We start from the raw sequence: 72,089 nt of genomic DNA, 5'->3' as shown, positions 1-72,089 counted from the left end.
AAACTCCCTCACTTTGTCATTGGAAGTATCTAAAGATGCATAGAAACTCCCTCGCTTTGTCATTGGAAGTAGCTACAGATGGTTTCGAAATCAAAGCTATAAAGTGTAATTGGGCCTGGCCAACCCCAATCACGAGGTAAAATGTTTTTTAAAAAAATTCTCATTTTCAGGGTTAGCTAAACGAGAAAACCCCCTTGTTTTTATGGGACGTAAAACGAAGGAAAATCCGGCACATCGTTCTTTTTTGGAAAAACGGAAAACCAATCCTTTAATTTTTGGAAAAAGAGAAAACCGAAAAAAGTTATCGCTACGGCAACTAAGGACCTGCGCGGTTAGTGGCGCAGACCCCGCCGGCAAAAGATGGCGAGCCTGTCCGCTGAGGGTGGACACCCCGTCCGATAGAAGTGGACGAATCTGTTTTGAAATTTGAAAATAAGGACCTACGCGGTTTGTGACGTAGACCCCGCCGGCTGAAGATGGCGAGCCTGTCCGCTAGGGGTGGACACCCCGTCCGATAGAAGTGGACGAATCTATTTTGAAATTTGTTTGTGTTGTTTTAAAAATAAGGACCTACGCGGTTTGTGACGTAGACCCCGCCGACTAAAGATGGCGAGCCTGTCCGCTGAGGGTGGACGTCCCTGAATTCGTTTTTTCAATTTGGAACTCGCGTGGTTCGTGACGCGATCTTGCCCGCTGAAGATGGGCAAGTTCCTATTTCTTTTGTTCATCGTGATTTCTTTCGAGAATTTCTTTTCTTAATCATTCTCGCAGGAGCGAATTCTTTCGAGGGATGCTCGGATTTAGTTGCAACATGAATGTGGGTTGACAACGGGTTTAGACGGACCCTTGTCTTGTGGTCATCTTCTTTTGTGGTTTTGAGCTAGTCTTTACAGCTCGATTTTGCCACCACTTGGTGTTTGATCAGAGGACCATGTGCGGTGACCTTTATTCTGAGGTCGAAATCCGTTTTTTCTTTTGTGGGAAAGAAATATCAAGACAACGGACATCTTACACAAAGAGGGGAGTCACGCGTGCCCCGGCAACGAATATTCGCTGTCTGGGAAGTATTTTCAGCGCCCAGCTCTGGGCGCGAGAATTTCTAACGCCCAGGGCTGGGCGTTGAAAATGCAAAGGGAGGTTCGGTCTTTAAATGACGCGGACCGTCTCCTTCCTTTCCCATTTCCACCATTTTCGCTCAAACTTCCTCTCATCTTACTGGTTTTTTCCACTCATTTTCTTCATTTTTCTTCACGAATTCTTCTCCAAATCACTTCCTAATCCTCCCAATGTGAGTAATTTTAAGCTTTTTTGTCAATTTATAGCATTCTTGTCAAGTGTTCTTGAGCTTGAAATTGATTTGGGGGTTTTTGATTTTGTGCCCCTTTCTTTCAATTAGATAGTTGAAAATGTTCTACATGACATGTTAATTAGTTTGTGCATGTTAATTTTCGCAAGTATGTTGGTTTTTGTTGAATTTGGGCATATTTATACTAGCCCCCAAGTGTACCTACGATTCTTAGTATTTTCTTGCAATGTAGGTATTCTTGGTATATTGCTTGTGTTCCTCATAATTTATGAGTGACAACTTATGGAAGAATTTCAATTTTTGTCGGAGTTAATTTTTGTTTAGGGAAATTTTGCTCAATATGAACTTAGTATCATGCTTTAGGGAACAAAAATTGTATGACTCCATATCATGAGCGGAATGCACTCTTTAGGGATTGCTGTGAGTGCCAATTTTGTTAAAGGTATAATGCCTTATTGTTGTATCCCGTTGACCAGCATGTCTGACGAGTCGTCACCGTCCTCTGGTGGCCACGCGGAGCGTGGCATGACGCGTCAGTCCACTAGCGCGGGACCCCTATGGGTGGGTCCTGAGTACTACGACGGTCGGGACCTGCACTACGACCTGGAGTATCACGTGACCACCCGCCTTCACGCGAGGAGGGATACTACAGTTCGTGGCTATGGTGCAGCGATGAGCGAGACTGTCTTTGATTACCTGAGTTCGGATGCCCAGGCTTTGGTGAAGGAGAGTTCGCTGTTCCCGGTGGTTGAGACTTTCTGGGAGATACTGCGACTCAACATCTCCCTATCTTTTCTTCGGTCGTTCATGAGGTGGTGGTGGGATACCACCAACACTTTCCACTTTCCTTGGGGTGAAATGACGATTACTCCCGAGGACTACACTGCTTTGACGGGATTGACCTTTACAGGGATCCCTGTTCGTCTGAGGTCAAATGGCCTGCTGCCGACCGTAGCTGAGGGTTCTATGCTCATGGGCTCGTGGCTGGGTCAGAGATTGCCCTCGTACCAGGCCCGTGGGATACCCTATGCTGACTTGATGTGGGGCCTGGAGCGTGGGGTGGAGGAGTCGCCTTTGAGACAGGGCCGGCTGTTCTACCTCCATTTTATCACTTCCACTTTCCTGTCGGGTCCTACTGATACCTTTGACCCGAAGTGGATAGGCTTGGTGGAGCACGTGTCTTCGCTAGGCGACTACTGCTGGGGCGATTTGGGCTATGCGACACTCGTAGGCCAGATGAGTTTGGCGGTGCGAGACTCGGAACTGCGTAGACATCACTTTGTCATTGCATTGGCGGGAGTGCCGCGTTTGATTGAGGTATGTGCCTAGCTCTCCTTTTTGCTTTCTTGCCTTATTGGGCCTTTTGATGTATTTTTTGTTTTTTTTATAGCTGTGGGCCTTCGAGCATCTACCTTGGCTAGCTCCCCGAAAGGGGCAAAGGCCTTTGGAGTACCCTGCCGGTCGTCGTTGGGGTTGGAAGAAGAAGCTGACGGCGCGTCCGTCGCCCGATACCGTGTGGGATCTTATCCGGGACGGGAACCCCGAGCATGTGAAGCACCTTTCCTTTATCTCGTATCTCATCATTTTTTTTTATTGTTTCTGTGTGCGAGATCTGATTGTGTCTGTATTCACAAAATAGGCGGTCTGGACCCCATGGCTCTCTTTTAGGGGTGCATACGCTTCGGTCAGGGATAGTTATGCCCTGAGCCAGATGCGGGTTTTATTTATTGGTCGTCGTGACCCTGTCTGGTACCTAGGAGAGCGGGTACGTATGCAGACCGTCGGAGTCTTTTCGGTGCCTCAGCCTCCACCCGCGACCATGCTGTCTACCCGTTCGATAGGCGAGGCCTGGAGGGTTCATGCGAGGACGGGCATGCCGGCGACGGAGTTGGTAATAGCGGGGGCTAGCTATCATCAGTTCATCCTGGATTCTCTTCGTCTCCCGGAGCCCGGCGCTGTAAGTTGCTCTTTTTGTTTTTTGCAGTGTTTTTCATGTTTGTGCCCATGTGTTTATATTTATCGTGTTTTGTGCAGGAGCATCTTGACCCTTTGTTAGGGGGATGGGTTCCTCCCGATGCTCGGATCTCATATATTGGGGAGAGTGGATCCGAGGTTGTGGAGACTCTCCCGGAAGGCCTGGTTTTCCATGCTCCACTCCCCGAGGGAGTACAGGCGGTATGCACCTTTCATTTATGCATCTTTCTTATTCTTTCTGTTTTCTTTTGTTACTGACGTTCCCATTTCAGGTTCCGGCCCGTACGGCCAATGCGATGGTGGGGGTGATCAACCGGTTGAAGTCCGCGTTGGTTTGGGCCCGATCTGCACTTTCTTGCAGGAGCCCCCGCTCTACTCAGGTAATGTGCCGGTTTTTTTTGATCTGTACCTTTTATTTGTCTTTCTGTCACTCATTTTCCTTTTGGTTTCTGCAGACGGGGACCGGACGAGCCGGGGACGACGTTGGGATTCGGGGGACGCGGCCCTGAGGAGAGAGAGCGAGCACGACACTAGCCCCTACGGCATCGCCGTTCTGACATGGGGGTGAGTTCTTCTGGGGAGGGATCCGAGCCGGAGCGTAGGCGACGTTCCGTGTCGGCGGCTCGAGAGCCCAGCCCCGAGTTGCAGCCACAGCCTCAGTTTTGGGGCGATTCTGGCTGGGGGCCCTCACACCACGGGGGGTGGAGCGGATGGACTGGCGAGGCTTGGAAGCATGAAGCCGCTGACGAGTCTTAGGCTTGCCTCCTCTTTTGTATTTATTCATTCTTGTATTTCGCATGTATATATGTTTTATTTATTTTCGCGAATCTTTGGTGCAAGAATGTTTTGAGCCTTCCATGGGCTTGCTAGGTCGCCTTTATCAAATGAGGCCTCAACACATAGCATTATGACGGTACTAGCGTTCTAAACCAACGACGAATTTTGAAAAAGAAAGAATTCCATATATTGTTTTAATAAAAAAAATGAGTTCATACAAGAGTGCACACATATTTAGACTAGCCGACTACTTGGGGGGTATTACATATGTATGTTTTCTTATGTCTACATTTGGGTTTTCGTTTTTTGGCGATTCGTGCCATACTCCTTTGTTGGGCTTGCTCCTAAAATATTTTTTGTGGCTTCGCTTTTCGTTCTATTTAGCCTTGCTCGTGCATGGGTTAGGGTATAGTGCCCTTTTTAATATCTTTTCCTCTCGATGTGTTCCATGACCTTATTATTATTATTTTTTATTGGATCGAATCCTTGGTAAGGATTGCCTACATATCTTGTCAGAACAGGTCACGCGTAGTTCTAGCTATATGTTTTCTTCTTTTTTTTGCGAAAGGGGTGTTCATTACACGTCTGCTACCCCCCCCCCCCCCCCAAGTGTTCGTGGTTCTTTTGATGATCCGAAAAAAGGAGTACGAACACTTGCAGAAGCGGAAGCATTGGTGGCAAGAGAGAATGACGCCCAAGCATGGGCGTTGGAAAGATCGGCGCCCTGGCCTGGGCGTGAAAAATAACAGCGCCCAGCCCTGGGCGTTGAAACTGTGTTCTTTGCGAGTTTTTTGCCCTTTCTACTTTAGCGAGTCTTTATGCCGTTCGGTTAGAGTAATGCGCAGAATTCTTGCTTATGAGTTTAATCTGTATTATTAGATGCCTTAACTCCGGACTCAACTTTATTAAAGATAGTACTTTTTCAATTGGTCTAAATTCGTGAGGTTAGCGAATTCCGCTCCATCTATGTCAGCCAGTTGGACCGCTCCGCCAGGTAGGATAGTCTTTACAAAGTATGGTCCGGTCCAATTAGGCCGGAATTTTCCTCCGGGGTCCGTGGTAGGTGCACGGACGTCTTTTAACACGAAATCACCTTCTTTGATATTTCGGGGCTTGACTCTTTTTGTTGAATTGCCTTGCGATACGCTTTTGATACACTTGCACGTGATGTAAAGCTCTCAACCTCCGTTCGTCTAAAAGAACGAGCTCGTCGTATCTAGCTTGAACCCAATCGACCTCGGGCAGCTTGCTTTCTAGGACGATCCGGAGGGAGGGAATTTCCAACTCGATCGGTTGAACTGCTTCCGTTCCGTATACCAAGGAGTAGGGTGTTACTCCAATGGAGGTGCGGATTGAGGTTCGATAACCCCATAATGCAAAGTGTAATTTGTTGGGCCAATCCTTATAATTTTCGGCCATTTTTTCGATTATGACTTTAATGTTTTTGTTGGCCGCCTCTACCGCGCCGTTCATTTGCGGCCTGTAGGGAGAGGATTTATGGTGTTTGACATGATATTTTTCGAGCAGGTCTTGGACTTCGGCCCTAAAGTGGGAACCTTGGTCGCTTATGATTTCATGTGGAACCCCGTATCGACAGAATATGTTCTTTTCTAGGAATCGAGCTACATGCTTGGCCGTTAATTTTGCGTAGGAGACTGCCTCTACCCATTTAGTGAAGTAGTCAATTGCGACTAAAACGTACTCGTGTCCCCCTACGCCTGTGGGTGTTACTTTGCCGATTATATTTATACCCTAGGTAGAAAAGGGCCACGGGGAAGTGAATGTGTATAGTTCTGAGGGAGGCAAGTGGTTAAGGTTACTGAAGATTTGGCATTTTGGGCAAGTTTTCACAAAGTGATGGCAATCGGTTTCCATGGTGGTCCAATAATACCCTGAGCGGGATATTTTTCGGGATAGAATTTTGCCGTTCATATGAGGTCCACACACGCCGTTATGGTATTCTTCCATTAGTCTTTGGGCTTGGTTTTGGTGAACACAAAGTAACTTGATTTTATTTGGCGCGTATTTGTACAACTCTCCCAGGGTTATGCTATATTACGACGCGAGGAGGCGTAGGCCTTTTGTGCTCGCGGGGAGGTGTTTGGGGGGAATTCCCCGCTTGTTTTGTAACGAAGGATGTCCGTATACCATGGTTCTTCTTCGGTGTTTTCAGGTTTGGAGTCTATGGCACAGCAATAAGCCGGCTCTTTTCTTCGTTCGACCCAAAGGGTCATTCCGTCCCATTCATTCGGGATGTTGAGCATTGAAGCTAACTTTGCTAGTGCATCCGCGAATTGGTTGTCGCCTCTTGGTAAGTACGTATACTCGATTTTTTCGAATTGCTCAACTATTTGGTCTAAGTGAGCTTGATATTTTGAGAGACTAGTGCTTCGGACCTTCCATCTTTTGGATATATGGTTGATTATTAGGGAGGAATCCCCGAAGACTTGTAGATGTTTGACTCCGAGGCTAACTGCAGCCTCTAGCCCAACTATGCAGGCTTCATATTCGGCGGCGTTGTTTGTGGCCTCGAAGTAAAGTTTGACGGAAGATTGTATATGGGCCCCTTCGGGACTGACTAGGAGAACTCTGACACCGCATCCCTTCTGATTGGACGCGCCATCGAAGTATAGTGTCCAATAGTCGTCTCGTATCATCAGAAGTTCCTCGTCAGGGAGGAGGTAAGCTTCTGTGGTTTCCTCGTTCGTAGCATGCTCAGCCAGGAATTCGACTACCGCTCTTCCTTTGATTGTTTTTTTTTCTGGCATGAATTTTAGGTCGAATTCTGAGAGCATGACTAGCCATCTTGATAGGCGACCGTTTAGAGCGGGTTTTTCGAACATGTATTTCAAGGGGTCTAGTTGTGACACTATATGAACGGTGTGGGCTAATAGGTAATGTCTGAGTTTTTTGGACGCCCAGACGAGGGCGAGGCAGGTTTTCTCAAGTTCTGTATATCTCGTTTCGTACTGTATGAACTTCTTGCTCAAGTAGTAGATGGCTCGCTCGGATCCATGTACACACTGTGAGAGCATAGCTCCCGCTGCAGTATCCGTGACGGTTAGGTATAGGCGTAAAGGGATTCCAGGCAAAGGAGGTGACAGGACGGGTGGTTTGCTTAGATATTCTTTGATTTTATCGAAGGCAATTTGGCATTGTTCATCCCATTCGGCTTTTCCCTCTTTTCTTAATTTTTTGAATATTGGCTCACAAGTCATAGTAAGCTTGGAAATGAACCTACTAATGTATTGCAGCTTTCCTAGGAAGCCCCTTATCTGTTTTTCAGTTTTTGTGAGAGCATTTCGGTAATGGCTTTAATCTTGGATGGGTCAATCTCGATTCCCCGCGTACTAACTACATATCCTAGTAATTTTCCAGAGGTTACCCCGAACACACATTTTTGTGGATTTAGTCTCATGTTATATTTCAAGATTCGGGTGAAGAACTTTCTAAGTGCCGGGAGGTGACCGTGCCGGTCTTTAGATTTGATGATCATGTCGTCTACATAGACCTCGATTTCTTTGTGTATCATGTCATGGAGTAACGTGGTGGCTGTTCTTTGATAGGTGGCCCCGCGTTTTTCAAACCAAAAGGCATCACAGTGTAGCAATATGTACCCCAAGGGGTGATGAAGGTTGTTTTTTCCATGTCTTCTTCTGCCATAAGTATTTGGTTATATCCTGCGTACCCATCCATAAAGGAGAGAAGCGCATGTTCCGCTGTGTTGTCTACCAATATGTCAATGTGAGGTAGAGGGAAGTCGTCTTTGGGACTGGCTTTGTTGAGATCTCGAAAATCTACGCACATTCGCACTCGTCCATCTTTTTTAGCCACGGGGACAATATTGGCCACCCATTCTGGGTAGTTGGAGACTTTTATGAAGCCGGCGTCTAATTGTTTAGTGACTTCTTCTTTTATTTTCAAGGCTATCTCTGGTTTGAGCCGCCGTAGCTTTTGTTTTACTGGCGTCATTTTGGGATCTAGCGGAATCTTATGCTCAGCGATTTCTCGATCTATTCCGGGCATATCTTTGTAGGACCAAGCAAAGACACCCTCGAATTCCCGTAACGTGGAGATTAGATCGGTTTTTTCAGTGGGAGTTAAGGTGAGGCCGATTTTAATGAATTTAGGATTTTCCTCTGTTCCGATATTTACCGATTATGTGTCCTCAATTATAGGAGTTTGAGTTCTTGTTCATTTACAGCTTTTATTAATTCGGTGTATTCCTCTTCTGGCTCTTTTTCGTTCTCATTAGTGGCGAGGCATTCTGCATTACTACTCGGATTTTTAAGCGGCATATACTTGAAAGTTTTGTTTATCTTATTAAAGTCATGAAGCATTACATCAAAAAGATCTCCCGGAGTGGATATTTCCGGGTCTAAACTAGTTTTGGGAGAGGTTACAATTTTGTTAGGTTCGGACTCGGAGTCGGACTCGAATTCAGACTCTAATTCTTCGTACATCGGGTCGTCTCCCGCAGATATCTTGAACTTCATTCCACGAGCATTAGTCCATTTGAAGGTCTTGCGCCACCCTCGTTGGATTTGGTCGACCTTTAAGGGTGATGGAGCGATCAGTTTAGTGGGATCGAATAATTCATCTTGAAGGGCCAATGCCATAATTTCTGTTTCGTTCCTTGCTCTTTTCTTTTCTAACCCAAACAATAGCCCGAAAGCATGTGAGTTGGGGAGCGCTGTTGGCATAGCGTGGTTCTTTGAGGCGAGTGGCCTTTGAGAACGTTGAGGGTCGTGTTCCAGAGCATGCATCTCTTGGGTTTGTGCGACCTCTAGGAATAGATGTTCGGGACATGCTACTTCCATTGCGATCCTTGATGGGTATCACGGGTAGGTATTCAGGGGCCCTGCATTATCGTTGTGGAGTAGGAGACACATTAGTTTATTTCATGAGTCAGCTTTTAGACATTTTATGACTACCCTTAAGTCAGACTAGTATATTTGGACTATTATGTGTGCACTTTGAACTCTTTATATTTTCGAAAATCTTTGCCCGTGTGACATTCATAATTATTAGCATGCTCGGTTTTGGTGCCGAACATTGTCGTCATAGGAGGCCTAACAACGACACAAGGAGTTATTTATTTTTTATAAGTCGCTTTTTAGAATCGAGTGCCTATTCATACGCCCTAGCAGCAATTTCCACGAAAAGTTTTTTTTTTGCTACGTATTTTTTTTATGCGCGGGCACCGAGGCTGCTGTGCTTGACCAAAAGGCCAGGCAGCAACTTCAGCGCCCAGCGAAGGGCGTTAGAATTATTGGCGCCCAACCAGGGGCGTTGAAAATGCGTCCCTGGCTGGTGCTCGTTTTCTGTTTACGTATATTTTTTGTTTATGCGACTTTGATTTTGCGTGCTTGCCTAATAACGTCCTTTACGCGTTGTGCAGCGTTTGTGGGATTCGTTACGGGCCATCCCGAGCGTCGCTTATTTTTGTGGCGATCGCTCGGGTTTGCGGAACACGTATTTTGGTATAACTCTTTGGCCAATTGGTTTACGAATGTTAGGATAATTTTTAAGGTCGTTGGTTTTCTAGCATTATTTGTCACACACAATCACATAATTCGCTACACATAACTAACATTACATCATGAGGCAAAATAATAATATGTCATGTAGTTTATGATAGGCTTCTATGGGTAGTATTTGCGCCGGCTTGGTACCGCTTCTATCGCAGATCCAACACATGCCCCGGTCGAGGTAGTGCCTTCAACAGACGAATTTCGCCCAAGAGGCCAATCACGATGTAAGCCAAGGGGGCATGCACCAATAAGAGGGACCTAGTGGGCGAGCGATTGGGTTTCGGACGGGTGTACTACTAGCGAAAGTGCCGAGTGGACAACATTCGAAGCGTATGCACCCCCCGGTTGGCGATGGGTATCCTTAGTCCCAACTCCCGAGATGAAACATCCAAGGGAGCCAAGATTCGTTATGCGGTTTTGTCTGTTCACATTAATATGCTGATTTCCAGGTCGTCCCAACTTGATGGGGAAATAAACGCGGGGTAGGATCGTTTCACCCTTCGGCTATTTTGATTACCTGCAAGCACGAGTATTTCCTTCACTGTCCCCAGTGGAGTTGCCACTGTGAGGGGTTCGAAAAAGCACGAGGCTAATGCGTGACCTCGTACCTCGTTGGCGTGACGTTTCTTTTTGTCAAATCAAGTGTAATTGGATTTCCTGTGAGTTTACACCTAATTGACTAGTAATATAGGAGTCGCCATTCAGTTTTTAAGGACAATGAGAAAAATTGACAAAACCCGGTTATCGTGACATAAAGGGAGTGCAATTATGTTTGACCACGACGGCCATAGGTTCCCCTGTGATCCCTGGTGTGGGGATCTCTCAACGTACACCCGCAAGATAAAGATTGAGAGTTCGGGGGACTGTAACTACCGAGAGGAGTACTCGCTCTTCGATAACTCCTGAGGTAGGATATCCTTACTAGCTCAGCATAAATAATTGAAGGGACATGCGTTAACTATTAAACTAATATGAATTGATTTTAACAATATGCAACACATAATACTAGATCGATCGTGATTATCTTGTTTAGGTTGATTTAAGGGACCTAGCATGATAGTTCAATTTCCCAAGATATTACCTTTGTTAGGCGTGATAGAACAATCAGATTAATAGTTTAACAGTTTTATAAAAAGGGCGAGGAAAGCGATTAAATCATGCAAAGGGACACGTTACGACGCACCCTTGAGAGGTGCGTCATGGTTCTCAAAAAACTAACCACTTTGGCTTTGCTATTTCTCCTTTTATTTAACGAATCTCAAGTTTCCGGGCTTAATTCTTCAGCTACAAGGGACAGGATACGTTCTGTTTGATTTTTGGATCGATTGCGACAGAACGCGGGAACAATTTCGCAGCGTGAGGCTTAGGCTTAGGGGTTGGAGTCAATACTCAGAATATGAATTGTGTGTTGTGTGTCCTTTTCACGTCGAATTTGGGGCTGTATTTATAGGGAAGAGTTCGTGGAAAGATAGAATTTTAGAGCTCTAATCCAAGAAGAATTAGGAGAAAATACGTACCCAGGTAATTTCAGCGCCCAGGGCTGGGCGCCGAAGATTTCGGCGCCCAGAGCCAGGCGTTGAAAATAGGGTATGGGCCGTATTTCCTTGTCAGATTTGGACTCGTGGAATACGGAGTCTTTGAGACTTATCCGAGTCCTTTAGTGCGTATTAACTTTATGACGGAATGCGTCTGGGCCCGTTACGAACTCTAGGTTCGTTAGGATTTTAATTAATACGTAACTCTTATTTTCGAGCTATACTAGGAAAAGGATTCCTCTTGCAAATTATATCTCTTTTAGGATTTATGTTGGAGTGCAACACCTAATTCTGACAGGTTTCTATCTTTTATGTCTTGCCACTTTTAGCAACTACCCGTTACGGCAGTTACTATTTTTAGCAGGTTTCTATAAATAGCAGGTTCGGGTGAAATGAAAAAGGGGATTGAGATTCGTTATTTTATAGGAGATGCGTTGCCAAGTGGAGATTTATGTTCTCATCATTGAACCTTCCCTTTCGGGAATGGGGAAAAAAGTAGGTGTCTACAATTTTTTAGATTTAGGTTGTAGCTTGTCCGAAATTAATCGCTTGACATATGCTTCGCAACCCCAAATCTTCAGAAAAGACAACTTTGGAAGTTTCCCAATCTATAATTCGTATGGAGTCTTTTCAACAGCTTTTGACGGAGCACGATTCAGTGTGAGTGCTGCAGTTTGCAACGCATGTCCCCAGAACTGTAAAGGAAGTTCGGCCTGACCCATCATTGACCTGACCATATCGAGTAAGGTCCTGTTTCTCCGTTCCGACACTCCATTCCATTGAGGTGTCCCCGGAGCAGTCAATTCAGAAAGAATACCACATTCTTTTAGATGGTCATCAAACTCGTGGCTAAGATATTCACCTCCTCGATCCGATCTTAGAGCTTTGATTTTCTTGCCATGTTGATTCTCTACTTCATTTTGAAATTCTCTGAATTTCTCAAACGATTCAGACTTGTGCTTCATTAAGTAAATATAGCTATATCTACTGAAGTCGTCCGTAAACGTTATGAAATAGCTGAACTCACCTCTAGCTTTCGTACTCATAGGCCCACATACGTCCGTATGTATTAGCCCTAGTAGTTCGCTTGCTCTTTCTCCCACCTTTGAGAAAGGTTGCTTTGTCATTTTGCCAAGTAAACAAGATTCGCATTGATCAATCTTCTCTAAGTCGAATGATTCTAGAATTCCTTTCCGTTGAAGTAATTCCATGCGCTTTATGTTTATATGGCCTAATCGACAATGCCACAGAAATGTGAGATCCGAATCACCAATTTTAGCCTTTTTGGTATTTATGTTATAAATGTGTTTGCTCGTATCTAGCACATATAGACCGTTTTCTTGTTGTGCTGAACCATAAAACATTCCATTCAAAGAAAAAGAACAACTATTGTCTTTAAATTGAAAACTAAAACCTTTAGAATCCAAACTTGAAACGAAAATGATGTTTCTGGTGATACTAGGAACATAGTAACAGTTTTCTAGTTCCAAAACAAACCCACTAGGCAAAGAAATAAAATAAGATCCTACGGCTAATGCAGCAATCCGTGCTCCATTTCCCACGCGTAGATCCATCTCGCCTTTATCAAGCTTTCTACTTCTCCTTAGTCCCTGTGAATTGGAACATAAGTGTGAGCCACAACCAGTATCTAATACCCAAGAAGTAGAATTAGGAAGATTACAATGTATAACATACATACCTGAAGTAGAAGCAACGTTCCCGTTCTTCTCATCTTCCTTCTTCTTCAAGCAATCCCTCTTCCAATGCCCCTTCTTCTTGCAGTAGAAGCATTTAGAGTCGGCAAGAGAACGAGTCTCCCTTTTCTGTTTACCAGAACTGGCGCCGTTGGACTTGGATGAGGGCGAAGCCTTGCCCTTACCCTTCTTGCCCTTATTCTTGCCCGATTTCTTGAAGTTCTTGCCCTTACGCACCATAAGCATATCGTGCTTGTTCTCTTGCTTGAGCGTCTTTTCAGCGGTTTTCAGCATACCGTGAAGCTCAGTAAGAGATTTCTCCATGTTGTTCATGTTGTAATTCAACTTGAAATGATCATAGCCATTATGAAGCGAATGGAGAATGATGTCAATAGCCATTTCATTTGAGACGTCAGAATCTAGAGCTCTCATGTTCTCAAAGAGTCCAATCATTTTAAGAACATGTGGGCTCACTGGTTCTCCTTTCTTAAGCTTTGTCTCAAGGATCAACCTCTGAGTCTCGAATCTTTCGATTCTGGCTTGGTCTTGAAACATTTTCTTCAACTCCGAGATGATTTGGTAAGCATCCGAGTTAATGAACGTTTTCTGAAGTTCAGGACTCATGGATGCAAGCATCATACATTTGACATCCCTGTTGGCCTTAATCCAACGATTAAGGGCAGCTTGAGTTACCTCCGGCCCAGCCTCTTCCGGTAACTCTTCCTCAAGGACATATTCTTTTTCCTCATGCATAAGAACTATTTGTAAGTTCCTTTGCCAGTCGAGGAAATTGTTGCCATTCAACTTCTCCTTGTCGAGAATTGAACGCAGATTGAAAGTGTTATTGTTTGCGGCCATTTTGATTACTACAATCGAAAAGAATTTGCAATAAATAACCATTCATACAATTCAATAACTTTGAAATAAAAGCAAAACATGCAATCATTAAAGCTATTAAAAAATTTCATTCACGCAAAAAGCAAAAACATGGTCCAAAATGAATGAAACGATTCCAAGACCCCAAAAGTCCTAAATCCTTAAGCAGCTTTAGCATGTCTTAAGTAGTTTAAGATTTTAGGTAAGCAAAACCTATTGCTAGTAATCTCCAAATTACTCTTGGTTAATAAATTAATGCCATAATTTATCCCATTGCCACAACTTAATGCCATTGTTGTTTGAGTTGTAACCACAATCAACATGTTCCTTTAGGACGCCTTACCACCTAAGTCAACTAAAATAGCACCTCGCTTTAGCGTAAACCTACTATCTTAGATCCCTAGATTTTTGTAAGTGTTGATTTGGAAGGCAATTTTTAAACTCAATATTACTTGGACCTAGTTGTTTCTATGTTGTTTCGATTATTTAGTGAACTTAAAACTAATCGATTCATAGGAAACAACCTGTTCATGCAAAGCATACATACATTCATGCATAATATATATATAGAAGTGCATAAATAAATGGTGATCTAGTATGGCCCAAAACATCTTGTCTTGAAGCATCCAATCTTCATCACCTCCTTGTTAGCTTGGCATCGTCTAGCTAGAATCTTCGTTCAAATGCTAACTAAAAGTTTTAAATTTAGAAATACTTGAAAATAATAAATTACATCAAAATTTCCATGGTACGCAGACCATGTTTAAAACTTTACATTCAAAGATAAAACGGTACGCAGACCGTATTTAACTATCCTAAATTGGCCATACTAGTCACTTGGAGTACCTGCATTACATAAAATATATATTCTATGCATTCACCCATTCGTGTGCTAAAACGAATGGCCCATATTAATATGCAAGTTTTTACGTGAATTAATTAAAATTCACGTTCACATAAAGGCGTCCTAAAAGATTAATCAATTTCCAAATTATTAATCCTTAGACTTTATTCTAATTAAAATTGAATTTAATTAAAATAATGCGACTTACGAAAATAATTAAAATAATTATTTCATTTTAATTTCATTTAGTGGCTCCCACTCAAACCAATAATTATTCCGGATAATTAATTATGAAATATTAAATTAAAACTCGCGGCCCGGCCCAAGCAAATAAAATATTAAATTAAATATCCCGTTAGCCCAAATTAATGCAAATATACGAAGCCCAACGAAATAAACAATTTTCAACGAAAAAGTTCGATTACGTAGTCGGGCTAGGCTAGCGCCCAGCCCCATGCCTTGCGTGAGGCCCAAGAGTGCACGAGCAAGGCTCGCACACCCCCAACCCCGCGCGCGCACATCGCGTCCCCGCAGCTATGCTGCCCCTGCGCTGCATGTTGTGCGTCGTGTGTGTGCTGGACGTCGCATGGCTCGCGCCTTGCTTCGTCGCAGCCCCGCAAGCAATGCCGCCTGCCCCTTCCTCGCCCAGCGCGCACGAGGCACGCAGCGTACCTGCTGCTGCCCGTGTCGCATGCGGCTCGGCCTAAGCACAATGGCCCCATGCTCATGTTCATGCCTTTGGTTCGTGATACGGACCAACTTAATTAAAATTTAATTTAATTTCACGAACTTGCATTAATTTTATTTTTCAAAAAGTTACGATTTTTATTTTCGAAAAACAACGACTTTTAACGATTTAATAAATTCCAACGACAATCCAATTTCGTAAAATTATTAAATCAAGGGCTAACAATATTCAAACTTTTAAGAACGAACGAATCAACATTTAAAGTTTGAACTTTTAATTAACAAAATCTGAAGCTTTAAATCGTTTATAAACAATTAAATTTCAGATTTTTAATAATTTGGTTTAAGTGCGATTAAAATTAACGAAACCATTCAAAATTTTACTCCAATAATTTTTAAAATTAGCCACTGACCCATGAAATTATATCCCCTTTCCCAATTAACCGAATTATTAAACCAAAATTAATTAAAATTCAATTAGGGTTTCAAATTTTTAGAATTGGGGAAAGGCAAAATTAGGGTTTATACTTATCGGAAAAATCTGAAATTTTTACCATAGATAAAGAATATACCCAGCAACACTGTGTCAAAATTTCAAGCAATTCCGAGTATTATAGGTCGACCTTTTAATTGAATAGTTCGACACCTTTAATTTTTAATGAAAAATTAACAAAAACGCCCAAAAAACAACACTTCGAAGCCTGTTTTTGCAATTCCGTTCCCATGAGTTGATCTTAGAATATCGTTTTCAATCAAATTAGGGTTTTAAAACTCGAAAAAACGAACATTTTTTATTTCGGACCTGATTATTACGCAATTCATCCAATATTTCGTAAAAATTCCGAAAAATCAACAAAAATCCCCAATTTTTCGACAGATGCAAAAACAATAATAATCATGCTACTTCATGCTTTGAATACATAAGGCTCATGATACCACTGTAGGGGAATACAGTTAAACATAATAACATGTGCGGAACAATCCCCAAAGATAGGAAACATGTATAAAGCACAGATTAAGGAAACTTACATTCGAAGCGTGTTTTCCACAATAGTATGTCAACGAACACGAACAAAGAACTCCACTTGTCGTTCCTCTACTTGGTTCACCGGCACGTTCAGATCCGCCTTGATTATCGTAGCTTAGACAATTGATCAAGATACTTTACTTTTGAGAAGAACTCACTTTGGAGGCACAGAGAAAATTAGGGTTCTCTGTGTCTCTAGGGTTTGAGTAATATGAATTGTGTGTTGTTGGAAAATACAATATGCCTATTGTATTAATGATGTAACCGGCCAAGAACCAAGGGGCCTTGACCGGCCACATCACGCAAGCCACGGACCGCACAGCCCCGCACCCAGCGACACACTGCAGGCCGAAGCCCACAACGCGCGCGCCGAGCAGCTGGGCCGTGGGCCTGCTCGCTCGTCGCTGCGATGCTTGCGCTGTTGCGTGCTGTGCACGCTCGCGCCCAATGGGCTGGCCTTGCTCGCCTTTGCTCGCGAGCTTGCTGGCTCGTTGGGCCTTGCACGCTTACGTGCTTGGCTCGACGGGCCGGTAATTCCGATGCCCTTCGCATTCGCGATTTAATATATTTCCGATATATTATTTATCGTTTCGTATACGACGAATCACCGTAGTACGATACGATTTATTCGTGTCGCCCAGCTTACGAATATTCGCGATACGATATACGATTTCGACAAAGGTCGTATCGTATAATACGTTTCCAACTAATTCCCGAAAAGCTATTAAATGAATTTCCGATTCATTTAATCCGGTGATCTGTTACGTGTCATTGGTGTGACCTTGTAGGTTCAGTCAAGAGTAAGTTGTGAGTTCAATATCCATTAGAACTCACTGATCGGAAGCATTGCTCCAGCTAGCTGTTCCGATCACTTGATCTCACTGAATTAATTGTTCGCAATTAATCTGAACCTTGGTATTCGACTTAATGCACCTTGGGTGAAGGACATCTTTCCTTCACAAGTTAGAACGCCAAATGTCGTCCCTCCGTAGAATTTCCACAATACGTTCGAATCTGCCTTAGATCGTACTAACTAGGATATAATATAAGGTTTATGATTTCGGGATTTCACTATTAGGTGATAGGCAGAGAGAATTGAATTGTGTTTCAATTAATGTGTTTATTCATGACCATAGGCCATGTATTTATAGGAAATAGGAAAAACCCTAGGAGCCAAAACCCTAGAATGTTTTTGGAAAGTTTTTGGAATTTACCAAAACCCAAAAACCTAAAACACTAGGGTTGGTCGGCTACTTGCAAGGCAAGAAAATCGACCAGCCGCTGCCCCTTGTGCACACGGCCCAGCAGCACTGACCATGCACAAGCCAGCAGTGCTGGCCCGCGAGCAAGGCGCAGCAATGCTGGCCCTTGCACGTTGGTCAACAGCATTGGCCTTGTAGCTGGCACGCTCTATGCCTCGGCCCATGCATTAGCGATGGGCCATTGCTTCGTGCAATGGTCCGTCGCTCGTTTCGTGCTTCCGATTTGTTTTTCCGATGCTGGAATTTATTTTCGATTCGAACAATATTTACGTTTCCGATAATATTTCTGATTTCGACAATATTTTTGATTTCGATAATATTTCCGTTTCCGGCAATATTTTCGATAAGAACCATATTTTCCGTTTCCGGGAATATCTTCGACTTCGATAATATTTATATTTCCGTTATGAACTATATTTCCGTTTCTTGTAATATCTTCATTTCCGGAAAATATTCTTTCTTTGCCTTTTGACAGTTTGTTTAGCTCCCACTGAAACCAACATCCGTCATTTCCGAATATCCATAATTAGAGTATTTACTAAATATAATATTCACCTAAATACTTGATCCATTCACGTACTATTTGTGTGACCCTACGGGTTCAGTAAAGAGTAAGTTGTGGAATTAATGATATTAATTCCACTTGAACTGAAGCGGCTTCTAGCTAGGCATTCAGATTACTTAATCTCACTGAATAATTAACTTCCTTAATTAATACCGAACCACATTTGTTAGACTTAGCATTAAATGCAAACTTGGAACAAGGGATTTCCTTCAACACGGTTGCAGACCATGGTGTGGGCACTCTCTCTGAAGATCTTTGAACCTTTCCCAGACTTCAAACAAGCTCTCATCTGTCAATTGTGTGATGGAAATAATCTGACTCTTCAGACGGGCTGTATTCTCAAGTGGGGAATATTTCACATAAATGCAAGAGCCAAAGATTCCCAATCAGTAATTTTCATCGCTGCTCGATTGAGCCCATTAATCCATAGATTTTCTTTTCCACTCAGAGAAAATAGGAAAAGCATCTCCATAGTCTAGTCTGCAGACACATTCTTCTTCTTGATAGTGGAGCAATACTATATGAAGGACTGAATATAAAGATTAGGGTCTTCACCCTTCTCCCCACCGAACTGATGCCTTTCTATCGATCATATTTATCAAAGGAGACTCGATTTTGAAATTGGCAGCTTGCAATATTAGGCATGATTGCCTAAGGTAGCACGAAAAAACTTGGCGTGGAGTAATTTGTAAGCCTCGATTCTGTTTCTACACCCATTTCTAAATCTATAGGAAAAAGATCGCCAACAAGATGATCAGATTCAGAGTCAGAATAGTCCCCCAACTGTTTGATAAAGTTTCTTCGTCTAGGAAAGGTCCTTTCAGGTTCAGGATCGAACAGATTAAGATCACTAGTATCTACGGTCCTTGACATAGACAACCAAAACTAACAAACAGTTGTGAGATCCGATCTAATGGAACGGGAGTCCCTTGAGATGTAGAAAATTATTTAGAGCAAACAATTTAATAGCAGAAAATAAAACCATTTCCCCAGCAACGACGCCAAAATTTGATAGGCTAAAGTCGTATCACCTAATTAAAGATAACCTAAATTCACTAACCAAATAACAAGGGAAGTCAGGATCGATTCCACAGGGAAACAACGTTATTTCCACTACTAAAATAAAGATCTAGACTATTGGGAAACAAGACCCGTTTAATTATTAAACTACGACAGTAATTAAACAAGGAGAAATCAAATAATAAAAGGACTGGAGTATAGGTTCACCAATGAATAATAATACGGGATGATAAAAAATCACTAACACTCAATAAAGAAATTAATCATACTACCATGCTCTCTCGAATCGATACTAATCATAGGATTGAAATTAACAGGCTCTCGCAAATTATTAAACCTAATTCTACCCATTGAAACTAGCCTAAACATCAAATTGCATCTCTCGAATTTAACTTGACATTTCTTGACTATAACAATTAAACCTGCGCAAATCTAATTGCATCGTAATGGAAACAATCAATAGGAAACTAATTAACAATACCAACAACCAACAATAACTAATCATCCTTTCATATTAATCCATGGATTCTCAAAACCCTAGAATAAAGCTACTCACGCATGATTGAAATAAAGAAAGCACAAATATTTAATGGAACCATAATAAAACTAGAATAATAAGACAAGGAATGAATTAATACCTAATTGAAGAACGGAAGAGATAATCGAAAGATTGGAACTTGAATTGAAAATAAACTAAGTGCTTTTGAAAATGTTGAGAGCAATAATAAAACTAAGTAAGGGTTTCAATGTTGAAAATAAGATTTTTTACAAATAACATAGGGCTTAGTACTTATAGTCTTGCCCAAGAAATCAAAAAACGGAATCATTAAAGCTAAATCGCGCGCCCGGGTTGTCTTTGCCTGATCGGGCAAAGGGCCTGCCCGATCGAGCGTGCAACTCGACATAAACTCTTCTTTGTATGCAGCAGCACAGGCACCTGATAGGCACCGGGTGATGGACTCCCGATCATGCACGTGCCGAAAGCTTAATTCTAGACCGATGGGCATCCAGTTGTCCTTGGAGAAGTTCACGAGCCAGCGCCTGATTGGGCGCGTGTAGATTTAAATGCTCTTTCTTTTCGCCCGATTGGTCTCCCTTCGCCCACAAGTCGCAGGGCTACCGGTTTAGTACGTCATTCTTCCCCCCAATCACCGAGTCTAACTCTTAAGGCTCAAATATAAGCGTCGTAGGATCTTAAGAGTTGATAAGGATCATCCTGGACATGCTCGGGATCGTGTAATGACCCGTAATATCATGAAACGAGCCTAAAAAGGCCAATTTCTATCAAATAACCTGGAAGACTAAAGCACACTACATAACACACAATAGTACTAAAAACGTCTCTTAGGAGCTCATTTAAAACAAAAAAGTACTAAAGGACGGGGATAAAATCACTATATAATATGCATATATCACTTCTCTTTCTCCTGGTTCTTCCCCGCCGCCTCCAACATTGCCATCTTTGAATGAAATATGTCCTTCACCCAAGGTGCATCAAGTCTATTACCAAGGTTCAGATTAATTGCGAACAATTAATTCAGTGAGATCAAGTGATCGGAACAGCTAGCAGGACCAATGCTTCCGATCAGTGAGTTCTAATGAATATTAAGCTCACAACTTACTCTTGACTGAACCTACAAGGTCACACCAATGGCACGTAACAGATCACCGGATTAAATGAATCGGAAATTCATTTAATAGCTTTTCGGAATTAGTTTTTGAAAACTTATTATACGATACGACCTTGCATCTGAATCGTATATCGTATCGCGAATATTCGTAAGCTGGGCAAAACGAATAAATCGTATCGTACGACGGTGATTTTTCGTATACAAAACGATAAATAATATCCGGAAGGTATTAGTCGCGAATACGAATGTTAGGTTATGATACATATGACAAAACATAAATCATGCGGAAAAACCTTAATGCCAGGAAACATATTATTTACACATAATCATTTAGCATAATTCAGATGCATACACTTTGTAGCGTGCCCTCCCTAGCTGCGCCCGAACCGAACAAGAACAAGTCTTTAGGACTCCAAGTGTCGTCCCTCCATAGATAGTCCACAGCACGTCCGGATCCGCCTTAAGCTTGACCAACTAGAATCGCCCTTAAGGTTCCTAAGATTTTCGGTTAAATGGGTTGCAAATGTTTGGCTGATTTTCGCTCCAAAATCTTACCTTTGAATACTTCAATGTTGTATATAAATTTGTGACCCTAGGCCCCTATTTATAGAGTTATGGAAAAGGACTTATAATCCTATTAGAATACTAGTTTAGGTTAATTAGAATCCTGCTAGGACTCTATTAAATAAACTTTATCTATTAAGATTAGGATTTAATCATATGACAAATTCTAATAGCCTTAGGATTTGAGTAACATACACACGAGTGGCGCACAAGCACCTCACGCCCGCACGCAAGCCTTACGGCCCACGCCGAGCGCACAGCGCAAGGCCCACTCGTCGCAGCCCGCCTGCTCCACATGCGCGCCCAAGCCTTGGCTGGGCCTGGCTTTGCGCTAGGCCTGGTCGAGGCTTGGCGTGTGTTTGTTGCACTTTGCTTGCTGGGCGATGGCCCGGTTTCGTGCTGGGCCTTCGTCTGGCAGGCCTCGTCCGATGCTAATTCGTACGATACGCTTCCGATTAAATTCCCGATTCCGGAATTCATTTCCGATACGAACAAATATTTAATATTTCTGTTTCCGGAATTATTTCCGATTCCGGTAATGTTTCCGATTCTGAAAATATTTTCGTTTCCGGCATTTCCAATACTATTTTCCGATACGTACCATGTTTCTGTTTCCGACAACATCTACGACTTGGATAATATTTGTATTTCCGATACGATCCATATTTCCGTTTCCGGCAATATCATCGTTTCCAGAGTATTCATTTCTTGCTTTTGACGATCTCAGCTCCCACTGAAACCAAGATCCGTCGATTCCGAATATCCTTAGATGGAGTATTTAATGCCATTAAATACTTGATCCGTTTACGTACTATTTGTGTGACCCTACGGGTTCAGTCAAGAGTAAGTTGTGGATTAATATCATTAATTCCACTTGAACTGAAGCGGCCTCTAGCTAGGCATTCAGCTCACTTGATCTCACTGAATTTATTAACTTTTTAATTAATACTGAACCGCATTTATTAGACTTATCATTAAATGCATACTTGGACCAAGGGCATTATTTCCTTCAGTCTCCCACTTGTCCTTAGGGACAAGTGTGCATTTCCCAATTCCTTTGTCGCTCGATGCTTGCTCTTGAACATAAGGTAAGAGTTGTCATCCTTATTTTGTCCAGAGGTGTTTCTCGGTTTCAGAGTTCAACTGATCAAATAAACAGATAATCATAGCCTATGATTCATCTGAGGACGGCCATGCATTTTACAGTTTCTTGCTCTCCGAGTGGCCTTGTACAACTTTTAGCATCTCATCCCGATTTATGGGAGGACAATCCCAATCTTGCGATCTTGAGATTAGACTTCGTTTGATAGGTGATTACCTGAGCGTTGCCTTTATAGCCTCTTTTTAAGGTGCGACGGTTGGTCAACGTCAAAGTAAGCAGTTCTCAAACAAGTATTCTCAAATCACTCAGGTATTGAGGATTTAGTGTCTAATAATTTTAATGAAATTTACTTATGACAGATTTTCATCTCTTACAGTAAAGTTTCATAGGTCTGTCCGATACTAGTCTTCCCAAAGTAAGTATCTATGCAAATGATTACGACATTGCCATGTCCTCATAGTTCAAGAAACAGAACTACTAGTCATCTTGCATTCTAGTCGTCTAACGTTTTCTATGCGTCCATCTTTATAGAAAACTCCGACTAGGGACCATTTTCAACTTTTGACATTCAAGTTCACTTGATAGACATTGTGAATGATTAACCAATAATGTTTTACAAAGTATTAAACTCTAAAACTTTAAAACATTAAACAAGGACATCAAAGCCATTCTCCAATATGCTTGATTCCCATAGCTGCAGTGTGCGAGTTGTGCTTCGCCTGCGGCAGAGGTTTAGTCAATGGATCTGAGATGTTGTCATCAGTTCCAATCTTGCTTATCTCGACTTCTTTTATTTCAACGAACTCTCGTAGAAGGTGAAATCTACGAAGTACATGATTGACTCTTTGGTGGTGTCTAGGCTCCTTTGCCTGTGCAATAGCTCCGTTATTATCACAATATAGGGCTATTGGTCCTTTAATGGAGGGGACTACACCAAGTTCACCTATGAACTTCCTTAGCCATATAGCTTCCTTTGCTGCTTTATGTGCAGCAATGTACTCCGCTTCAGTTATAGAATCCGCAATGGTGCTTTGCTTAGCACTTTTCCAACTTACTGCACCTCCGTTGAGGCAGAAGACAAACCCAGACTGTGATCTGAAATCATCTTTGTCGGTTTGGAAACTTGCGTCCGTATAGCCTTTAACAATTAATTCATCATCTCCACCATAGACCGGGAAGTCATCTTTGTGCCTTTTCAGGTACTTCAGAATATTCTTGGCAGCAGTCCAATGCGCCTCTCCTGGGTCTGACTGGTATCTGCTCGTAGCACTGAGTGCGTACGCAACATCCGGGCGTGTACATATCATAGCATACATTATTGAACCAATCAATGATGCATATGGAATCCCATTCATTCGTCTACGCTCATCAAGTGTTTTTGGGCACCGAGTCTTGCTTACAGTCATTCCATGAGACATGGGTAGGTAGCCTCGCTTGGAGTCTGCCATCTTGAACCTTTCAAGCACCTTATTGATATAAGTGCTTTGACTAAGTCCAATCATCCTTTTAGATCTATCTCTGTAAATCTTGATGCCCAGTATGTACTGTGCTTCTCCTAGATCCTTCATCGAAAAATATTTCCCGAGCCAAATCTTGACAGAGTTTAACATAGGAATGTCATTTCCGATAAGTAATATGTCGTCGACATATAGTACTAGAAAAGCAATTTTGCTCCCACTGACCTTCTTGTATACACAAGATTCGTCTGCGTTCTTGATGAAACCAAAGTCACTGACTGCTTCATCAAAACGTATATTCCAGCTCCTTGATGCCTGCTTCAATCCGTAGATTGATTTCTTTAGCTTGCATACCTTTTTAGCATTCTTTGCATCCTCAAAACCCTCAGGCTTTGTCATAAACACAGTTTCTGTTAAAACGCCGTTTAAGAAAGCGGTTTTGACATCCATCCGCCATATTTCGTAATCGTAATATGCAGCGATTGCTAACATTATCCGAATAGACTTTAGCATTGCAACTGGTGAAAAGGTTTCATCGTAATCCACACCGTGGACTTGCCTGTAACATTTTGCAACCAATCTAGCTTTGAAAACTTCAAGTTTCCCATCCTTGTCCTTTTTTCCATTTGCTTCCAATGGCTTGGTAGCCATCTGGCAAATCGACCAAATCCCATACTTGGTTTTCAGACATGGAGTCTAATTCAGATTGCATGTCTTCATGCCATTGCTTGGAGCTAGGGCTCGTCACAGCTTGTTTGTATGTCGCAGGTTCATCACTTTCAAGTAATAGAACGTCATATCTCTCGTTCGTCAAAATACCTAAGTACCTTTCCGGTTGAGATCTATATCTTTGTGATCTACGAGGGGTTACATTTTTAGATTGTCCATGATTCTCACCAGATACTTCTAAAGATCTCTGAGTTTCATCCTGAATGTCATCTTGAGCATTCTCTAGAGTTTGTTGTTCGACTCGAATTTCTTCGAGGTCTACTTTTCTCCCACTTTTCATTTTGGAAATGTGATTCTTTTCCAAAAAGATACCATCTCGAGCAACAAACACCTTGTTCTCAGATGTATTGTAGAAGTAATACCCCTTTGTTTCCTTTGGATAGCCCACAAGGATACATTTGTCAGATTTTGGATGAAGTTTGTCTGAAATTAATCGTTTGACGTATACTTCACATCCCCAAATCTTAAGAAAAGACACATTTGGAGGCTTTCCAAACCATAACTCATATGGAGTCTTTTCAACAGCTTTAGACGGAGCTCTATTTATAGTGAGTGAAGCTGTATTTAGTGCATGTCCCCAAAATTCTTTTGGAAGTTCGGCCTGACCCATCATTGATCTAACCATGTCTAGCAAGGTTCTGTTCCTCCGTTCCGACACACCGTTCCATTGTGGTGTTCTAGGAGGAGTCAATTTTGATAGAATTCCACATTCTTTCAGATGGTCATCAAATTCATAGCTCAGATATTCACTGCCTCTATCAGACCGCAGTGCCTTAATCTTCTTGCCTACTTGATTCTCTACTTCACTCTGAAATGCCTTGAATTTGTCAAAGGATTCAGACTTATGCTTCATTAGGTAGTTATAACCATATCTACTGAAGTCATCGGTGAAAGTGATAAAGTAGCTGAAACCACCTCTAGCATTTGTACTCATTGGTCCACATACATCTGTATGGATTAAACCCAATAGTTCAGTTGCTCTTTCTCCAACTTTAGAGAAAGGTTGCTTTGTCATTTTTCCAAGTAAACATGATTCGCACTTACCATAATCCTCTAAATCAAATGGTTCTAGAATTCCTTCCTTTTGAAGTCTTTCTATGCGTTTCAAGTTAATATGGCCTAATCGACAATGCCACAGATAGGTGAGATCTGAATCATCCTTTTTGGCCTTTTTGGTATTTATGTTATAAACTTGTTTGTCGTGATCTAATAAATAAAGTCCATTGACTAATCTAGAAGATCCATAAAACATCTCTTTAAAATAAAACGAACAACAATTGTCTTTTATTAAAAAGGAAAATCCCTTAGCATCTAAGCAAGAAACAGAAATGATGTTTTTAGTAAGACTTGGAACATGGAAACACTCTTCCAGTTCCAAAACTAGCCCAGAGGGCAACGACAAATAATAAGTTCCTACAGCTAATGCAGCAATCCGTGCTCCATTTCCCACTCGTAGGTCGACTTCACCCTTGCTTAACCTTCTACTTCTTCTTAGTCCCTGTGGATTGGAACATAAGTGTGAGCCACAACCTGTATCTAATACCCAAGAAGTTGAATTAGCAAGTATACAGTCTATAACGAAAATACCTGAAGATGGAACGACTGTTCCGTTCTTCTGATCTTCCTTTAGCTTTGGACATTCTCTTTTGTAATGGCCTATCACAATAAAGACAGCTTGATGTGGACTTGTCCTGCTTTGATTTAGCATTGCCCTTGGACTTTCCACCTTTCTTGAAGGGTCTCCCTTTAGCCTTGAGTAAATCTTTGGCTTCACAGTCGAGTATTATCTCAGCCTTTCTGACAAGGTGAACAAATTCTGCAACTGTTTCTTCTCTTGGTTCACTTAGTTATAGTTGCTTGAAGCGACCAAACCCACTGTGCAGTGAATTGAGCAAGACAGAGACTGCCATCCTTTTGCTTATTGGTGTTCCTAGCAGACTCAGGCGATCAAAATATGAAAGCATAAGCTCCACATGGAACCTCAGTGGGACGCCTACCCTCTGTTTAGTGCGAAGGAGCTGAACATGTGTTTCTTGGACCTCCATCCTATAACACCTGTTAGGAGAACTAACCTTTAGTCCAGACATTGATTCAATCAACTCATGGACGTTTAGGTCCCTGTCCTCCGTGCTTCCACGACAGATATCCCTCACATTCTTGTTGAGCGTAAAAGGTTCGTAAGCTACAAACCTTCTAGCCCATTCATCGGGGATATTGTTCAGAATGAGACTCATAACCTTTTTGAGATCCGCATCCCATGCGGAAAATCTTTCAGGGGTCATGTCTCTGGCATAGTAGCTTGGCATGGGATGTAACAGCACATACTCAAGTCCATTGAGTCTGACTATTTCAACTAGCTTAGCTTCCCATTCAAGAAAATTTGTTAGGTTCAGCTTGACCATAAGCTCAGAACCCATGATGATGTTTTGATTGTTGTTTGCCATAGTTAAACTACAATTGAAAAAGAATAAACAAATAAATAATCATTCACGGTTTCTCTTAATAAACTTAAATTCTAGCATACATGCATAATTTAATGTTCATTAAGCATTTTATTCAAGTTATGTGTTCCGGCAGGTGTGAATAAAATGATTCCAAGATCCTAAAACCCATTGAAGAATTAAGCACATTATGTATTTAGACTCAATTCTAAAATCTTTTAGGTAAGCAAAAGCCTTTTGCTAATAGTCTAGAAACTACTCTTGGTTAATAGGTACGTCTAAGAGCTTATTAGGTAAACCTATGAATTTTTCCACGACATAAAAGGACTCCTTACTTATATCGTTGAGTTTCACCAAAACTAACATGTACTCACAATTATTTGTGTACCTTACCCCTTTAGGATCAATAAGTAACACCTCGCTGAGCGTAAAACTATTACTAGATTGATGTAAAGGTTATCCAAGTAAGTGTTATTTTGGCATGGCACATTTTAACTCAATTTTTAAGTTTGGAACTTAAGGCTCTTACTATGTTGGTTAGATTTTAAGTGAACTAAAATCCTTAATCATGCAACATAATCAAGCCACAATCTCATGCATATTTAAGACATATTTAAAAGCAATAAATAACTTAAAGCATGCATAAGATAAATGTGATCTACTATGGCCCGACTTCATCTTGAAGCTTCAACTTCAAAGTCCGTCTTGAAAATGGCCGTTGTAAACTTCGTCTTGAATTTCACCGTGGGAGGCGCCATTTTCTTCAAACAGGATCAGCTATAATTAAACTAATTACAACTATTTGATGGTACGCATACCATATTTGATTTGAAAAAACAAACTTTGGTGCATTAGACCAATTACATTCAAATTAATGGTACGCAGACCATATTTTCTATCCTATTTGGGCCATACTAGTCACTTCATAACCTGAAAAACAGTACATATACAATATATACCATTCACCCATTCATTATCATGAATGGCCCACATAGCTGGTTAGCAAAACACGTTATGCATCACATAAATATTTGCAGCAATTAATCAAGGGCACCAATAATCTACCAATTATTCAGTCCTTATTAATTCTAATCAAGTTGTTTAACCTTAAAGGATTTGTAGACCTAATCAAGAGTTTATGACTAAAATTGCTCCCACTTAAACCAATAACTTTATATGCTTTACAATTTTTAAACATAAAAATGTATTTCTAATCTAACTGAAATATACAAATTTAATTAAAATTTAAAGCTCATATAAAATTATAATCGAATCCATTTATTTAATTTATTTTTCAGTTGAATAAATTTAAATTAATTCAAGGTTTAATTTTAGTAAAATAATTAGTATAAATAAAATTTATAATAATTATAATATTCAAAATTAAAATCCGAGAAAACAATTTAAATTATTAATTTTAAAATTAATTAAAATTATTTCCGAACTGAAAATTTTAAAATTAAAACTTAAACGCATCAATAGTTTGCAAGACCAGGCACTTGGGCTTACGCCCAAGCCCCATCGAGCTACGAGGCCTCTGCCCCGTGCCATTGACCGTTGCACATTGCACGCACAGCGACACCGCACACACGCCCCATGGCCACGCACACACGCAGCCTCGAGGGCCACGCTGCGCGCTGCTAGGTGCTGTGTCGTGGCTGCCTACCTTGCGGCAGGCTTGGTGCGTCGTGGCGCAGCGCTGCTGCCCACACGCATCTCTCTTGTTGCTGTGTGCCCATAGCCCTCGCCCATCGCCCTGCACGCACGCCCAGGCGTAGAGCCTTGCGTGCCGCATATCTCGTTGCTCGTTGCATTCGTACCGCACGGGCGACGAGCTCCCTTGCTCGTCGTCGCGTGCCCAAACTATACAACACCCCTTAAGGGTAACACGTAGCTTCCATTGCTTTGTGCGTGCAACATTTATGGGTGTTTTCATAAAAATTTAAAATTTTTAATTTAAAATTAATGACAAATTAATAAAATATATTAATTTCATAATTTTAGGGCAAAAAATCGAAAATTTATTAATCAATTAATATCCGATTAACATGGATTCAAATCTAGGTCATAAAAATTTAAAATTTAACATAAATTAACAATTTTTATGGTGGTTTTTAATCATGGATACCTAATTAAATTATTAATTAATTATGAAAAACAAATCAATTCTAAATTATTCGAATTTCAACAAATTAGTCATAATTACAAATTAGGTTGTATAATTAACAAGTCAAGGCATTCATATTTGTTAAACACATACTGTAGGTCAATCAAAAACTCAAGATTTATCAACAAGAATCGCAAATATTCAATTTAACATCTTAAATTTACAAACTTTTGCGTTCGAAAAACTAAAACCTCCGAAAAGTCATAGTTAGGCTTTGAATTTGGGAATTCTGGTCATAGTTAGTATTTTTGTCAAAATTTCAGAATGCCTTTTACATGCGAAATTGACACAAAAATCACTCGATTTGGTTGAGTAACGAATATTCTGCCGAAAAACTGCGTACATATAATTAAATAAACGCAATTTGCAATTAATTACGAAAAATAATCACCCCTTTTAATTCCTTGCAAATTTGTAAAATTTAACCATGTTCATGCAGTTTAGATTATGAAAATAATAAGAGGCTCGTGATACCACTGTTAGGTTATGATACATATGACAAAACATAAATCATGCGGAAAAACCTTAATGTCAGGAAACATATTATTTACACATAATCATTTAGCATAATTCAGATGCATACACTTTGTAGCGTGCCCTCCCTAGCTGCGCCCGAACCGAACAAGAACAAGTCTTTAGGACTCCAAGTGTCGTCCCTCCGTAGATAGTCCACAGCACGTCCGGATCCGCCTTAAGCTTGACCAACTAGAATCGCCCTTAAGGTTCCTAGGATTTTCGGCTAAATGGGTTGCAAGTGTTTGGCTGATTTTTGCTCCAAAATCTTACCTTTGAATACTTCAATGTTGTATATAAATTTGTGACACTAGGCCCCTATTTATATAGTTATGGAAAAGGACTTATAATCCTATTAGAATACTAGTTTAGGTTAATTAGAATCCTGCTAGGACTCTATTAAATAAACTTTATCTATTAGGATTAGGATTTAATCATATGACAAATTCTAATAGCTTAAGGATTTGAGTAACACACACACGATGGCGCACAATCAGCACCGCACGCCCGCACGCAGGCCTTACGGCCCACGCCGAGCGCACAGCGCAAGGCCCACTCGTCGCAGCCCGCCTGCTCCGCATGCGCGCCCAAGCCTTGGCTGGGCCTGGCTTTGCGCTGGCACTAGTCGAGGCTTGGCGTGTGTTTGTTGCGCTTTGCTTGTTAGGCGATGTCCTGGCTTCGTGCTGGGCCTTCGTCTGGCAGGCCTCGTCCGATGCTAATTCGTACGATACGCTTCTGATTAAATTCCTGATTCCGGAATTCATTTCCGATACGAACAAATATTTAATATTTCCGTTTCTGGAATTATTTCCGATTCCGCTAATATTTCCGATTCTGGCAATATTTCCGTTTCCGACAATATTTCCGATTCCGGCAATATTTCCATTTCCAATAATATTTTCCAATACGTACCATGTTTCCGTTTCCGGCAACATCTACGACTTGGATAATATTTGTATTTCCGATACGATCCATATTTTCGTTTCCGGCAATATCATCATTTCCGAAGTATTCATTTCTTGCTTTTGACGATCTCAGCTCCCACTGAAACCAAGATCCGTCGATTCCGAATATCCATAGATGGAGTATTTAATGCCATTAACTACTTGATCCGTTTACGTACTATTTGTGTGACCCAACGGGTTCGGTCAAGAGTAAGTTGTGGATTAATATCATTAATTCCACTTGAACTGAAGCGGCCTCTAGCTAGGCATTCAGCTCACTTGATCTCACTGAATTTATTAACTTGTTAGTTAATACTGAACCGCATTTATTAGACTTATCATTAAATGCATACTTGGACGAAGGGCATTATTTCCTTCAACGAAGGGCATCGGAGTTGGCGGCCCGTCGAGTCAAGCACGCAAGCGAGCAAGGCCCAACAAGCCAAGAAGCTCGCGAGCAAGGGCGAGCAGCCAGCCAGCAGGTGGGCGCGAGCACGCAACACAAGCAACACAGCAGCGAGCATGCGAGGCCCACGGCCCAGCAGCTCGGCTGTGCGCGCTGTGGGCTTCGGCCTGCAGCGTGTTGGCTGTGCGCGGGTCCGTGTGGTCGTGTGTGCAAGTGTGGCCGGTCAAGGCCTTGTCTTGGCCGGTTACACAATATAATATTAAATTATTATATTCTTGCACCCACCCCAAGACACACAATCAGTTTTCCTAAACCTAATTCAGAAATTACGTTCTTCAGTTTTCTCTCTCTGAGAAAATTGTTCTTCCCAAAAGCAAAAACTCTTGATCAGGCCATATAAACACAAAGCGCATGGAATGACTTCAACGAAAGGGAATTCTAGAATAATTCGACTTAGAGAAGATTGATCAATGCGAATCTTGTTTACTTGGAAAAATGATAAAGCATCCTTTCTCAAAGGTGGGAGAAAGAGCAAGCGAACTACTAGGGCTAATACATACGGACGTATGTGGGCCTATGAGTACGAAATCTAGAGGTGAGTTCAGCTATTTCATAACGTTTACGGACGATTTCAGTAGCTATATTTACTTAATGAAACACAAATCTGAATCGTTTGAGAAATTCCGAAAATTTCAAAATGAACTAGAGAATCAACATGGCAAGAAAATCAAAGCTCTAAGATCGGATCGAGGAGGTGAATATCTTAGCCACGAGTTTGATGACTATCTAAAAGAATGCTTCTTTCTGAATTGACTGCTCCGGAGACACCTCAATCGAATGGAGTGTCGGAACGGAGAAACAGGACCTTACTCGATATGGTCAGGTCAATGATGGGTCAAGCCGAACTTCCTTTACAGTTTTGGGGACATGCGTTGTAAACTGCAGCACTCACACTAAATCGTGCTTCGTCAAAACCTGTTGAAAAGACTCCATACGAATTATGGACTAGGAAACTTCCAAAGTTGTCTTTTCTAAAGATTTGGGGTTGCGAAGCACATGTCAAGCGATTGATTTCGGACAAGCTCGAACCAAAATCTGACAAATATTTCTTCGTTGGGTATCCAAAACAAACAAAGGGGTATTACTTCTACAACAAGTCAGACAACAAGGTATTCGTTGCTCGTGACGGTGTCTTTTTGGAAAGAAATCATATTTCCAAATTGACAAGTGGGAGAATAATAGACCTCGAAGAGATTCGAGACGAACAACGAACTAAGAACTCTTTAGAAGCAGTTCAGGTTGATAAACCTCCAAGGTCTTTAGAAGAGCCAGTGGGAGTAGTTCCTCAAAACGTTTTTGCCCCTCGTAAGTCAAAAAGAACTATATTTCAGCCGGACAGATGGACAGGCGTCCTCTTGACTGAAAACTTAGACGTTCTCATATTAGATAGTGATGAACCTATGACTTACAAGCAAGCTATGACGAGATCAAGCTCCACTAAATGGTTAGAGGCCATGAAATCTGAAATAGACTCCATGTCTGAAAATCAAGTATGGGATTTGGTAGATTTGCCGGATGGGTTTACACCTATCCGATGCAAATGGGTCTTCAAATTGAAGAAATACAAAGATGGAATTGTATACATGTACAAGGCTAGATTGGTAGCAAAAGTTTACAGGCAAGTTCACGGCGTTGACTACGATGAAACCTTTTCTCCAGTCGCGATGCTTAAGTCTATTCGGATAATCCTTGCGATTGCCGCGTTTCATGACTATGAAATATAGCAAATGGATGTCAAAACTGCCTTCTTGAATGGTGTTCTTGAAAAGACTATGTTTACGAAGCATCCGGAGGGTTTTGTCGATCAAAAGAACCAAGGAAAGGTATGCAAGCTTAAGAAGTCCATTTACGGACTAAAGCAGGCATCAAAGAGTTGGAATGAACGATTTGATGAAGCAGTCAATAAGTTTGGCTTCATCAAGAATCAGGACGAATCTTGTGTATACAAGAAGGTCAGTGGGAGTAAAATTGCATTCCTAGTCTTGTATGTTGACGACATACTACTTATTGGAAACAACATTACTATGTTGGAGTCTGTAAAGACTTGGCTTGGAAAGTGTTTCTCAATGAAGGACTTAGGAGAGGCACAGTACATATTGGGCATCAAGATCTATAGGGATAGATCTAAGAGGATGATTGGACTAAGCCAGAGCACTTACATTGACAAAGTGCTAGCTAGGTTCAATATGATGGAAGCCAAGAGAGGCCATCTACCCATGTCACATGGCACATATCTAAGCAAGACTCAGTGTCCCAAAACATCTGATGAGCATAGAAAGATGAGTGAAATTCCATACGCTTCGGCTATTGGATCCATCATGTATGCTATGATTTATACAAGGCCGGATGCTTCGTTCGCACTCAGTGCAACGAGCAGGTACCAGTCAGAACCAGGTGAGGCACATTGGACTGCTGCCAAGAATATCCTAAAGTACCTGAAAAGGACTAAGGATCAGTTTCTGGTTTATGGTGATACAGATGAGTTGATTGTTAAGGGCTATACGGACGCAAGCTTTCAATCCGACAGAGGTGATTTCAGATCACAGTCTGGGTTTGTGTTCTGCCTCAACGGCGGAGCAATAAGCTGGAAAAGTGCTAAGCAAAGCACTATTGCAGATTCTACAACTAAAGCCGAGTACATTGCTGCCTCAGAAGCAGCAAAGGAAGCTGTTTATTCGGAAGTTCATCGAAGAACTTGGGGTTGTCCCCTCCACTAAAGGACCAGTGACTTTGTATTGTGACAATATCGGAGCCATTGCTCAGGCAAAGGAGCCTAGGAGCCACCAGAAGTCCAAGCACGTACTGCGGTGATTGCATATACTTCGAGAGATCTTTGAAAGAAAAGAAATCGAGATTTACAAGGCTGGAACTGACGACAACATCGCGGATCCATTGACTAAACCGTTGCCACAAGTGAAGCACAACGCACATGTAGCAACCATGGAAATCAAGCATGTTGGAGAATGGCTTTGATTTTCTAAGTATTGTTTTAGAACATTTGTTAGATCTATGTTTAAAACAATTGGTTTAACCATTTCATATTTATGAAATTTATTATTTCATATTCAGTTAATTTTGGTTTAGTATTAAATGATAAGTCCATGTGATTCAAATCATTCAAATGGGATGTCAAGATGGATTCTTCGACAAAGAAACACCCATAAGTGAACTTGAATATTGAAGTCACAAAGGATCCCTAATCCAGGTCATTGAAAGGTGGACGACCAATGACTAATGAAGATTAGATTGCAAGTAGATTTTTGGTTCTGTTTCTTGAACTAGAGTGACTGGATGTTAGAATCTTTTGCATAGATACTTATTGGATCTTGTATCGGATTGACCATGACAAAACTTTAAGAGATTAAAGTCATGTCATAGGTAGTTCTCATTAATGGTGATTAGAACCGTTCCTCGGAACATGAGTGATTATGTCTGCTCGTTTGAGAATTAGTTCGCTTTGATGCTAGATAAACATCGCATCGTAAAAGGAGGCTATAAAAGCAGTTATTAGGCGTACTATGAATCAAAGTGAGTATTTATAGATTGCAAGAATGGATTGTCCTCCTATCTTTGATAGGATATGGTGTTGTTGTGTAACAAGGCCTCTCGGAGAGTTAGATACTATAAAATGAATGGTCGTGCTCATAATGGTTAAGGCTTAACCTTCTGTAAAAGTTTAACAGTTGAGCTCTGTAATCCGAGAAACACTTCTGGACCTAATAAGGATGGCTTGGATCTTACCTTATGTTCAGTAAGTAACACTAAGTGACAAAGGAATGTGAATGCACACTTGTCTGAATGACAAGTGGGAGACTGAAGGAAATATGTCCTTCACCCAAGGTGCATCAAGTTTAATACCAAGGTTCAGATTAATCGAGATCAAGTAATCGGAACAGCTAGCTGGACCAATGCTTCCGATCAGTGAGTTCTAATGAATATTAAGCTCACAACTTACTCTTGACTGAACCTACAAGGTCACACCAATGGCACGTAACAGATCACCGGATTTAATCCGAAATTCATTTAATAGCTTTTCGGGAATTAGTTTGGGAAAACGTATTATACGATACGACCTTGCATCGGAATCGTATGTCGTATCGCGAATATTCGTAAGCTGGGCGAAACGAATAAATCTTATCGTACGACGGTGATTCGTCGTATACAAAATAATAAATAATATCCGGAAGGTATTAGTCGCGAATACGAAGGGCATCGGAGTTGCCGGCCCGTCGAGCCAAGCACGCAAGCGTGCAAGGCCCAACGAGCCAGCAAGCTCGCGAGCAAGGGCGAGCAACCAGCCCGCATGTGGGCGCGAGCACGCAACACAAGCAACGCAGCAGCGAGCATGCGAGGCCCACGGCCCAGCAGCTCGGCTGTGCGCGCTGTGGGCTTCGGCCTGCAGCGTGTTGGCTGTGCGCGGGTTAGTGTGGTCGTGTGTGTAAGTGTGGCCGGTCAAGGCCTTGTCTTGGCCGGTTACACAATATAATATTAATTTATTATATTCTTGCACCCACCCCAAGAAACACAATCAGTTTTCCAAACCCTAAACCTAATTCAGAAATTACGTTCTTCAGTTTTCTCTCTCTGAGAAAACTGTTCTTCCCAGAGCAAAAACTCTTGATTGATTGTCTAAGCTACGGTTATCAAGACGGATCTGATCGTGTCGGTGAACCAAGTAGAGGAATGACAAGTGGAGTTCTAAGTTCATGTTCGTTGACAGATTACTAGGGAAAATACGCTTCGAATGTAAGTTTGCTTAATCTGTGCTTTATACATGTTTCCTGGCTTTGAGGATTGTTTCCGCACATGTTATTATGCTTAATCTGTGCTTTATTCTTTTTGCCCAGCTTAGGAATATTCGCGATAAGATATACGATTCCGATGCAAGGTCGTATCGTATTATACGTTTTCCAAAACTAATTCCCGAAAAGCTATTAAATGAATTTCTGATTCATTTAATCCGGTGATCTGTTACGTGCCATTGGTGTGACCTTGTAGGTTCAGTCAAGAGTAAGTTGTGAGCTTAATATTCATTAGAACTCACTGATCGGAAGCATTGGTCCAGCTAGCTGTTCCGATCACTTGATCTCAATTAATCTGAACCTTGGTATTATATTTAATCACCTTGGGTGAAGGACATATTTCCTTCAGTCTCCCACTTGTCATTCAGACAAGTGTGCATTCACATTCCTTTGTCACTTAGTGTTACTTACTAAACATAAGGTAAGATACAAGCCATCCTTATTAGGTCCAAAAGTGTTTCTCGGATTACAGAGCTCAACTGTTAAACTTTTACAGAAGGTTAAGCCTTAACCATTCTGAGCACGGCCATGCATTTTACAGTATCTAACTCTCCGAGAGGCCTTGTTACACAACAACACCATATCCTATCAAAGATAGGAGGACAATCCATTCTTGCAATCTATGAACACTCACTTTGATTTATAGTACGCCCAATAACTGCTTTTATAGCCTCCTTTTACGGTGCGACGTTTAGCTAGCATCAAAGCGAACTAATTCTCAAACGAGCAGACATAACGCTCATGTTCTGAGGAATGGTTCTAATCACCATTAATGAGAACTACCTATGACATGACTTTAATCTCTTAAAGTGTTTTCATGGTCAATCCGATACAAGATCCAATAAGTATCTATGCAAAAGATTCTGACATCCAGTCACTCTAGCTCAAGAAACAAAACTAAAAAATCTACTTGCAATCTAATCTTCATTAGTCATTGGTCGTCCACCTTTCAATGACCTGGATTAGGGATCCTTTGTGACTTCAATATTCAAGTTCACTTATGGGTGTTTCTTTGTCGAAGAATCCATCTTGACATCTCATTTGAATGATTTGAATCACATGGACTTATCATTTAATACTAAACCAAATTAAATAAATATGAAATAATAAATTTCATAAATATGAAATGGTTAAACAAATTGTTTTAAATATAGATCTAACAAATGTTCTAAAACAATACTTAGAAAATCAAAGTCAGTCTCCAACATGCTTGATTCCCATGGTTGCTACATGTGCGTTGTGTTTCACTTGTGGCAACGGTTTAGTCAATGGATCCGCGACGTTGTCGACAGTTCCAACCTTGCAAATCTCGATTTCCTTTCTTTCAACGATCTCTCGAAGTATATGAAATCTCCGCAGTACGTGCTTGGACTTCAGGTGGCTCCTAGGCTCCTTTTCCTGGGCAATGGCTCTGATATTGTCACAATACAAAGTCACTGGTCCTTTAGTGGAGGGGACAACCCCAAGTTCTTCGATGAACTTCCGAATCCAAACAGCTTCCTTTGCTGCTTCTGAAGCAGCAATGTACTCGGCTTCAGTTGTAGAATCCGCAATAGTGCTTTGCTTAGCACTTTTCCAGCTTACTGCTCCGCCGTTGAGGCAGAACACAAACCCAGACTGTGATATGAAATCATCTCTGTCGGTTTGAATGCTTGCGTCCGTATAGCCCTTAACAATCAACTCATCTGTACCACCATAAACCAAAAACTGATCCTTAGTCCTTTTCAGGTACTTAAGGATGTTCTTGGCAGCAGTCCAATGTGCCTCACCTGGTTCCGACTGGTACCTGCTCGTTGCACTGAGTGCGAACGAAGCACCCGGCCTTGTACAAATCATAGCATACATGATGGATCCAATAGCCGAAGAATATGGAATTTCACTCATCTTTCTACGCTCATCAGATGTTTTGGGACACTAACTCTTTCTTAGATATGTGCCATGTGACATGGGTAGATGGCCTCTCTTGGCTTCCATCATATTGAACCTAGCTAGCACTTTGTCAATGTAAGTGCTCTGGCTTAGTCCAATCATCCTCTTAGATCTATCCCTATAGATCTTGATGCCCAATATGTAATGTGCCTCTCCTAAGTCCTTCATTGAGAAACACTTTCCAAGCCAAGTCTTTACAGACACCAACATAGGAATGTCGTTTCCAATAAGTAGTATGTCGTCAACATACAAGACTAGGAATGCAATTTTGCTCCCACTAACCTTCTTGTATACACAAGATTCGTCCTGATTCTTGATGAAGCCAAACTTATTGACTGCTTCATCAAATCGTTTATTCCAACTCCTTGATGCCTGATTTAGTCCGTAAATGGACTTCTTAAGCTTGCATACCTTTCCTTGGTTCTTTTGATCGACAAAACCCTTCGGCTGTGTCATAAACACAGTCTCTTCAAGAACACCATTCAAGAAGGAAGTTTTACCATCCATTTGCCATATTTCATAGTCATGAAAAGCGGCAATCGCAAGGATTATCCGAATAGACTTAAGCATCGCGACTGGAGAAAAGGTTTCATCGTAGTCAATGTTGTGAACTTGCATGTAACCTTTTGCTACCAATCTAGCCTTGTATATGTATACAATTCCATCTTTGTATTTCTTCAATTTGAAGACCCATTTGCATCCTATAGGTGTAAACCCATCCGGCAAATCAACCAAATCCCAGACTTGATTTTCAGACATGGAGTCTATTTCAGATTTCATGGCCTCTCACCATTTAGTGGAGCTTGGGCTCGTCATAGCTTGCTTGTAAGTCATAGATTCATCATTATCTAATATGAGAACGTCTAAGTTTTCAGTCAAGAGGACGCTTGTCCATCTGTCCGGCTGAAATATAGTTCTATTTCACTTACGAGGGGCGCAAAAACGTTTTGACGAACTACTCCCACTGGCTCTTCTAAAGACCTTGGAGGTTCATCAACCTGAACTGCTTCTAAAGAGTTCTTAGTTCGTTGTTCGTCTGGAATCTCTTCGAGGTATATTATTCTCCCACTTGTCAATTTGGAAATATGATCTCTTACCAAAAAGACATCGTCACGAGCAACGAATACCTTGTTGTCTGACTTGTTGTAGAAATAATACCCCTTTGTTTCTTTTGGATACCCAACGAAGAAACATTTTTCAGATTTTGGTTCGAGCTTGTCCGAAATTAATCGCTTGACATATGCTTCGCAACCCCAAATCTTTAGAAAAGACAACTTTGGAAGTTTCCCAGTCCATAATTCGTATGGAGTCTTTTCACCAGCTTTTGACGAAGCACGATTCAGTGTGAGTGCTGCTGTTTTCAACGCATGTCCCCAAAACTGTAAAGGATGTTCGGCTTGACCCATCATTGACCTGACCATATCGAGTAAGGTCCTGTTTCTCCGTTACGACACTCCTTTCCATTGAGGTGTCCCTGGAGCAGTCAATTCAGAAAGAATACTGCATTCTTTTAGATGGTCATCAAACTCGTCGCTAAGATATTCACCTCCTCGATCCGATCTTAGAGCTGTTATTTTCTTGCCATGTTGATTCTCTAGTTCATTTTGAAATTCTCGGAATTTCTCAAACGATTCAGACTTGTGTTTCATTAAGTAAATATAGCCATATCTACTAAAATCGTCCGTAAACGTTAAAAAATAGCTGAACTCACCTCTAGCTTTCGTACTCATAGGCCCACATACGTCTGTATGTATTAGCCCTAGTAGTTCGCTTGCTCTTTCTCCCACATTTGAGAAAGGTTGCTTTGTCATTTTGCCAAGTAAACAAGATTCGCATTGATCAATCTTCTCTAAGTATAATGATTCTAGAATTCCCGTTCGTTGAAGTAATTCCATGCGCTTTGTGTTTATATGGCCTAACCGACAATGCCACGGAAATGTGAGATCCGAATCACCAGTTTTAGCTTTTTTTTAGTATTTATGTTATAAATGTGTTTGCTCGTATCTAGCACATATAGACCATTTTCGTGTTGTGCTGAACCATAAAACATTCCATTCAAAGCAAAAGAACAACTATTGTCTTTAAATTGAAAACTAAAACCTTTAGAATCCAAACTTGAAATGGAAATAATGTTTCTAGTTATACTAGGAACATAGTAACAGTTTTCTAGTTCCAAAACAAAACCACTAGGCAAAGAAATAAAATAAGATCCTACGGCTAATGCAGCAATCCGTGCTCCATTTCCCACTCGTAGATCCATCTCGCCTTTATCAAGCCTTCTACTTCTCCTTAGTCCCTGCGAATTGGAACATAAGTGTAAGCCACAACCAGTATCTAATACCCAAGAAGTAGAATTAGCAAGATTACAATGTATAACATACATACATGAAGGAGAAGCAACGTTTCCGTCCTTCTTCTCTTCCTTTAGTTTAGAGCAATCTCGCTTGTAATGACCAATCTCATTACAATTGAAGCATTGCGATGTAGATGGAGAACGATCCTTCTTCATTTTCTTCTTGGAGGGCGCCACTTGCCCTCCTGAAGTAGATGGAGATGCACCCTTGCTTTGGATCTTCCCCGGAACCCTTTTCTTGATTTTCTTACTCTTTACTTTTAGCGATGCTTGCTTATCACTTACAAAGTCCAATTCATAATGATGAATCAAGTAAATTAGATCACTAAGAGTGTTTTCCCTTTTCTTGGAGAAATAGAGTAGTTTGAATTTCTTATAACCAGGGTGAAGAGAATTCAAAAGTATTCCCGCAGCAGCAGAATATGGGAATGGATCACCAAGTAACTCAAGGCGGTTGAGAAGCCCAACCATTTTATTTGTATGAGTTCTAATTGGCGTTCCCTATGTCATTTCAAGATCAATGACCCTTTCCCTTGCCTTTTGTCCACTACCTCAAAATTGGACAAAAGAATCATTAATAAGAAACCTCTTTTGTGAAAGAAGAGGTTTCTTAATAAAAGAAACCTATTATCTTAGGAAAGAGGTTTCTTTAATTGAAATACAAGAGACCTCTTTTACGAAAAGTGGTCTCTTTTTATTCCTTAAATATTAAAAACAAATAAACAATTTAATTTTTAAAAAATTACATAAGAAACCTCATCAATAAACCGGTTTCTTTCATTTGTTTTTTTTGTTTATTTTTTCATTTAAGTGAAAAGAAAAACCTACGAGTAACAATTTGGAATGCGTTTATTTGGGTGTTCTCTGCGATTTTTTTTTAGAACCGTGTCTTCCTCACCCTAGCTTCCCCTCTTCTCATTTTCTCTCTCTTGGGGTTTAAATGTCGACGTTTAAGGGGGTTTCCTTTCCTCTATCTTTCGATCGGTGTTACGGTGACTGATCACTCTCTGTCACTTTCTCTCTTAGGTATTATCTGTTCCAATTTTATTCTTAATTCGATTTTCCGCAATTTGATCAATTTTTCGGTTTTTGATTGTTCGGTTGATCATCGAATTTCGTTGTTGCTTGTTTTATTAATAGGATTGGATTGTTTTTTACTTCAATTTCTTGTTAAATGTTGCGATCTAGAGCAAAGATTTTTATTTTTTTTGGTTTTCGTTCCTTACCGATTCCACCTAAATGATCGATTGATTAGGTAGATTTGCAGAAATCCAATGGTTGCGGAAATTAAAACAACGTTATTCGTTATGAATTAGCTCCCCACTCCTCCTATCTTCATCGGCCTCCGCGCCCTGCCGCCCGCTGCCTATTTCAAGCACAAATAAAGCTGCTAATTATGCAAGTTATTGATTTTGTATTTGAGATTGAAAGGCATTCCTTATGATCTGGGGATTATGTATTGTTGGTTAATTGTGATATCATATCCATAAATTCATTCACTTTCATAGTTACACCCCAACAGAGGAAGGGTATTCCTGATTGCCATTGTCATCAATTTCTGTAATTATACATAATAAGTTGGGTTCATTACATAATTCAATTTATATTCCATGTCAATTTTTCTTTTATTCTTGGGTTTCAGCTGCCCCATAATATATACCTTACTGTAAATCTAAATTCCAACCAGAATTCAATTTTTTTTTTACTGTTTGTTTAAATTCTAATGGGTTGATTCTTAGTTTAAAATCGAAATTTTGTGACTGGATAAATTCATGGGGTGGGATTTTCCCTCGAAATTGATTCATAGCACTATTATGTTATACTAGAATGACTAGTAAACTCATACTATGTGGGATTTTTCCTTGAAATTTAGAACATGATGACAATACAAGTCACGACGTTACAAGATAAAAATTATGGATTGGTTATGTTAGCTTATCCGGCGGGTAACTTTAGACATGAGTCACATGATTCAGGTCTACCGAGGGCTGCTCAAAGTGGTTGTGTGCTTGTGAATCATCAAAATCTTAGAATGTTTATAGTGATTTGGGTTTTTTTTATTTTGGTTTAAAGATTTAATTGATGTAGCGTAGTTGTTAGGTTGATTTTTGGTTAAATTGTGATTGCTTTACATGCTTAGTGTATAAAAACCAGTACTGCTTTTAAATGTTGGTGGTTTATGTGATTATAATAAGCTGATGTTGCTGTTAGATATAGCTCTGATTTCTATATAATCGATCTATTTTAATTTCTCTATATTTGATTAGCTCTCAAAGTTATGATGTCCATTGCTGTGCTTTTGCAATCAATTGGGTGACTTGCTTATATCATGTTACTTGGAAATTAAAGTTGTTCCCTAGATAGAAACTATCTAATGGGCTACCTATAACCTGCATAAAACATTAAAACCTAATAGGCGGCTAAATCTGAACTACAGCAGAATAAAGAGAAACATTTTTCACTATTCAGAGCAAACCTCTCCTCCTCTTAACATTATGCAGCATATTTGAATCCGTTACCTGGTCCACTGGTGCTCTGGTATACCCCAAAATTCCTGCTCCAGCAGCAGCCACCAAAGCTGCAGTACTAGCAGCCAAACCAGAATTTGTTGTCGTAGCCTTAGCAATATAATTAAATCCTCCTTCAGTTGTTCCTTCTCTTGTTGCATGATTAGCTTTCTGCTTTGCATAATAGTTCGATATCATATTCTGCTTACGAAGTGTGTGCAATTAGTAGTGAAACTGGATTTGACCCATATGATAGTATTTGTATGTGCCAAGACTGCCCAACCCATGCATTATTGTCATTATGTGACCTTGAAATATTACCAGTGTTTTGTGAGTTAGTTCTTAATGTAATTTTGTTTGACATTATTGCCTTAGCAAGTTCCATTGACATCTTGAATCTTGATATATTTCTGCTTTGCATCACTCGTTGAAGATGGTTGACAACTGCCTTTTTATCCATCTCTTGGCTTTGCCTGGCCTTTTCAAGTTACAAAATATAGACCATAAGCCTGATAGTCTGATACCTTTCAGTGATTATGCTCTGAATTGTCCATAACTAGCCTGTTGCTTTAGCTTGATGTTTGTGATGAAGTGATGAACAATGATGCTGCTTAGCTACCACGGCTCAGTGGAAAATGAGATCTACTGCTTCCTTTCTCTTTGTGATGTTTCATACGTAGTAGTTGATAATGTGGTTTACTGTAGATTTACATGGTGTTATGTGTACAATGTTTTTGGTGTTTTTGTACAGTAGTATTAGAATTCTTTGTAGTTTTGGATCTTAATTCTAAATGATGAAGAAATAAATGTCCTTTTCTTTCTTAAATTCACGTGGATTTGTTTGAGTATGACTATGCTTGCCTGCTTGCGCTTCTTACATCATTGTTAATCTCCTTCTCAAAGTAGATTTGCTTTGTTAGTTTCATGTTAGTCCTGTTAAGTGCTGAGTTGCTAACCATTGAACTAATATGAAAATTGGGGTTCGTAGCTCATGCCTTTGTTCTTGGCATTCATTTAACATGAGTGGGGCAATAATGCTTCTGCTAGCAACTTAGATCTTAGAACTTAGAACTTGCAGTAGCAGCTTAGAACATAGAACTTGCAGTACAATTCGTGGACTATAGACCGTGGTGCACATAGAGCTACGTGCACCAAAAGAACATGTGTGCATAAATAAAAGAACACAACACTACGGCAAAAGAACATGCGATATAATATTTCACTTTTTATTTTAAAAATAATTTATTATTTTACTATTTATTAAAACCTAAATAAAAAAAATACCCATGTTCTTTTCTCGTAACCAGATGTTCTTTCAATTATATAATGTGTTCTTTTGGTGCACGTAGGCTCTATGTGCACCATGGTCCACCTTCTAAATTGCGCTTGCAGTAGCAGATTAGAGCTTAGAACTTGTAGTAGCAGATTAGAGCTTAGAACTTAGAACTTGCAGTAGCATATTAGAACTTAGAACTTAGAACTTGCAGTAGCATATTAGAACTTAGAACTTGCAGTAGCATATTAGAACTTAGAAATTGCAGTAGCATATTAGAACTTAGTATCAGATTAGAACTTAGAACTTGCAGAAGCAAATTCTGGTGGCTAAACATCAGAAGTGATGGCAATAGCCTATCTTGGTGATTGCACCGGCTTTTAATTAATGATTTGTGTATTTTTCTATAACTTTTCCTCTCATCGATTTCAAGTTCTCGTGCACACAAACATTACACCAATGAACATTGCTAGAAACTCAAATATTATCAATATATGTCCTAGAACTACACCAATGAACACTATACTAATGCAATTTTTTTTGATGTTTTTTAGTACTACAGTGGAGTACCTACTACTTATTCTCAAGCAAAGACTGACGAGTCAAGGAACATATGGGTTACATATGTGTCCGAGCATAAAGAACTAGATGAAGAGTCTGAAAATGGTATGGATTATGAAGATGATGATATGGCGTAGGTGATTTTATGACTTCATTTAATTTTAGAATTTTGTATTTCTTTACGAAGAAGATTATAGGACAACTAATTTTAGATATTAACATTTTTTGTAATATTTATTTGGGATTAATGAAAGATGTGTATTATTTTGGTATTATAAGTATGTTACACTTGTGTAAAATAATAATAGTACTATCAGATGGCAAAAACTTGCTACAGGACTCGAACCCGAAATATAGGGTAGGTACAATTCAATGCTAAAAATAAATGCTGCGTGCATTGCAATATATTAAGCGACAAAAAATATCTGCGAAAAACAAAAAAAATCAAAGAAACCTCTTTTCCGGAAAAAGTGATTTTTTAGGTTTATTAATTATTTATGCCTAGTAAAATATAAGAGACCTCTTTTCTGGAAAGTTGGTTTCTTAAATAAAATTAAAGAGACCTCTCTACGACTTGAGGTGGTCTTTTTGATTTTATAAAGAAACCACTTTTCTAGAGTAAATTTTATATATAAATAACCACCTTTCTAAGGCAGGTGGTTTCTTAATTTTAACAAAGAAACCCCCACAAAAAAGTGGTTTCTTAACCTAAGAGACCTGTGATTCTAAGACCACCTCTAATGAGGTCTCTTGTGTTTTTAAGGTGTTTTCTTTTGGGTTTTTTGAGGTAGTGGTCTTTCGACGTCAAAGCAACAACCCAGTAGAGCATTAAGTTTTAGATCCTCAAATGAATTTACCAATTCAAAAATATTTTGGTCGACATGTTGACCACCATGTTGGAATCTACCACGACATATATCCATAAGATTCCTTAGGAGTGCCTATGGCTCGTATGCAACGAACCTTGCACTCCAATCTATGGGGATGGAGCCAAGAATAAGATCCATCACAAGCGACATGTGGTTCGCCCACGCACAATGCTTTTCTGGAGTCATATCCTTTGAGTAATAGCTGGGGATGGGATGGTCAACTACATATTCAATGTTGTTCCACCTGAGGACTTGCCGAAGCTTCCTCTCCCAATCAAGAAAGTTTGATAGGTTTAATTTTACATCCAGAATTTCAGTTACTTTGAGTGTTGTTTTGATTGCGGCCATTTGATTACTACATTTGAAAAGAATTCGCAATAAATAACCATTCATAACTTTAATAACTTTGAAATAAAAGCTAACATGCAATCATTAAAGCTATTAAACATTTCATTCATGCAAAAGCAAAACATGGTCCAAAAATGAATGAAACGATTCCAAGACCCTAAAAGTCCTAAATCCTTAAGCAGCTTTGGCATGTCTTAAGTAGTTTAAGATTCTAGGTAAGCAAAACCTATTGCTAGTAATCTCCAAATTACTCTTGGTTAATAAATTAATACCATAATTTATCCCATTGCCACAACATAATGCCATTGTTGTTTGAGTTGAAACCACAATCAACGTGCTCCTTTGGGACGCCTTACCATCTAAGTCAACTAATATAGCACCTCGCTTTGGCATAAACCTACTCGCTCTGGCGTAAACCTACTACGTTAGGTCCAAAATAAATACAATAAAACTAAGAAATAGGGTTTCACTTGTTTTTATTATATTTCCTGCAACATGTTTGTCTGCATGCAATTCTTAGTCGAATCGATTTGCAACAAAAATCCAACAATATAATAATGTTCTAGTTAAAGAGGTACTCCGTAACGCGCACGAAAAAAGATTTGTATCCAAATTGAGAATATTTTTTCCATGACTCATTTGCGTCACTTAAGCTGCAAAAATGTAAACACTTATCTTTTATTGAAATACAATTTGAGCCAATTAATTAAAAATAAAAGATTATTTTTAGTAAATGGTAAGTCTTCTATGCTTTGTTTTTTATTTTGTTATAATATTGGTTGTTTCTTGATTTTGTTCATTTATTATTTTACATAATCTGTTAATATTTTGAGTTGATACTTAATATGGCATTAATTTTGATTTGAAATTTTTTTAGTGTAATTGTGAGTAAGATTGTTTAAATGACTTTCGAGAAATTTGCCATATATGATGCGGATGTTCTCATGTGTACTACTGAAGTTCATGGAAAATTATTTGAATTATTAATTGATTGAACGTTATGGTGTCATTTATGATTTGCATAATTGTAATTTCCTTGAGTTTGAGGCATTTTTCTTTGATACGATTTGCAGTTTCTTTGTTTTTTCCTCTCATAATTTCACCTTCCTTTACTTAAGTTTATGTGTTTTGCTATTTTGTGATATCATAATTTAATCGTGATTGAGATATGTGATTAGGATGATATGGAAAAATTGACGTATTATTGGGTAGGGCTGAGCAAAACTATTTGATTATCCAAAAATTCAAAAATCTCATCTGTATTTGATCCATTTTTTGTATACCCAATCCAAAAAGTTATTTTGGATCGGATATCTAATCAGAAAAATTTGAATATCAAATACCTTTTGGATATTGTTTTTCACATTTTCGGATATCTGATATCCGAAAAATATCCTAAACTATGAGATTTTATCACAAAATTAGTATGAAACAAATTTAATTAATCCCTTAATATAACCAAATGTACCCATTACTACTTGGGCCATTTAAATATTTTCTTCCCTCAAGCCCCAATCCCATATTACAATTTCATTACCAGATCTCCTTTACCTCGTATTTTTCTTTTTTTTCTTTTTTCTCTATACAAACCTAACACTTCTTCCTCCTTTTCTCTTTCTTAGAAATCCTCGCCATCATCCCTCCTTGTTACAGTGCGTATGATTTTTCCCAACTAACCCCAAGACGCCATATCCTTAACAACGCCAAACTCCGATCTCTCCATCAGTCGTCAAGTGACTCTAGTCCTCCAGCAAAACTGTGATACTTAAATAGATCTAGATGCGTTAACCTACAATTTTATCTTATACTTGTAGATTTGATTATATTTCTTGATTGTGAATTTGTCGATCTGATAATTTTTTTTAGGTATGTACGCGCGCTGTTGTCTCCTTTAAGTTATACTTTGTATGATTTTGTAAAGAGAAAATACTATTATTGTAAGTATCGATCTTAGTGGATCTAACCAATTTGCTGATGATGATAAACATTTTAGTGGTTGTGGTTTTAAAAGATTTAAATTGATTGAAATTATAGCAGTTTAATCCTTTAATTTATACTTTGTATGCTTTTGTAAAGAGAAAATACTATTATTGTAAGTATCAATGTTAGTGGATCTAACCAATTTGCTGATGATGATAAACATTTTAGTGATTGTGGTTTTATAAGATTTAAATTGATTGAAATTATAGCAGTTTAATGTTTGATTTTCAAGCCTTCAAATAGTAAATTATAATTCTGCAAATAATTATTTTGATAAATAATCTTATAGTCGAATTTCAGATATCCGCCTATATCCGATCCGAAATTATTCGGATACTGGATATCCGAACTTTTCGGATCAGATACGGATATTAGAAATTGCAAATTTCGGATACGAATATCCAATCTGGTGATTGCGGATCGGATTCCGATCCGCGCTCAGCCCTAATATTGGGATACTTTTTTACTTTTTTGTTTTCTTTCCTGGTCACTTATTATTTGATTGGAATATTTGGAGTACTTTGCTACTTATAGGGAATTATATGTGACTTTTGGGGGTGCTTAGGATAATTAATCAACATAATGGAGTGATTGAACATTTGATTAGAAAAGGACAATATAACATTTATAGCACGTTATGTTTTAGCATGATTGGAATAATTAATTAAATTTATTTTATGTTTTCTTTTAATTTAAATTATCATTAAGGGTATTGTTTCCTATTCCATAGGGGGACACCAAAAGTTCAATTACTAAATTGACCTCAGGAGTTCTCTTACAGAATAGAGATACGGGAAATGATTTTGGCACAACTCATATGAGAAGAGTGCAATTTTATTCATTAAAAAAAAATTGTATTAAAATCAGTTTATGTCGTACACCAGTAAGGCCCTGCTTAGTTCACCTTGTTTCATGACTTTATTACTTATTTCATGTTTAATCATATTAGAAAAAAATAAGTTCAGTTCAAATCAGATCAGATTATAATAATAATAATAATAATAATAATTATTATTATTATTATTATAATAATAATAATAATTATTATTATAATAATAATATAATTATTATTATTATTATAATAATAATAATAATAATAATAATAATAATAATAATAATTATTATTATTATTATTATTATTATTATTATTATTGGTATACATTTAAATTGGTATCAGATCAGATCAAATTATTTTTTACCACCTAAATAACTAAAACTTGTATTTTACCACCTAAAAAAAGTTTAAAACTACTTTTTACCATATGAAAAATGAAAAGTAGATTAAAATGTTAGGTGGGGCGCCGTAATAACAGTAGTACTTCTGATATGTTCTCTTCTTCCACGATTTCATATATTTAACTCTTCTCTTTCCCCGTTTCCTTATCTTCCACAAATTCACATAATTTTTCACCACCATTAATTCACAAATTTGACAAAAAAATAATGGAAGTAGAGAGAAAGGTGAAAGAGTTAAAGAAAATCACACAAAAGATTCATTTGTTCTTTTGGCTGTGGGATGTAATGGACTAAATCAAAATGGCTCTTAATACCTCTTCGCTTCCTTTCCATGAAGTAGAAGATGGTTGTCCCGTTGTCGCCCCGTTATCGCTTTTGGGTCAATTGGAAACAACCTCTCTGCAAATGCAGGGGTAAAGTTGTGTACGTCCGACCCACCCCCCCCTACCCACCTTTTTGCGGAAGCCTCCTTGAGGCAACGTGGTAATGATAATGAATGATGTAAATCATAATATTTATAATTGTAGTTTTTGTTATTTTAAAATCTTAATTTTGAAAAATCAGATCAGAAAAATAAGTTCAGATCATATCAGATTAAAAAAAGTAATTTCAGACCAGATAAGATTAGAAAAAGTAAGTTCAAATCAGATCCGTTTAAATAAGAAAAAATAAGGTGAACTAAACATGCCTAATGCGAAAAACTGTAATCAATTAGCAATAATTGCAATCCACCGTCCAATAATGGTTATGTGATTAAAAATAACAATCCATTAATTCCAAAAAAAGCCCAAGTCAAGTCCTTAGATAGACCGTACATGACCATAAAAGCATCATATTTTCGAATCATTCCATTCAATAATAATGTAATTATATACTACATCCGTTTCAAAAAAATCTTTATAGTTACTATTTGCACGGACTCCAATGCAATATTTAACTATTAATATATCCAATTTTGTATGTGAAAAAATTATAAAAATTTGATATTCTGAAAATACATTCCGAGACCAATCTAACAAGATCTTACATGTAACGTTTTGATGTATATAATGGTGGAAATTTACGGACAAATTTTTTATAATTTGGACACATTCCAAAGCGTAAAGAACTTTCTGAAACGAAGGTAGTACAAATATTCACATATCCAACATAAATTAATCAAATTTATACACACACAAAATCCAAACATAAATTCAAAATCGTATAAAATAAAGTATAAATATACCTCATTATCTTTGTCACTGACCCAAACCAAACAGTTTCTACACTCGCAATTTTTCTGAACTGTCAGTGAGTCAGTTACTGTTACCAATCTGTCACCCAAACTCCCAAAAAAAAAAAAAAAAAAAAAATTTAAACAAAACAAAAGGACAAATAATAAGCCACGAAAAAAGCAAGTGGGGCCCAAATTTCTTCTCTTATGTCGCCACCTCATAAAAGATTTGTAAACTCTCCAAAAGAATTCCCGCCTTTCCACTCAAAAACCTAATTACGGAGTAATAAATTTCACCCCAACAAAAAAAGTAAACAAAATTCAATGAATTTGTGGGTTTGAATTGATTTTTACTATTTTTGGCAGATAAATTAGAAAGAGAAAGTGAGGAGAGAGAGAATGTGGAAGAGCTTTGAGTGCTCTTCTACATGCCATGGATACCCCAGATAAGTCAACTGCTACCCAACCTAGTCCTTCCTCTTTTCTTTCCAAATTTGAGGTATTTTTTTTTTATTTTTTTTTTTAATTTCTGAGTTTCGTTTGTTTTTGCATGAATTATAAACCCAGTAATTTTTTATTTATTTTTGGAAATATTGGACTAATTTATACTCCGTATGTTTAATTCTTGGTTGATGCAGTCGACCCCATCTTTTCGTGACTAAGGATTACAATTTGTGTTAGTTATCAACTGAGTTTTAGATCTGCATGTACATTTTCTGGGTGTTGTTTTTGTTGAAGGTTAGCGATTTTCTGCAAAATTGATAATTAGTTAAAGAGGGAAATTAATTTATTTACAGTTGATATTTTATTTTATAATTGTAAATTTATTCGATTTTCATGTGTGATTGTTGTGTCATAAGTTATTTTCTGAAATTGGAAACTGTTTTATCGGACACTGGCCTAGGAATCTAGGATTGGTGGCATTCGACCATGTTCCAAAGTGTCGTAAATCATTGAGTCAAGTTCCTTGTTCTCAATATTGTCGGGCCGCAAAATGCAAGGAAAATGAAACATTTGTCGGGCAATTTTAATATTTTATAATCACTACAATCTAATTGTAGGCCACTAAAGTTAAAATCAATTTACACGGCTTTTTGATTCGATATACTTCGTATTTATTTATCCTATTCAATAATTTAGATTTGTATTATGAAATACTTTTCACAAGTGAAAAACAATTGACGGGTTTTTGGGTCGTAAAATGGTAATTGTGAAAGTGGTAAATTTTGATGGGTGATTTTGATTTGTGGGAGAAAGGTTGAAGATTTTTGGTAAGGGAAACTAAAGTGTTTCATAAGAATCAAAGTTTGATTTTCGGATGGAAAACATTAAAGCCGAAACAAATTCATCATCAGCCATAAATCTTATACTATATGTGTGCTTTGAAGTTCTAGGCTAGGCAATTCTTTTATTGACTTTATTTTGCGGTGTTTGAATATTTGTGCAAGTGGAATGTAATGCCAAGTACTTACTTTCAGTCTACTCTAAGATTTAAGATTATGGTATTATAAGCTTAACGCCATGAGTTAAAGTTTAAATAGAGTAACCTCCTAGGACACTCATCAATGTTGATCCTGATCTTTGTCAATCATTAAAGTTTCAAACAGGTCATCATAAGTTCACAACACTTACTATTTCATATGCTTTTTATTGGATCAAACTCTATTGTTTGCACATGTAATTGTACCAGTTGAAGTTTTTTACTTCTATTTTTTAAGGTAAAATGCCAATTAAAGTTATAACCTCAGACTTGGTAAAAAGTTGTTCTTGAATTGGTTGATTTTGGTTGGAAAACCATAGTGATTGTTGATCATTTTGCCAATCATGTGTATTGTGAAATGATGTTAGCATATACTAGTATACTGAGTACTACACAAAGAAGTTAAAGGGGTGTTTTAAAACTGCACAAAGAAGTTAAGGAGGGTAAGAAAAAGGATTTTTTTGGTATTTACTACCTTAAAAATACACCACTTTTGTATTTACTACCTTATGAAAAATTTATTTTAAATTACTACCTTAAACTTCCATTTTTTTTGTATTCACTACCATTTTACAATTTTCTCATTTTAAAATTGAGATATCTCTTTCGTTTCTTAATCATTTTAAGTGATTCAAAACCCATTCTTCTCATTTATTTATAAGGATTCCATCGGGATCTTACTTTTTAACATTTCGTAAAAGTTTAAACAAAATAAATATTATTTGTAAAATTTTAAAATATTTATGAATTATCAAACGAATTTTTTTGAAATGACGTTCTCAATGAAATCCCTATATAAAAAGGAAAATAATGAACTTTGAATCACTTTAAACGATTAAGAAATGAAAGAGATATCTTAATTTTAAAATGAGAAAACTGTAAAGTGGTAGTAAAAAAAAAAAATTGGAAGTTTAAGGTAGTAATTTAAAATAAAAATTTCATAAGGTAGTAAATACAAAAGTGGTGTATTTTAAAGGTAGTAAATACCAAAATTTCCTAAGAAAAATGACTAAAATACCCTTTTTATGATGGCAAAGGTAGGATAGGTAAACTTGAGAAATTGTTTTTGAAATTGTAGATTAACACTTACTGACTACAACAAGTCTTGTTTTTTCTCGATGCAATTGTGGAATAGGAAGAATGGATGACTAATATTTGGTATATAGTATCAAACTGTCAATCAAGCTTTATTTTCCATGTTCAGCTTTCAAGTCAGAACTCTGAGGTTAGAGGTTTCAGGTTCTTGACTTTAGGTACAAAACTTGCACATAGTATAGTTATGCCAAAAGATTGGAATTACTTGAAACTGAGGTTTGTAGGGACTTTGGGCAATTCCATCCAAATGTTTCTCTCTTATTCATTCATTTCTTAGAGCAGTAGTATAACTAGTATTTGATAGTATTTCATTTTGGCCCATATGAGTGAAGTGTAACTGGCTCTTAAAATTATTTAATTAATGTCAAGTAGAAAATGATTAGTTTTCCAAAAACAAACGCTTCTTTAGAAGAATATATCCTATTCTCCTTTATTCCATTATGCAACCTTGAGCAGCAGCCTGCTTAGAAGCATTGAGTTATACTTAAGTTGATAATTTAGACCTGTCAAGCTTGTGGCTTTATAACTTGAGTAACTTTAGGTTTGGTTCTGTATCTGGTCGACTTTTAGGCAACTCTGTTTTAAATAGTTTGTAATGATTTTGGAGTCTCTGGTGAGTGGTGACTGGTCTAAATTTCCAGGAAAAACAGCTTATTGAGCAGTGTACTATTTTCTTAAATCCACTCTTTCTCCAAGTCCCCTTTAATCCAATGCGAAGCATATATGCAATCTGTACCTCTTAGATGTATATTTTGCTTTCACTTGTTTGATTTCTGTTTATTTGGGATGACTAAAGCTATACATCTTGTTTGAGAAGAGACCTTGCAAAAGATCGACCTTAGTATTATCTAGATGGAGGTTGCTCACTGTTGGCCCAAAATAATTTCTTTCACGAGGAGGCTGTGTGCTGTGCTGTTTATCCAGCCATCATGGATGTACTCTAGGAAATTCTTGATTTTCTTGTATCTGTTATCACATTATTATTCTGTACTTTTAACTTATTTCACGTATAGTTTACTGACAAAGCAACATTCATCTGCAGGATTCTCCAGTGTTTAATTACATTAGCACTTTGTCTCCTATTAAACCATTTAGCTTGGGTCACAGCACACAGCCACTTCACCTTAATTTTTCTTCTCCTCAAGCTTTCAAGACGCCACCAACTAGTTATCTAAGGGAACCCAAGTTCACAAGGTGATTTTTACTTCTAATTGAAATAGCAGTACTGTATAAATATCAAATTGGAATACTTAAAAAATTTCTTCATCTCAGGGCAAGTCATGTTACAGAAGTATCAAAGAATAACTTCTCCTATAATGGTAGTGAAGGTAAAAATGCAGAGACCTCAACTGCAATAGAGCCAGCTGATTTGCAGACTGAAGAAGTGGACAAAACGGACAGAAACGTGACTGTCAGCACAACTGATGAATCCTCAAAGCTGGTCTCTGAGATTCCAAGGCCCTTGAAATATGAATGTGATTCTCCAGAAAATAATGGGGTCCATTGTGATGCTGTGAAGACACATCGCGAGTTTATTGTCGCTGGAACTGAATTATTTTTGGAGAAGGTCAATCAAGATAATTCGAAAGAAGAAGACTGTTCATTTGGAAAAGAAATGGGTATGCAGGCAATTCGAATGGCACAGAACAAGGAAGCGTGTGAGTGGGATGAATTCGTTTGTGAAGCTTCTGATATCTTAAACGGTCATTCACCTACAAAGGAAAATTATCACGACGATCCAGAGGATAGCATTGCAAATTCTGGAATGCTATCTTTTGTTGCAACAGTCTTGCAGCCCCCAAATGAACAGAAAACGGACGTTGCCTGTCCTGATTTATCTGAACACCATCACTTGGAAGTTCCTATGAACAAACCAGCAGAAAATAGAAATACGAATGAAAGAAGTCAAATGTCAGCTAATGACACTCGTACGGTACTTGATGAGGAAATTGTCCACCATTTTAGGACTACTATAGATGACAAGGTAGAGATAAGATATCAGCATAATATAACTTCAATTAAGCAGTGGCACTGGCCACCCGTGTGTTTTGCACTATTACAAGTTTTAATAGCTTATCATGTCTATAATTTAAGTGGTTGTAGCAGTTTAAATCAGAGCATTAATATGTTTGGAAGCATAACTTTAGATCTCCTGGGACTAACGTTTATATGCTTTTAGTAGTTAGTGAGCTTGGGTACTACCTGGAGAACAAACATATACATGTCAACAGAAGAATGGAAGGGACATAGACATGTAGGAGTAATTAACAATATATCACAACTTCACAAGTCTATAAATTGTTTAGTAGAAACAAGTCCACTAGTCCAGTGGTGTTTTTCATATCAGTAATACCACATTGGCTTTTCTAGTATGCATTGTTACTTGGTGTCTTCTGGTGTTTTTGGCTTCCTATGTTTGTGACCTTAGTGGATACATTTTCTTGAAATTGACAAAATTTTACAAAACTCTTTCCTGCTCGTGTTTCATATATTCCTTGAAAGTTTCATTTGTGGATAAAATGTAAATTTATTATCCACGTTTATGTGTACTGTTATTTTTCTTCACTCTATAATTAACTCAATTGTTGCACTCCAAAAGTAACTGAACTGACATTTTGTATTTGTCTTTACTCTTGTTGGCAGCAGCAAGAGACAACAAGAAGACGTTGCCTAGTTTATGAGATGTCAGGATCTCATTACAGGAAACTGCTAGCTAGTTCTCCAAATAAAGCAGCTGGTAGTTCTAGTTTCTCAAATAATAAGAGTCTGATGGCCAGCAGACCAGGAGGCAACAAATTTTCATCAGCACTCCCTGGTATCGGTTTGCACTTGAATGCTCTAGCAGCTGCTGCTAAAGATAAAATAATTGTCAAGAGGCAAACTTTGAATTGTACAAGGCAATTAATAAGTTCTCCATGCACCACATCTTCTTTCGATTATCTTATTTCTGACACAAAATCCCACACCACCCAAATGGCCCCAGTAGTGGTGAAAACAGAAGCCGGGGAACAGAAAGATGAAGTTCAGGTGTCCGGAGATGTGTCTGAGAATTCTGTAGTTGGTGAGGGTATTGAGTTTTCTCAGAGTTCTCCCAAGAAGAAACGGTATAAACTTCTACTGTGACATGTGTGTTTTCCATTGTCTCAAAAAGTTTTAAAGTGTATAGTTTGGATCCCCAATCAGGGGTCTTGCGGTCCTTGCTCACCACTTCCAGCTAGTATCGTTATTAATTTAATTGTGTGTTTCAAATTCTGCAGGCGGAAGGCGGAAAATGCAGAAGAAACTGATTCTTGCAAGCGCTGTAATTGTAAGAGGTCAAAATGTTTGAAGCTGTGAGTACACACATTGTGAACTTTAATTTTATGGACAATCTACTTGCTTATTTATCTTCTGATTATAGGCATTCAAATGCTTAGAGATAGGTAATACATAGTCATTCTTGGACATTGGATAAAGATTTAGTAATTTGAAAATAAATGGATTTCTGAAAATCCTGGGATTTTAGTATTGTGCACACTGCTCACCATATAACGAAGACTAAGTAAACTCAGGTGACATAAAAAATCAGGTAAAATTGCAAAATTTGGCAACTGCTATTCTTGCCTAATGGTATTTGAACATTGTAACATTCTTTTTTGATGTACTGATTTCCTCAGCCGCTAATTCCTTATGCAGCTACTGTGAGTGTTTTGCGGCTGGCTTATACTGTGTTGAGCCCTGTAACTGCCAGGATTGCTTTAACAAGCCTGTTCATGAGGAAATTGTGCTTGAAACTCGTCGACAGATTGAATCTCGCAATCCACTTGCATTTGCTCCTAAAGTGATCAGATGTTCAGGCACTCCAAATAGTTTGGTAGGATGCCTTGCCAACTTTACTTTCACAAGATAAAATTGAATGATAATATATTTGTTTGATCTTCCTAATGCAGGAAGAGCTGAACAAAACTCCAGCTTCAGCCAGACATAAAAGAGGATGTAACTGTAAGAAGTCTGGCTGTCTGAAGAAATACTGTGAATGCTATCAGGTTTGTTGTCTCTTCATTCTCCTTAGTCCTTCCTATCCTTGCTGTTTATAAAAGCTGATGAGGGCCTTGGGTTCTGTTTTCAAGGGCGGTGTTGGATGTTCTTTGAGCTGCAGATGTGAAGGATGTAAGAACACCTTTGGTCGAAAGGAGGGTAAGATGCAATCTAAGTTAGCAGGTTTCTTTGCTCCTATTCTTTTTTACCTTAAAATAAAGTTTTAGATCTAGTATAATTAGATAGCTTCAGTTTTTCGATCCTGTTCAGGAATAATTTTCAGACAAGTTAGGTCCCAGGTTAATAAGTTTATATATAATTAGAGCTAACATAAGATCAATCAAAAGTTCAAGAACACTCCCATCATAAGTTTCAGGTCTACTGGATGATAGCTATGCTCATTCCCGTCAAAAACAACAAAAAAAGTTCAACTAAACACTATTAAGCTCAAATTTTAGTTATGAATTAAAAAATGTTCCAACTAATTTGTGATAACAATCATTAACAATATTGAATAACTAAGGAAGTAAATCAAGAATAAACAATGACAAGAAAGTTTATAGTGGGAAACCGGGAGAAAAACCCACCAATCCACTAGAAATTATGATGAAGATTTACAAAGAGATTATCAAGCTAAGCAAGCTTCACCTCACTAGTCACTACTCTCCTTCACTTAAAACACCAAGTGTATGATCTTCCAATGATGACTTTCTCTCTCTTGTATCAACAACCTTTTTCATAAAACAAGCATACTATGAGTATATATATAGTATATATAGTTATAGGGTATAGACAATCCAAGGATCCTAAGCAAGCCACATCGCTTGATCAAAACATAAACAGAGGAAGCTAGCAAGAGCTGACGCGAAAACCAGCGGCCCGTTAGCCACCCGCTTGATCACGCAAGGAAGAAGAATTTTGCGTCTGCCTTGGCCGCTGGAAACCAAACGGCCCCGCTGGATACACGACCTTCCTTCCACCTTCCAAGCCCTCCTTATGCCTCCTTAGTTGATTGCCCATGAAACCCATCTCCACACTACATCAAACCCCGACATTAGTTAATACTGGCATAAGCTCATAGGGATCTCTTTCTTTCTCGTGTATAGAAAGATCAAGGGGAGTGTTATCTTAAGACTTGTATATTCCATGTCAACTTTTCATTATTATTTTAGTAAATAAATTGTTGTTCTTCACCCTTAAAACTCATGTAAGACCTCTAAATTTAAGAAATCATTCAACTCAAACATTGAGTCTTAAGTCGAGTCTTGGTTTTTTAAGACTTGATTTAAGATTTTGTCAAGTCCTACCTACTTCAATGTTGCAAATTATGTTGTCTTGTCTTAAGATTAAGACTTAGGGCTGCTCTTGCTCTAAGACTGTAATTGCACACTGCATTTTTCTTCGCTTTCCCCCTCAGTTGAGGGCATAAAAGTTAATTCAAAAATTGTTTTTGACTATATACTGTTTAGGAAGTGAAAGAATCGTATTTGAAGAAACAAGATTCTTCCAAAGGAATGCATCAGATATAAGTTCACATAGTGATGTTCCCATAACAGATAAGGAGAATCATGATCAAGCAACATCGGAGCCTTCAATGAATGCAAGGTACTGAACTTGATTGGTTTGTCGTCAAATACAGATGGAACCGTCTTGTAAATGTATCTATCAAGATTAATTACATTTACAAACGACTTCCTTGTGACCAGGCAACCTTTTAACTTTGGTGGCATGGCTCCACGTTTTCCTACACTTCCCAATGGGCATTTCCCTCAATCATGCACATCCCAGAATATTGACAATTCAGATAAGATCAAGATAGCAGTTCCAGAAGATGAGGCTTTGAAGGGTGATTACTTACTTCCTACTACTTATGTTAAGTCTGCATCTCCTAATTGTAAAAGAATTTCTCCTCACTTTGAAACATCTCCTGGTTGGAAGAGCTGTAGGAAGCTGATACTCCGGTCATTACCAGCTTTCACTGTGGACAAAGAAAGCAAGCAGTTGCTGGAAAAGCTTCAGTGAAAATATTATGCTTAGCCTTGCTGCTTTTCTCCTTTTTAAGGAGATTGTCGTGGAAGTCAACCATGGACGCCTGTATCAAGAGTCTTCTTTAGGTTTACTCAAGTCGTTCATATTAGTATAATCTTGTTGTCATAGGTGTAGTTAGATCGTAGGTGTAGTTAGATAAGATAAATGTTCTTTTATGTAGGCATAATGTACAAAATATTTTCTAGTATACAGTGCTATGTTTTTGTTAGATCATTTGTATGACATCGTATAGTTAATAGTGTTGTAGCCATAAGAAAGCTTCTCTAGCTGTTTTAAGTTTTTCCTTAGAAAGTTTAGACTGTCCTGCAGGTATTGATGCTGTTAGCTGGGAAATTTCTGTAATTTAGTCTTGTATTCTTTTAAATGTTTGATAATGCTGTTTTAAGTTGGCACTTCATTTTGCTGGACTTTCATTTGGACTCCGTTTGGTAGGGCGTAAAACGTTTTCATGGAAACGATTTCCCCTTTTTAATCATTTTACGTTGTTTGGTTGAGTAAGGGATGGAAAACAATTTTCCATTACTCTCTCAAAGATGGAAAACCCTTTTCCATTTGAAAGGGAGGGAACCACTTTTCCTTCTTTCCTCCTTACCTCCCTCTCCTTTCTTCTCCTCAATCTTCACCATCTTCTCCCATTTTCCTTTAAGTTACCAAACAAAGGAAAACTAATTTGTAATTGTGTTTTCCCTTGAAAACTGTTTTTAATGAAAAATCATTTTACAATGAAAATATTTTACGCCTTACCAAACAAAAGCCTTGAAGTTTTCTTAATCCAGATGCGACTTATATCAACACCGATTAGCAGTTGCATTCAAATAACTCGCAGCTGGATATTAGAATGAATGAACGATATGAATCTCATTCCAGTCAAAGTAATCCGCCCTCACTTGGCCAAACCCACCATAAGAATAGCGAGAGCGGTGAAAATTCACTTTTACTACTTAACTTTGACTACACACGGTAAAAGTGCGCCTGTGCTGCTAGTAAAAAGGTTTTGCACCCATAAGATAACTTTATCTCAGTTTTTTTGTAACTTTTACCTAATTTTTTTTGATAACTTTTACTCTCTCCATTCCTTTTTGTTCTTCCCATTTCCTTTTTTAGCATTTCTTTTTGTTCTTCCCCTACTGAATCTTTACTATTTTTGGCCATAGTTTTTTTACCAATTTACCCTAAGATTCCCCACTATTTACCAAAAATACCCTAAGATTCTACCCTTTCCCACCCACTTTTACCCCACCCACCTTATTTAATTATTTAACCTAACCCCACCCCCCCTCCCTTTATTACCCGTCCCTTTCTCATTTCACTCTCTCACCTCTCATTCTGATTTCTCTCTCTCTCTCTCTTATTTCACTCTCTCTCTCTCTTAAAATCCCTCCCCTGTTCTTGAGAAAACCCTAGGTTTTCCGCCTCTGATCTGGGTTTTCCTCTCCAAATCTCACAAATCTGAAACGTTTTCGCCGAAAAACTTACCCCAAAATTACTCGGATTCATTTTCCGATCAGATCCCCTCTATTTTTGTCCCCTTTTTGGTCCCTAATCGTCGCTGATCTTTGTTTTTCTGGTACTTTATGGGTTCTTCTTTGTCTAGAACTCGAGGTGATTCTGGGGTGGGAACTTCTGGTCAAAGAATCCCCGATTCCAACTGTGATTGGGGATCCAAGTGCAACTGTCCCAATAACGAGCATTCCTACTCCGCCGAATATAAAAACAATCTGTATTTGGCCCAAAAAGAAAATACGAGTACTCGAAACTATTTGGAAGAATGGTTTCGGAAGAGGGAAGTGGAGCCAGGAGAGGAGGTTGAGTCAAAATATGACGATCGGAAACCCACTCCCTCAGATCTGCGTTTTTTCGGTGAAGGAGATTCCGATGAGGTATTACTTTTGATTTTTTGCGATTTATTTAGGGTTATTGATGTCGGTTTTATTAAAATGGTTTGATGATTGTTTGCATGTCTAAAAAAGTGGGATTTGATAAATGTTGGATTTATTTGGAGTATTGTTCATTAAACTCGGATTATTTTTTGGATAAGTTGCTCTGATTTCCCATTGCATGTGTTAAAAATGCAGATCTGGTATTATTTCGAATTTTTTGGGAATTTTTTGGAGATTTGTTGGATTCATTCGGGCTTTTTATGTTATTCTTTGCTCTGTTTTCTCATTGCATGTTGTTAAAATTGAGTTCTGATTTTATTTTGTGCTCTGTTTTTTCATTGCATGTTGTTAAAATTGAGTTCTGATTTTATTTGGAGATATTTGGAAATTATTTGAAGAAAATCGGAATATTCATGTGTTTTGTTGATCTGTTTTCCCATTGCATGTGGTTAAAAATGGGATCTGGATGTATTTGGGATATTATTTCACATTTTTTGGGTAAAAATGGGATCTGGATGTATTCGGAAAATTAGTTGGATTTTAATGGAATTATTGTGTGATTTGCTCTCATTTATCTCATTGCATGTGCTAACCATGGTGATCTGAAATTATTTGGAACTTTATTTTGAGTTGTTTGATTAAATCTGATTTTAATTCATGGTCCCCTGTTATTTTATGATGGCACTAATCACGTTGTTTGTCCCCTATTGATTGCAAGGAACCAAGTGGGTCTGATTCATTTGATCTGGTATATGTTGGAGAGTGTGAAAATGAGAATGGTGATGCTGTTGGGTCTCCAGGACAACTTTCATCTGGTTATCCCTCCTCAAAGAAAGGAGAAAAGGGAAAAAAATCGGCTTCAGCATCTGATGATGCTTAGATAAGTCTGTCTCCTTTCTCCCTTTTTTCATTTTATTGAATGCTGGCTAGCTGTGGAGTCATAAGGTGGATGCCAACAACTGTGATCTGTTGTTGGCCAGGGGTGTTGTTGTTTGGATGATGATGTTGTGATTAGTTGTATGGATGTTGATGTTAGATAATGATGTTATGATATTGATATTGATAATGATGATTGGATGATGGTGTTTCCATATGGTTATGAAAATTTGTGGAATGTTGTCTGTGTGATGAACATGATTTGATGGCTTAATGTCCCCTGTTTTATGGTATGTTTTGTGTATGATAAATATGATGCTTTGGTGAGTATGAGATTTGATCAGTATAACTATGTTTTGGATTAGTAAAGGCATGAAATGAATATAATTTGGGGATAGGGTTTGAGTTATTTCAGTCCTCTCAGTGTGGCCTGGTGTTGAATGCTTAATGTCCAAGCATGTCCCTTTAGGATACAGTAATGTCCCTTTATTTATTGTGATCGATGATGAGTCTTTTTAATGCTGAGGAACAAGTCTTACTAACCACAAATGCTCGTGCTGCCATTAGTATCAGTAATGATATTTCTCGGGCGCTAAGTGTTTGTGGTTTGGAGTTGTTTTAATGATGCTTGGGGACATTCTGAGATCAATATTAGGAGGTTTGTGATCTTCAATGATGTGATTGTTGATATTCTGAGATCTTTGTTTTGATAATTGTCCTTTAACTTCTTTTGTCGAACGGAGTGAATGTCATTTCACACAATGAAATGTGAATATCAATCATTTCGTTCGGCAGAAGAATGTTAAAGATATGATAGTATTGAAACTACTTGATCAATGATGTGTGTCAATATGTCTGAGAAATGAAACCCTACATGTTAATGATCTGTTTAATGCTTCATGTCCCACGAATCAGTGGAGGTCTGTGATGAGTCTTTCATTTGATGAGGTTCAAACCCTATGTTTTGATCAGTTCATGGTGATCTGATGCATTGTTGATTGTTATTGTTATGCTTGATCTGTGATGAGTCTTTCATTTGCTGAGACTAAAACCCAATGTTCCAATAACACTTGTGCACCATTAGCATCATTGATGCTCTTCCGGAGCTAAGTGTTAGGGGATAGGGTTTGTGTCAATGATGCTTGGGGACATTCTGAGATCTTATGTCATGTTAGACAGGAGAGGCAATTCATGTCTTGCAAAACATGTATAATGTGTTTCTGATATTCAATGATGTTAGTGTTGATATTCTGTGATGTATGTGTTGATAACCTGAGATATTTGATTCTAAACATGTCTTTCATCACCAATTACCAAAGGGAATACAGATCATGTCACATCATTGATTGATCTAGTATCCCCTTTGGTGAATTGGTGGTGAGGTTGTAAATCATTTAGAAACAAATCTGTCAATGATGTAAAACAACTTAACTGAGATTCAATGATGTTGCCTTGTTCATTGCTTCCTTGTTTTTGCTGCTTTGTTCTTGTTTCCTTGTCCATTACATCTTTTGGCACATCGGCATCCAATTGGGAAGAATTTCCATCTGAAAATGATGTGATATGCATTCTTTCCATTTGGATGCCGATGTGTTTAGAGATGTGATGTGTTAAAGTTGTGTACTTATGCCTTGTGATCTGTGATGAGTCTTCATTTTATGAGTGTCAAACCCTATGTTTTTCAATCAAACTCATGCACCATTAGCATCCATGATGTTTTTCAGGAGCTAAGTTTAATTGGAAAGGGTTTGATTCAATGATTTTTGGGGACATTCTGAGATAATTATGATTCTTTGTTTATGTGAGGCATATTCCATGTGTTATCAATGATGAATTGATTGTTTTTGTCAAAATTACATCTTTTGACGCATCGGTTTCAAAATGGGAATAATTTCCATCTGAAAATGATGTGATATTATTATTTATTTCCATTTTGAAGCCGATGTGTTTAGAGTTGTGATATTGCAAATGCTGCCTTTTTCTTAATAACCCAATGCTGCCTTGTTTATAGTGTTGCCAATGCTGCCTTACCTCTTGTGCCTTGTTCTTTTTCTGCCAATGCTGCCTTGTTCTTGTTATGCACTTCTTCCTTGTTTATTGCCTTGCCTTGATTACTCTATATTGATGTGAATAAGAATGATGGAAAAAACTTTACTAAACTTAAACATGAGATTCATTCATTGATGCTTCCAAAAGATATGCTTACAAAATATTTTGCCTACATGTTATGCTTGCATTTAAGCTTACAAAAGTGACACATTGGTTTTACTTGTCAATTTAAAAACATGTCCCCAAAACACAAAAAGTTATCTAATTGTTTTCACCTTGCTTCACTGGTTTGCTTTCCATTCATCATAGAGTTGCATGCATTCATTAACTGCCCATATAGGTGCCTTGACTTGCTCTGGCAGTCTGCCTTCATCTTCTAAAATCTTCTTCTTGTTGTGTGGAAGTTGGTAATCATTGTTGCCTTTGTGTTTTAGAATCTCATTAGAAACAAACTGTAATGTCATCCACACATTAGACAATGTCTTAGGATGCAACTCATTAAAAGAATCATACACTGCTCCACTTAAGTCCTCCACAGTTTTAGGCATTTTCTTGTGCATAAGTGATTGTATTGACCTGAAAAATCCCAAGTCCAAGATGTTGCAATCTGGACTGTTTGCTGGCTGTTGAGTCAACACAAAAGTGAACCCATCTTGTTTGTAGTGTAGTTGCCATTCAGGATCATTTTGCAATATATGTGCCTTTGCATTATCTTGAATGATATAGATGACCTTTTCCCCTTCATGTGGTGGCCACTTTGCCTTGATTGCTGGAATTAGCATGTTGATCATCATTGCCCTTGTTTCAATTTGATTCACAGACTTCACTGGCTTTGTTTCAATGGTCCCCTTTACTCTGTTTTTTGATGTCCTCTTGGCTGCAACTGCATTTGTGAATGGAAATATGCCTATTTTACCATCAAATTCACAATTCCCATTTTCACCCCACCTTGGTCTGGCTATTGCTGCCATGAACATGAATTTTGGTATCTTGGTTCTTGAACTTGCACTTCTATGTGGATAGGGTTCATTGTTTGCAAGATAAACTCTCTGGTTTTTTTTGAGTCAAATAAAACCACTTCTCATCAATATGAATGAAGTCATACATGCTGTAATATGTTGGTTCTTGTGGTATAGTGTAATCCATTATTAGTCTGAGTACCCACCTCATCCTTGCCATTTTGCATGCATCTGAAATGCCTGGATGCAAGGGACTTGAGTGTGGCTTAATAATTTTCCTCTTGATGAGCCTCCATACTGTTGTTGGTCCCAAATTGAGCATTCTTGCAAGATCTACAATGCATGTTCTGTCCCCCATGGCTATTTGTGCAATAGAGTCATATGTGACTTGAACCTTTTTCCTGCCACACTTGTGATACTTACTTTCCACCACATATGAATTCATTGCTGCCTTCTGCTTCTTTGCTTTGTCCCATATTGACCCTATGGTTTTTCTGTTGTAATCAAATTCTATGGCTGCATCCCTTATTGTCCCAAACAAAAGAGTTTCTGAATCTGGAATTTTTCTATTCAGCAGGTACACCAAAATTTCAAGCCTCAATTCATTATTTATTCTAGGAGTCCTAGGCTTATGATGATCTGTTCTGGGTGTTGCTGTTTGATGATGAATTGGTGATGCATTTTCTGATGGTGGTGGAAAGTTCAAATCAAAAAGAAATGGTACCTCTTGAAAGTTGGTAGTTTGCTGCTGCCCTTCCCCTTCTACTTCTGGTACTTGCTGTACATATTCAGTGCTGTTTGGTACATCTTCATTAAACCCAATGTCCCCAAAATCAGCAGCAGTATTTTGAGAAGCTTGTACCAAGTGAGCAGCATCATCACATACCTATGAGTCAGAATCGGAGTTAATGCCATCGCCTTCATCATCAGAAAATCCGAGGAAATCGTCATCCTCTTGATCTGAAGCCATTAAGTCCCCTGTTTTTTTGCTATTTAATGCTGAATTGAGGAAGAAATTTTGGTGTTTTCCTTGTATTTATTGAACTTGGTAAAAGTCAGATTTTGGTCTTTTATGGGGGGAAAGTGACCCTATTTATAAAGGGAATTCACTATGTCAACCCCTCAAAAATTTGGAGGGAAATTAAAAATCCCCTGTTTTTTTATTTGGGGGAAAATTTGGAGGGAAAACTGAAATCAATTGTTTGGGCTTAATTTCCAGCCAAAAAAAACGTGAGTCATTGTATGATTAAATCTGATTGGTCCATGTAACAGCAGATGAGTCCCATACCCCATGTGACTGATATTTTTTGCTGATTTCTTTCAATACTTTAATAAAATATCTACTTTTCTCCCTATTAATTAAATACTTTCTCTCTCTTTACTTTATTCAATTTCTTACACCCAATCATTATTCTTACACCCAATCATTACTCATATCCCAATACAAACCAAAATTCAGTTTTCTTAAACCACACCCAACATTCTTTAGGGGAAGAACAAAAGGGAATGGAGGGAGTAATATGTTTTGGTTAAATTTTATATTATAAAATAAATGAATTAATAAACAATTTAAACGGTTAAATGATTAATTTTATACATTATTAATGTTTTGAAGAAAATAATTTTTATCACAAAAAATAAAGTAGTAACTTTTACATATACATAGGTAATTTTTAAACATTTTGAGTTAGCTTTTATTGTGGTATACAATATTTATTGTACACTACTTTTAAATACTATGTAAGAATTTGACCCTGACTAGGGTCATCGTGTATTTATTTTCTCAGCAGTTTCATCTTCAGAATCATGATAGAAGAGCTGATGTTTGTATGAACAACATTTTCATCTTCAGAATCATGACGTAAGAGCTAATGTTTGTTCATACAAATCTGTAAGATATTGTTGACAATAAGTGATTCAGGTATAAATGCCACGAGGCGTGATACACCGTTGGGGGACTGCGGCTTTTTCACCCATACTCATGGATAAAATAGTATTTTCGCTTAATGTGTTGAAAAGTAAAACAAAGTAAGTATCGGAAATAATGATAGTATTTTAATACAAACATTGACAATGTTTATACAAACGATGGCAGTCTACATTCAATACTTTTACCCATTCCTTTAAGTGATTCCTTTACTTTTTCTATTTCATTTAATTTCCTTCTTTTTGGGTGATTATGATAGACTTTAATACAACAATGACAGTATATATACAACAATGACATTACTTATATAAACGATGATAGTATATAGCAAGCTAGCGACACTTTTACCCATTTATTTAAAGGGTGGGCCATCCTTTCCATTTTTTTTTTTTTTGTGGGTGGGTAGGGGGACGAAAAGCCGCACCTACCCAGGGAAGAGAATAAGTTTTCCGATGCACTGGCAAAACTAGCATCAATGATCAACATTACAAATGGCAGTGGCTGAAATGTCACTTACAATTGAAACCCGTCAAGAAGCAGCATATCTCCATGCTATTGACGATGTTTAGCCTGAGGAAGACGGACCTTGGTTTTCAGACATTCAAAGGTACCTAAAAACTTCAGAATACCCACCATATTTCTCAAGCAAGAATCAAAGGGCTTTACGCCTTCAATCAGCCAACTTTTTCCTAGAAGGTGGTATCGTATGCAAAAGGTCTCCCGACGGCCTCAATATCCGATGTGTTCACAAACACAAAGTACAAAAAGTCATGGACACCGTACATGTCGGGGTCTGTGGCACTCCCATGAATGGGAAGATGCTAGCTCTCAAAGTTATTAGGGCTCGGTATTACTAAACCACCCTCGAACGGGACTGCAACTTCTTCATCAAGAAGTGTCCTATTTGTCAAAAGTGTGTGAACCTGAAGCACATTCCTCCATCCTTTCTATACTCACAATCATCACCATGGCCATTCTCGGCTTGGGGCATCGACGTTATCAGCAAGATCACTCCAACAGGCAACAGGGGTCATGAGTTTATACTGGTTGCAATCGATTATTTCACTAAGTGGGTCGAAGCCAGATCTTTCAAAGTATTGGGTTCCAAGCAAGTGGCCCACTTCATACAAGAAAACATCATATGCAGATACGACGTTCCTCACGAGTTCATCAGTGACCAGGGAACCCATTCCCAAGGCGAGTGTGAAGATCTGTTCACCGAGTACAAAATTCAACATCACCGTTCTTCGCCTTATCGCCCACATACAAATGGGGCAGTCGAAGCGGCCAACAAAAATGTCAAGACCATTATCATTAAGATGAAAACCAATTACAAAGACTGGCCCCAGAAACTACACTTTGCATTGTGGGGGTATCGAACTTAAATTCGCACTTCAACCGGCGCAACTCCATTTTCATTGGTTTATGGAATGGAAGCGGTACAACCTATTGAGCTGGAACTTCCTTCTTTAAGGATAGTCCTCGAAAGAAAAATCCCAGAAGCTTCATGGATACAATCAAGATAGGACGAGCTAGTCATGCTCGATGAGCGCCGACTTCAAGCCGCTCATCATGTACAAGTCAAGCCGCTCAACAAAAGGGTTAGAACCCGAAACATCAAGGAAGGCGAGCTTGTCCTGAAAGTCCTTCGCAAAAGAGTCATGGACCCAAGGGGAAAATTCAGACCCCACTGGGCCAGGGCATACATTGTCAAAAAAATCCTTTCCGGGGGAGGAGTCGAATTAACGAATGTGGATGGGACCGAGTTCCGTTCTTTGAAGAACCTGGATCAACTCAAGAAGTTCTATGTCTAAATAAAAAGATCAAGTTCAATGTTCAAAAAGTTCTGTAAGTAAGAACTATGTTCGACCTGATTCCTTAACGGGACACGTAGGCAACCTCATTCCGAGGCCCAAACACCTTAATATACAAAAAAGAAATTCAAGTTTCCTCAATTACGGGCATCCTAAAAATCAAATCAAATTCAAAATTCAATTGTTGTTGTTCTCGTTCCAAATTAATGTGCAAATAAAAAGCATGTTCAAGCGGAATTTGGCACAAATTTCAACTTTTATTTAGGCTCTAAAGCCTCAATCCAAGCTAATTCGATTACAAGGTTGGGATCAAGTCAAGCAAAGTTATTCAAAGCCTTTTCACTTCCACTAAAAACATTTTCTAAAATACTTTTCTAAACACACTATAAGACACATTTCCTACAAATACAATTTCCAACACATCAAGCCTACAAAGATTTGGGGTTGGGTGACTATGCTCTTTAGTCCTAGCACCTCGAGTACTATCCCCTTTTCCTTCTTACAATCATTCATCCATCTTCCCCTTGCCCAAGCGGCGGGAGAAGGAACTGGCTAATATTCCAAGGCGGGAGGATGACGAACCTCCTCTGGACCCGGAACGGTCAAGCACCGGACGAGCTGCACTCCTGTCACCTTCCTCATAATCAATTGATGCATGGCGTCTAGCTCTAGAACCTCTGGCTCCCACAGACCATGAGATAGAAGCGTCCCTTTTGCTTGGACCTTTCATCCATACAGTGTACCCCGCAAATAGAGTAACAGGCTCATGTGGGAATTGAATACTCAAGAATGGTTTGGCAACCCAATACCTCCTCCAAACTGCAAGACAATTATCAATTAGTTCAACGGGTTTCGGATGCTCCACAACACAATCCGGGATCAGGCAGGCACCCTCAAAGCAGTAGAACCAGGTGCATGTCTCATTGCAGCAATTCCCTACAATTGAATTACTCACCTGATGGAAGATCCAATCCCCGAGAGTGCGCAGCGCCACTCATCGAAAAAAATCCGGCCATACAGCATGGGTCGTACAATGAATCCCTTTGTATTATAGCTTGCCATGTTCTCTCATGGTGCCACCAACATGAGTCTCTCCATAAGCCAGACCTTGGGAAAACACAAGAAAACAATTAAATATTCAATGATCTAAATACAAATGCAAATTTCAATATACAAGAAAATCCAGATCCTTACTTGGAGTAACACCGGGCTTCCCGAAGGCATGGAAGAGGGGTCCGACTTTGACATATCAAGACCTAGCAGTGTCTCGCCAATCACGAGCGGCATTGAGTCTCTACTACAAGCAAACTGCTCCACAATCTCTATTATGGAGGCATCACCATTGCCAAACCCATGCTTAGAAAAGAGGAAGCGAGCAAAGATACAAAAACTCAAAGCCCTCAAGCGGTAGACCTTCGGGATGTCCATTCCAGCAAAATAAGTGATGAAGAGGGACAAATCCACCCCTCGACCATGTACAAAAACACTCAAGAGTGGGGGCTTAAGACCCAAATACCTGTTAAAATTCAAAAAGAAGTGTTCCTCAACACTAGGCAGACAATGTTCTATCATAAGGGGCCAACCCAATATAGCACTAAACTCTTCAGGGAGGGGACATACCTCGTTGTTACCAAAGAGGAAAATGTGGTGCACCGGATCCCAAGTCTCCAAAGCAGCATGGACGAAATGCATATCAAGTTTCACGAACCGGAAGGAGATGAGCACTCTAAGATGCATAGCATCTAGCTCCATTTTCTCCAGTTTGCCTAGCAAACCTAGCCACGAGTTCAAGGCGTTTTCAAAAGACATAGCCATTTGCTTTCTTTTTTGAAGAAGTAGAGGGCAGAGAAGAACATAAAGGGATTGGTGCAAAGAAAATGATCCGAAAATCTCTCTATTTATACAAGAACCAACACTTATGGCGGTACTTTAAAGTATCACCAGCGCTGGGCGCAAAGCCTGCGCCAAGCGCAGGGCCTGCCAGAAGGATTAGCCCAACTTCCCACTTCTCTTCATGACATTGTAAAATTGAATCCGCTTCAATAATTTGGGTCGAATATTTCAAAAGCCGCAAGCCGTGCAAATTCAAGCAGTTCGTATCAGCACCCGGGTCAATTTCTAGTTATTTCAAGCATTCTAGTCCTAGATCGGCGTCCTAAGTCGAGTCAACATTTGCATCCGCAAGAGTCGAATATACTTTGACTAGTGCTTTTTCTAACCTAAAAACCTCAGTCAAAGTGGGGGCTTATAGTGGGTATATACACCCGAAAAAATGGGTAATTTTTTTCATTTTGCATGCGTACATATAGCCACAAATTTAAAAAATGCACACACAACGCATACAGAGTTCAATTCAACCATACAAGTCCAAACCATACCAATTCAAACCGTACAAATACAAAATTCAAAATTCAAATACAACCTACAAATATCCAAACAAAAACCCGGATACAAAATCCTATCCGAGGCAAATCTAGAACTCTCTACCATGCAGGATAAGTCTTAGTCATCCTCGATCAAAGGCCCCTTACCCCTGTTCCTACTCATGTACCGCTCCAGATCCTGGTCAAGCTTTGTCCCTGGGGTAACTGGCCTCTGCTCCGAAATACAAATGGTACTGGAAAACTACTGAGGTCCCTGCTGATGGGAAAAGAACTGATAAGACTGCTGAGCCGCAGCAAGTGGGCTCTGCATGCCCATCTCCTCAATGATGGTGACCCACCCATGAATCCATAACAACCCAGAGGCGGTCATTTGTACTGAGCATTTACCTATCATGAATCCGTTTGTACCTGTCACATAAGGAAAAGGAGTTACAAAGCCGTGACTAACTAGAACAACTAACCTGATAGGAGTATTATAAATGGAATAGTTTCGAGTGGAATCCGGGCGGAGTAGTGTATGTGGGAAAGCTGCTTGTGGTGCTTGGCTAGCCAAGGGGATCGCCATCATCTGAGGAGGTGCTCCTAGTGCCGAGGTGGCTAGGTTGAAAACAGGTTGAACAAATTGCTGGGAAAATAGATGATCCCATCACTAGAGGAAAAATTGACATGTGCTTCTCTTCAAGTGCGGCTCATTTAATAAATTGGCAGCACTTGAGAGCACAACAAAAAGGAAAAAAATTACATTTTCACAAGTGCGGGCTCATTTTAGAAAATTGGCAGCACTTGAGTTCAAGTGCGGGCCTTAAACCCAAGTGCGGGCTCATTTTTAAAACGAGCCGCACAAAATTTCACGGATTCTTTTATTCATTTTCATTTCCCCGCTCCTCTGCTTCTTCTCCGGCTCTTCTCTAACCAGCCGTTGTTGCTCCTCCTCTTCGTGCCTCATCACTGCTGTTCTTCCTCTCCTCTTCCTTCTGCGTCGCTCCTCCTTCTCCCACCGCCGTTGAGCTCTACCTTCTTCCAGATCGAGCTAATTCAAGTTTGTTCTTCGATTTTTTTAATTTTCGGTTATTTTTGGCGATTTGTGTTTCTGATATGTTGCTTGGCATTGAAAAGTCTGATTCTAGTGTTTTTTTGTGTAATTATTGTTAATTTCTCATAGTTTTTTTAGGGTTTTGTTAATATTTTTTATTGTTCGAATTGCGATTGTGTTCACTGGTGATGTATGCAGTGTTCAGATTGTTTGATTTTGGAATTTGCTGATTGTTTTGGATTTCAATTAGATTTTCTTGGATGTACATGAATTTATCTTATCATATTTAAATCTTAGGAATTATGAAATTTAGCGTAGTGATTGAGCTTGTTTGATTAAG

General features: G+C 38.9%; 1 protein-coding gene, 1 long non-coding RNA gene and 1 pseudogene across 5 annotated transcripts; all 3 read left to right on the top strand.

Annotated features, from left to right (window-relative positions):
- The first annotated feature begins 18,303 nt into the window (after positions 1 to 18,303).
- LOC130460400 (uncharacterized) lies at positions 18,304 to 18,403 on the top strand (annotated as a pseudogene).
- A 22,463-nt stretch (positions 18,404 to 40,866) lies between these two features.
- Positions 40,867 to 44,839, top strand: LOC110805584 (uncharacterized). Its single transcript, XR_002538055.2, has 2 exons — positions 40,867 to 41,225; positions 44,534 to 44,839. It is a non-coding gene; the product is annotated as an uncharacterized lncRNA (long non-coding RNA).
- A 5,593-nt stretch (positions 44,840 to 50,432) lies between these two features.
- LOC110805580 (CRC domain-containing protein TSO1) lies at positions 50,433 to 59,240 on the top strand. 4 transcript variants are annotated; one of them, XM_022011200.2, is made up of 11 exons: positions 50,433 to 50,685; positions 53,804 to 53,955; positions 54,034 to 54,745; positions 55,405 to 55,865; positions 56,019 to 56,093; positions 56,437 to 56,614; positions 56,691 to 56,786; positions 56,871 to 56,937; positions 58,248 to 58,383; positions 58,485 to 58,624; positions 58,725 to 59,240. In XM_022011200.2, exons 1-11 carry the CDS (start codon positions 50,620 to 50,622, stop codon positions 58,730 to 58,732), a joined length of 2,091 nt encoding a protein of 696 aa, XP_021866892.2. In that variant the 5' UTR covers positions 50,433 to 50,619; the 3' UTR covers positions 58,733 to 59,240. The 4 variants fall into 4 exon arrangements, with proteins under 4 accessions (XP_021866892.2, XP_056699661.1, XP_021866890.2 ...); XM_056843683.1 differs by adding an exon at positions 50,825 to 50,924 and having other exon boundaries at positions 58,485 to 59,240; XM_022011198.2 differs by having other exon boundaries at positions 55,408 to 55,865; positions 58,485 to 59,240.
- Positions 59,241 to 72,089: the final 12,849 nt, after the last annotated feature.

Source organism: Spinacia oleracea, chromosome 4 (assembly GCF_020520425.1).
Source record: "Spinacia oleracea cultivar Varoflay chromosome 4, BTI_SOV_V1, whole genome shotgun sequence".
NCBI classification, from domain to species: domain Eukaryota; kingdom Viridiplantae; phylum Streptophyta; class Magnoliopsida; order Caryophyllales; family Amaranthaceae; genus Spinacia; species Spinacia oleracea.
The sequence above is the reverse complement of the archived record's forward strand: the minus strand, read 5'-3'. Positions and strand labels throughout refer to the sequence as shown.

Excerpts from the sequence above, each read along its gene's own strand:
- LOC110805580 (XM_022011197.2), top strand. The coding sequence starts at position 50,620 with ATGGATACCCCAGATAAGTCAACTGCTACCCAACCTAGTCCTTCCTCT. Across the intron at positions 53,956-54,033 it reads AGGGAACCCAAGTTCACAAG|GGCAAGTCATGTTACAGAAG; the intron begins GTGATTTTTACT and ends TCTTCATCTCAG. Across the intron at positions 56,615-56,690 it reads CAGGCACTCCAAATAGTTTG|GAAGAGCTGAACAAAACTCC; the intron begins GTAGGATGCCTT and ends TTCCTAATGCAG.